This window comes from Pongo abelii, chromosome 16 (genome assembly GCF_028885655.2).
Source record: "Pongo abelii isolate AG06213 chromosome 16, NHGRI_mPonAbe1-v2.0_pri, whole genome shotgun sequence".
Taxonomy (NCBI): domain Eukaryota; kingdom Metazoa; phylum Chordata; class Mammalia; order Primates; family Hominidae; genus Pongo; species Pongo abelii.
Genome location: NC_072001.2, coordinates 40,595,107 through 40,667,195, shown reverse-complemented (window position 1 = coordinate 40,667,195; position 72,089 = coordinate 40,595,107). Strand labels below are relative to the sequence as shown.

Sequence of the window (72,089 nt, the reverse complement as noted above, 5' to 3'; positions counted from 1 at the left end):
GAACACAAAAATAGTTTTTGGCTTTTCCTTCCTATGTTTTAGGCCAAAAGGATTACTTACCCGACTATTTCATCTGGTGGTTTAACATATTGAGATTGAGGACTCAAAGGGACAAGAGAATACCAGTAACAACTATGATTTTTGTCATTGTGTTTCTGAGAATTAGCAAGTTCCATAGGCCAATGGATCAGGGCTCTCGGATAGAACCAAGTGCTGGTGACCTTTCATGCCCTTCTCCAGTGAAATTATTCCATGACACTGATGACTTTATCCTTCCAGACTCCCAAGGTTGCAAGCAACAGACACTCTTATGGCCTAGGCACACAAAGGGAAATGCTTGGATGAACACCTGTTGTCCATGTCACTTAGTAGTTAATTTTTATACCTTTTCAAAGAGCTCATTTTTATCACATGCAAAATTAATACTTTGAGTTTTTGTAGGGAAAAGTAATGAACAAATTGTTTTCTAGCACTGTCTTATCATGTCATATGGTGACCTCAAATTAAGCACTGGTTTGGCCCTAGGCTGTGCAATCAAGGCCCCAAATTTCACTGGTTTGTTCAAATTTAGAAAATGCATCAAGTGATCTAGAGTGGTTCTTTGTTTATATGACAAAATTATTATTTTTTTAATCTGGCTCTGCCTTCTACTTTCAGAGGGAATTGGAGCACTTTGTTACTAGTAATCACTTTATTCCAAACACACCCCCAAGCTGAAGGAGCAAAGTCCCTTGTCTGAACTCTTGGGGTAGTTTCAAGCTGCTCTTTTTGCTTTTGTCTCGTTTCCATGGTTACTGAATCCTCTTTATACCAAACTAGTTGGTTATGTTACTCCATTGCTTATTGGCTCTCTTTTAACTGTAGGATAAAGTTCAAACTATCATTGTACTAGACAAGGACTGCCATGATCTCAACTCTCTCCAAGCCTTTTCTTTCCAAAACAACCCTCTGCCCTGTAAGTTCCAGTCATGGGGATTGCAGTTCCCAGAACCCTCCAGGGTCGCAACCTCTTCCACACAGCTTTTCCAAAATACTTCTAATCTGAATTGCCTTTCTTCACCCTGACACTCCCCTAGGGAACTGGCCACTCAGTTTTTTTGTGTCCATCTATGTCTATGAGTATTTTAATTATAGCAACTGTAATTTCTTGTTAGAGATCTGTTTTACGTTTCTGTGCTGTAAGTGCTTCATTGACAGAAGTAAGGGTCTTCATTTTTATATCACCATGTCTAGTGTAGAATAGGCAATGACTTGTAGGCTTAATAGCTCATGAATAAATTTTAATATCTCCATTGTAACCAAAGGAAAGTCATGCCTAGTTTATCAGAGTCATAAATAGGATGCTGTATATATGTGCTGGTTTGTATTCCAAAACAGATTTAAGGAATTCTTTAAAATTCTGCACATTAACCAGGAGGATAAATAAATACCAGTGGACATTAAGATTAAATTAAGAGTAATTACAGAGACATGATTAAAACTCTGAGTACACTTTGGCTTTAGCCATAAGCAAATGCAGGCTTAAATTATACTGTTAGGAAGAGCGAGAAGTAGTAGACTAGACTAGAGACTCTAAAGAGCAATCTGGCACTTACTAAAGGAGTCATGGCATTATAAAGAAGATAGGCATAGAAATTAGGGAAAATATTTTGAAGGGAAATGTCCATCAGTGAAATAAAGTTATTAAGAGCATGAAATTACATTCATAAGGTTAAATTTATCTAAGTTTCATAGTCCATACGGCTTAGAATAATGACGTCCCACTGTTATTGCCAAAGGTCTGAGAATACACATGTATTACCATTGGATATTAAATCAAAATTCTTACTTTATAGAGGTTTCCAGAGGTCTTTGGCTTAAAATTTTGAAACCTCTTTTTTGGAGGCCTGCCATCAAGTATAGTGTGAAAGACAAATAAGATATGTATTAATTCAAGGAAATAAGTTATTTTCTGTCAATAAGGGAAAAACAATAGGTGTTTCATTTGCTTTTCTTTAGAACACAATTTTAGCTAATTATCCATGCTGTTTAAATGTTGTATTTATAAGACAATTAGGACCTCACAGTTTGGAAACGTCAGAGGGACTGAGAGATAAAGAAACTGTGGAATTTTAATAGACATGAAAGAATGAAAGCCAAGATATTATTTTAAATCACAGAAATTATTTTACATTAAAAAAATCATTGGTAATGAGAACTCTAAATGATAGAGTTTTTCCTGCTATCAAATGTAAATAATTATCCTTCAGTCACTGGGAGAAGATTGAGTTTCTGGATTTAATGTAGAAAAAGCTTAGAAGAAAACTTGAAATTTAAATTCTAGGTGTAACCTTAAACACTTTCTAAACAGTTAAGTTACAGTAAGTACAAGAACAAGAGTAGTTAAAATTTATCATGCTCGGAGATTATCTGATTTGCATAAACTCTTACTAAAATACTGTTAATGTGCTGTAATCCCAGCACTTTGGGAGGCCAAGGAGGGCGGGTTATGAGGTCAGGAGATTGAGACCATCCTGGCTAACATGGTGAAACCCTGTCTCTACTAAAAATACAAAAAATTAGCCAGGTGTGGTGGCAGATGCCTGTAGTCCCAGCTATTTGGGAGGCCGAGGCAAGAGAGTGGCGTGAACCTGCAAGACGGAGCTGGTAGTGAGCCAAGATTGCGCCACTGCACTCCAGCCTGGGCAACAGAGCAAGACTCTGTCTCAAAAAAAAAAAAAAAAAAATACTGTTAATGTGAATGACTCCCAGGTAGAAGAAAGATACATATATCATGGGGTATGATAGCTGCTTTCAGAAGTGATAATCAATTACAGTTATTTATTTCTTAAAGTTTTGAAAGGAGGCAGAAAATTAAGTGACACTCATGAAAAGCTCTAATTATATTTAAGGCAAATATTTAGTAGCTTAAGAACCCATGTTACCTTGGATATATTACTAGACTGTTTGTTGTTGGGAGTTAAGGCTGATCTTCGAATACATATTCTAATTTTCAGGTAAAATACATGGCGATCCTTGATGATATCTGTTCATCGGGCAATCATTGGAATTTCCATCTTTCAAGAAAATGTGTTTTCTCCATTTCAAGTTAGTAGAACTTTTATATTGATTCAGCTGTGGGAAAGGAAAATGGGAAACATATGACCAATTTATTTCCAATTTATTTCAGCATTATGAGTAAAAGAGGTTTTTAATTCAGAGTTTCAAGGAAACTCCACCCACAAAATTCTTCAGTAGGTTATAGAGCTGAGATTTCCTACAATAAACTCTAACAAGACTGTCTGTTGCCAGGTGTAGATAATAGCCCATGTCTTTTCTCCTAATATTTGTCATCTCTCTTTATACGTGTTAGAGATGAGGAGAGATGAATTTGGTGGAGACAGTGGCCTAGAGATGAGAAGAAGCTAAATTTCCACTGATTTCTTTGGATTGATTTTGAGCCTAGTGAAAAGTGTTAAAGGTCATAGCTGAAATTCCCATTTAGTAGAGATTTTATAAGATTGGCCTCAGGGCAACTTTAGGAACCCAGGCAACCAACTTTGAAGTGGCATTGTAGAAAAGACCCTTACCTTTATGTATGCGTGGTGCCCATCAGCTCCTGGAAAATAACATCCTTTTAGGTGAACACAGAAATTGCACATAAGCCATGGTCATGGCTTTCTTATGCCAGTGAGCATTGGGTCATGAAGCTTCTCTGGAAGTCTTGGCAGCACATGTGGACCAGTGAGAGTAAAGCAACCTCTGAGAGACGGGACTAGTACAGCAGGATGACTAGGGTGCACAAAGAACCTTGGGAGGCAGTACCCTGGTTACTTCTAGAATCACTGTGTGAGATCATTGTGGAGGAGGTATAGTGGAGAAGGATTCAAGCCTTTTTATGATATGAGCAGATGCATTTAACTCAGTCACACACCTTTGAGCTACAAAGGCATAAGGATTGTTTTTTCTTCCCATTTAAAAATGATTTAATGTTTGCTACATGCAAAGGTGAGTGTGTGTACACAGTCATTTTTTATTATCACAGATTCCATATTTGCAAATTTGCCTAATCACTAAAATTTATTGGAACCTCAAAATCAATGTTTGTGGTGCTTTCTTGGCATTTGCAGGCGTATAAACAGTGGTAAAAAAATTTTGAGTCACCTGACATATGCGTTCCTAGCTGAGATTGAACAAGGTGATACTCTGCTTTCCTGCCTCAGCATTTGTAATGTAAATGTGTCCTTTCTGAGGTCTGTTTAGTGCCATCTTTTTTGAATTTTTGTGCTTTTTGTTGGTGATTTCCCTGTTTAAAATGGTCCCTAAGCATAGTGCTGAAGTGCTGTCTAGTATTCCTAAGCACAAGAAGGCTGTTATATGCCTTACAGAGAAAATACGCATTTTGGGTAAGGTCTGTGCAGGCATGAATTATAGTGCTATCGGCTGTGAGTTCAGTGCTAATGAATTAACAGTGTGTCCGGGAGGAGGAGGTTGCAATGAGCCAAGATTGTGCCACTGCATCCCAGCCTGGGGGACAGAGTGAGATTACGTCTCAAAAAAAAAAAAAGTTAAAATAAAAAATAAAATAAAATGGTGTCTTTACACATAAACACACATAAAATAAGGCTATGTATTGACTTGTTGATAAAAATGTGACTAGAAGCTTGCAGGAACTTAACTATCCCTTAGGAGCAGTGGTTCGGTATTTGCTAATTCAGTGTTAGCTCTGGCTTTATAGAACACAACTACCTTATGAATCTGGGTGCTCCTGTATTGGGTGCATATATATTTAGGATAGTTAGCTCTTCTAGATGTGTTGATCCCTTTACCATTATGTAATGGCCTTCTTTGTCTCTTTTGATCCTTGTTGGTTTAAAGTCTGCTTTATCAGAGATTAGGATTGCAACTCTTGCTTTTTTTTTTTTCTTTTGCTTTCCATTTGCTTGGTAAATATTCCCCCATCCCTTTGTTTTGAGCCTATGTGTGTCTTTGCACATGAGATGGGTCTCCTGAATACAGCACACCGATGGGTCTTCACTCTTTATCTATTTTGCCAGTCTGTGTCTTTTAATTGGGGCATTTAGCCCATTTACATTTAAGGTTAATATTGTTATGTGTGAATTTGATCCTGTCATTTTGATGCTAGCTGGTTAATTTGCCCATTGGTTGATGCAGTTTCTTCATAGTGTCGATGTTCTTTACCATTTGGCATGTTTTTGCAGTGGCTGGTACTGGTTGTTCCTTTCCATGTTTAGTGCTTCCTTCAGGAGCTCTTGTAAGGCAGGCCTGGTGGTGACAAAATCTCTTAGCATTTGCTTGTCTGTGAAGGATTTTATTTCTCCTTCACTTATAAAGCTTAGTTTGGCTGGATATGAAATTCTGGATTAAAAATTCTTTTCTTTAAGAATGTTGAATGTTGGCCCCAACTGTCTTCTGGCTTGTAGGGTTTCTGCAGAGAGATCCACTGTTAGCCTGATGGCCTTCCCTTTGTGGGTAAACTGACCTTTCTCTCTGGCTGCCCTTAACATTTTTTCCATCATTTCATCCTTGGTGAATCTGATGATTATGTGTCTTGGGGTTGCTCATCTCAAGGAGTAACTTTGTAGTGTTTCTGTTTCTATATTTCCTGAATTTGAATGTTGGCCTGCCTTGCTAGGTTGGGGAAGTTCTCCTGGATAATATCCTGAAAAGTGTTTTCCAACTTATTTCCATTCTCCCTGTCACTTTCAGGTACACCAATCAAACGTAGATTTGGTCTTTTCACATAGTCCCATATTTCTTAGAGGCTTTGTTCATTCCTTTTTATTCTTTTTTCTCTAATCTTGTCTTCTTGCTTTATCAAGTTGATCTTCAATCTCTGATATCCTTTCTGCCACTTGATCGATTTTGCTATTGATACCTGTGTATGCTTCATGCAGTTCTCATGGTGTGTTTTTCAGCTCCATCAGGTCATTTATGTTTTTCTCTAAACTGTTTATTCTAGTTAGCAATTCACCTAACCTTTTTTGGGGTTCTTAGCTTCCTTGCATTGGGATTGAACATGTTCCTTTAGCTCGGAGGAATTTGTCATTACCCACCTTCTGAAGCCTACTTCTGTCAATTCGTCAAACTCATTCTCCATCCAGTTTTGTTCCCTTGCTGGCAAGGAGTTGTGATCTTTTCAAGGGGAAGAGGCATTGTAGTTTTTGGAATTTTCAGCCTTTTTGCGCTGGTTTCTCCCCATCTTTGTGGATTTATCTACCTTTTGTCTTTGATGTTGGTGATCTTCAGATGGGGGTCTCTGAGTGGACGTGCTATTCCTTTCTGTTTGTTAGTTTTCCTTCTAACAATCAGGCCCCTCATTGCAGGTCTTCTGGAGTTTGCTGGAGGTCCCCTCCAGACCCTGTTTGCCTAGGTATCACCAGCGGAGGCTGCAGAACAACAAAAGGGTTCACTAATTTTCACTGCTATAAGGAATTCCATTGTATAAATATACAACATTTATACATTTTCTTATTGTGATAGCTAATTTTTTTTTTTTTTTTTTTTGAGACAGAGCCTCCTTCTCTTGCCCAGGCTGGAATGCAGTGGTGAAATCTTGACTCACTGCAGCCTCGGACTCCCAGGTTCAAGTGATTCTTCTGCCTCAGCCTCCTGAGTAGCTGAGATTATAGGCATGCACCACCATGCCCGACTAATTTTTTTTTTTTTTTGGTATTTGTAGTAGAGTTGGGCTTTCACCATATTGGCCAGGCTGCTCTCAAATTTCTGACCTCAAGTGATTGGCCTGCCTCGGCCTCCCAGAGTGCTGGGATTACAGGTGTGAGCTACCGCGCCCAGCCTGTGATAGCTGATTTTATGTGTCAAACTTGATTGGGCCAAAGGGTGCTCAGATCTTTGGTCAAATATTATTCTTGGTGTGTCTGTGAGGGTGTTTCTAGATGATATTGACATTTTAAAGGTGGGCTGAGTAAATAAGAGTGCCATCACTAATGTGGGTGGGCCTCATCTAACCAATTGAAAACCCGAATAGATCACGAAGGCTGAATAAGAGTGAACTCAGTCTGCCTGACTGCTGGTGTTGATCTTTGCCTTTAGGCTCAAACTAAAAAGTTATGTCGTTTTGAGTCTCAAGCCTGCCAGCTTTTGGGCTTACACCATCAGCTCTCCTGATACTCTGACCTTTGGAGTTGGACTATACCTACATTGTTGACTCACCTGGGTCTCTAGCTTCTTGATTATAGATTTTGGGACTTTTCCACCTCCATACTCCCAATTACCTATGAAAAATCTCTTTATATATTTATTGTGTATTTCATACCTGGTATTTGTTTAGTTACTGTTGCATTCATTTCGTAAGTGAATTGACCTATAATTTTCTTTTTACACTTTTTATATTACCTTTATCTGATTTGATATCAAAGATATACTGAGCAAATAAAATAATTTAGAAAATGTACCCTCTTTTTCTCTTTTATGGAAGAGTTAGTCTAAAATTGTTTATTTACTGAATATTTTGCAGAGAATTTATATAAAATAATCTAAGCCTAGTGTTTTCTTTTGAGAAAATGTTTCAATTTCTTTAGTTGCTTATGTCATTGACAGTTTCTATTTCTTCTAGAGTCAGTTTTTTGAAGTATATTTTTTGTAGGCATATGTTCCTGTTTAATTTTTCAAGTTTAATGATATATACTAGTTTATAGTTTTCTATTATTTATTTTATGTCTATTGAATCTAATTATGCATTCATATTGATTACCTCTGCTCCTTTTCTTATAATCTCTCTTGCTAATGGTTCATTAATTTTATTTGTTTTTCAAAAAGCCGGTGTTTGGATTCTTTGATCTTCTCTACCGTATCTTTACTTTTTCTTTCATGAATTTCTGCCCTTATTTAAAATTATTTCAAAGTCAAGTTATTAGATGCATAAATGTTTAAAACTTTAGTAACTTCTTGGCAAAGGGACTATTATATTGTTATATAATGACTCTCTTCATTACTAGCAAAGCTATTACCTTTAAATTTATTTCATTTTATATTGTAATAGAGCTGCACATTTACTACTTTTCTATTGCTTACCTTTCAATATTTCTATGTCTTCATGTTTCAATCATCTCTTTTATAAGTTTTTAAACCATAATTTGAATATCTTATTCTTTTAACTAAAGAACGTAGTTTACATATATTTATTGTGATTATTGATATGGATTAATTTTTACCATCTTATTTCTATGATTTTATTTCCTATATTATTTTGGACTGAGTTATTTTCTCATTTTTTAAAAATGTAAGCTAAGTCTTTATACTTTTACCTCACTCAGTCACCAGAGATGGGTTCTTCTGGGAAGGGCATGACCTTGGGTGAGGTGGCTGTCTGTAACTGAGGTGCATTCTGAAGGCTGTTGACTGGCTACACTTTCTGTAGTTGGATAGCACATCCTACCTTCAAGGGGGATCTGGGGAGTGTATTTCTGTGTCTACTACATTGTGAAACAAATGTGGCAGTTTTGAGATAACCCATAGGAAGTTTGTATATGTTAGAAGAGGATTAAAGATCAGACCTCTGGCATTTGCGGGGTAACTCATGAAAAATAATACGATATTTGAGAAGGAAAGGCCAGAAGAAAGAAGGTCCTTTTCTTGAGGTTTTATAATAAAAATAAATGTTTGAAAATGACAAAACCTACATTATAAAATGGAAAGTACATTACATTCAGCATAACGTTAACTTAATCATGAATGCAGATATATAAATCATAAATGCTCTACATAATAGTTCTCTATCAACCACTAATTCTGCTTAAGAATCAGTAAAATGCTTAACTGACTAGGCATAAATAAAATGTCTCCATTCTGGTATTTATTTTTGTTTTTATTGTCCTGAATTTGTTCTCTGTATATAACTTTATTTTTTTCTACATTGTTTTGCAAAAATGGTTATTGCCTTGAATCATGGATTTTAATACTAATTAAGATATTTCTCAATATTTTAGTTGAAAAAATTATCAAAGTTCAGACTTTATTAGCTGTAAAGTCTAAACTAACTGCATTTCCAAAGTTTTGCTTCCTTATAATACATTCTTCAAAATTCCACCCATCAATTTATTATTGCCCTGAAGATTACTTTGATCTATATTTGTGAGTTTCTTGAACTCTGTCCTCTGTCTGTGATCTGATACTCAGTGCTCTATGTCTGTTGTCTTTTTCTGTTGACCTGCAGTGCCCTGTTCTAGATTTTGATTGGAAGGCCAACATACTGAATAAATCTGTGCTGAAAAGGAATTTCCCAAACTAAAGATTCTCTGCTACTTCCTGTTTAACACTATTAAATAACTTCCACGGCCACAGACATACGGAGTTTCATAATTCTATTTCAAATCCACTATCATTCAAGCTACATAAGACCTATGGAGCAGATGTTTTGCCAATTCTTTGATTAAGTTAATGGTCTTATTCTAGAGAAGAACCCTTGAAATTTAAAATAACTGCCAAGATTTTGAGGAAAGTGGCCTCTAATCTTTCTTTGTTCTTTTTTTTTTTTTTTTTTGAGAAGGAGTCTTGCTCTGTCACCCAGGCTGGAGTGCAGTGGCGTGATCTCGGCTCACTGCAAGCTCTGCCTCCGGGTTCACCCCATTCTCCTGCCTCAGCCTCCTGAGCAGCTGGTACTTCAGGCACCCACCACCATGCCCGGCTAATTTTTTGTATTTTTAGTAGAGACGGGGTTTCACCATGTTAGCCAGGATGGTCTCGATCTCCTGACCTTGTGATCCGCCCACCTTGGCCTCCCAAAGTGCTGGGATTACAGGCATGAGCCACTGCCAATCTTTCTTTGTTCTTATCACTGCTATGGCTTATTTCATATGCATTAAGTTAGATGAACCCAGGAAGGCTTGTCACAACTATTTTACCATAGAGTAGTGCCAGGGGCAAAGATTTATGGACTGGAAACAAGCAAGCCAATAACCTACCCACCACTGTGGGTGCTGAAAGACTGACCTAATCAAATCTTCTGTCTTAGGAAGTTTGGGAGCCACAGATGTATAAGAACATGTGTGTAAATATTGTTGATCATTGTCAAGCAGTGTCTCCACTGCCCCAAAGTTGCCTACTCTAGGTACAGACCTTCAATTAAATGTTAGGAGAGTGCAAGGACCTCAAGATTTAGAGAAAAAATGACAAATGAGTAGATTCTAATACCAATTCTATTAATTACTTGTTGTGGGTTTGAGGAGCAGATATAGCATGAATAAAAAATTCATTGGTAAATAATTATGTGTCTATAATCAATAGTAGCTATACCGTACAAAGCTGCTGAAGTCTATTTTTCAATTTGTAAAAGATTGTTGTGTTATAATGATTATGATGTGTGAAAATAACATAACTTCCCTGATTATCTTCATATGTACAGGTAGATAGACAATATTGTTTGGCTTTTCTAACATTTGATTGATGGTCCATAATCACAGGTGACATTCCTGGGTACTTAATCCTTTCAAACTCATCTCTTTCTCATTCTTCTTATCCTTTTCTTCCCAATCACTTTCTTTCATTATATTCTCAATCACTTCTTTTTATTATATTTTCCAACTTGACTTCTCACTTTTCTCTTTCTTTAGAATTTCTCCTTTTGCCTTTGCTTTTGGTCTACTAGTAACACACTAAGACTTGTGGTGACACTCCAGTCTAAGATAGACCATGACTCATGGACTACAAGGCATTTTGAGTTTCTTACCAAAAATCACAGTAAAAGTGAAGTATTATCATAGAAAATGAACTTTAAAAATTTAATTTGCATTGATAGAAAGAGCAAAGGCAAGAACTTAAGCCAGCTTTGCCTTTGATTTTTTGCTGTATTTTCCTTATAGTGCATATTTGGAGGTCACACTGGGTAGAGAGAACCTGCAAGATACAGTTAAAAATTCCATTACACAGGTTGGAAAAAATAAATGAGGACACTTGAGTTGTTTTCCAACAGAATTTAACACACTTTTATCATATCACTTTCCTCCTAGGCCACAAACCTTCCTCTGGCACTAAGAGAGGATGTGGGTTGCTTGGAATCTGCTCCAGACTGTCACGTCACTTAGCTGCCACAGAAAGACATTCCTTCTTAGTCATAACAGATCCATAGGGTCATATTTTTAGTTCATATCTCCTTCAATGAACGCATATACTTGCTACTACTAGCAATACTGCATTAGCATCCTGAGAAGGATAGAGGTAGGGTGGGGCTTTCCTTTGTCAAATGTGAAAGTCCAAAAATGATGTTTCCAGAAACTTTGGGAAAACTTGGCCTTCATAGAATTTGTAACAATGATATTATAAGAGTAATAAAAAGTCATGTCAATAAGTTCAGTCTGTGTTCTCAGAATGCCTGGGGTAACCAGAGTCATAATTCTGTGGTTGGCAAATGTAATGCTACCATGCAGTTATTAAAATCCTTCTCAATAAATTTTATTCCACAGGAAAATGTGTTAAAAAGATAGCTAGGTTGTACATGATGATGGTTTGTGAAGATAAACTTTGTATCCCTCGCTTGTAACGACAGGTGCTGGTTCTTTGTCATTCTTGGGTGGTTATATCGCTTGATTGGAATAGAATTTGGGAGATTGATTCATATTGTACATTGGTAGTTTCTTCATTGCCTCATCTGGGAAAGTAATTATTCCTCTCTAATACTTATTTCTATTAGTTTTAAAGGATAGAGAAAAGTAGAGAAAAAGAGTAGACAGGCAGGACCCCAAGGCAGTTTCATCAAAGGCAGTTCAGCATTGATTTTATTTTTTTCAGAGACGGGTTTGTTTCTGTTTTTTATGTTAGTGTTTAACATCAGTTTTTATTTGAATAAAAGAGTAGAGCAGCTAAGGAGCTTAAAAACCTTGTCTTAGGGCACTTTTAGAAACACTCCATGTTTTATTTTCATTAGGCAAGAAATAATGATAATGGTATTTACATCCTTACCTCCGTAACACTCACTGTCCCAACTCCTACTTTCTTCCCAGATGCCATCAATGTTGTGTAAGTATAATTAGATCAAATGTATGAAATGCCTTCTGCTTTGAGAGAAAGACCCTCTGAAAATAAAAGTTGTCATTATCCTTGTCTCCCAGAGACACATTCAACCACAGATGTCTCCATCCTAACTCAGGGCCTATCAATCTGTGATATTTAAACTTTAGAAAACAGTTGGAGTTATCTGATGACTTCTAAAGAATCACAGAGCTACAGATCTTAGTGGGAGATTGAGCAGCAGGATAATGCACCCAGGACACCAAATATGTATCCTTTATTGTCTTTATTCCTTCTCCACTTCATTTTTTTCCAGTCAGTCTCCTCTCTCTTCTTACCTATACTCCCAACCCCCTCTCCACATGGTCCTAAGGCCTTAAGATTTTCTTCAAATTTTATTAAAAGGAGCATTTTTATTAATGAAAAGTATCTTTGTTAAAAGGGGTACTGATAGATCATTGTCATCACTTCGTTTTTCTCCCTCATTTAGAAGTTGGCATGAAAGGTTTGATGTACTGAACAATATCATCTGCTCTAATGATCTGTAGACTGGAATAGGAGCTCAAAGGCTTCAGCCTTTCTGCCTCACACTGTGCAAGGGGAAACGGCTGGTGCTCATGTTTTATTGGAAGGATGGGAACAAAGGAAGTTAAGAGGACTACATAGGGGCCATGTGAGTCATAACAAGCCTTGTGAAATTGTTTCAACTCCTTTCCTCAACCTTAGCTGTTGTGACAAATGTGTCAAAGCTTTAGACAGGGAATACTGGATGTTGATGGAGCCTGGGTAGATGTAGAACATGATTGTGCCTCCAAGTCAAGGTACTGAAGCCGGAAATAGAGAAAAGAAAACTCTTTGCAGAAGAATAAGGTTACTGACATTTACTCTTACACTAGCTAAGCATTATTAATTTAAAAAAAAATTCATTTCTGGTCTAGAAATCCACTCTGTCACAATCCTTGTGACTGCTTTATATTTGTATTGATGCCATTACAATCTGTTGACCTGAGATTGAAATCTGTAAAACAACCAAATACTCAGAAGAAACGTATTCATCTCAAGGTGTGCAACTAGCTTGCTCCCACATGTGAAGGGGTGTTCTTACCTTCCCTGAGCCAGCTGTCATCAATCTGAGATTTCATTTAGATTTTCTGTGAACAAGTATGTTGGGTAAGTTGTGACTTCTCTGCAAAGAAACAAGATATGCATTAAAGCCCACATGGCTTCCCTCTGGGACATATATCTGGGGCTGAGCGCGAAGCAATGATGACAAAAGTGCCCCAAGTAAGGTGCCAATGTTTCTGTCACCTACTCTATGGCGATTTTAAGTTTATAAGTCCTTGAATTTTTCCATGACTATCTAGGAGTATAGGAGAAGTTAATATTGAATTCTTCAGATTGCATCTTATTTTCTGTTCATTTCCCTCCACATCAGCAGGGACAGCCAATGAAAGGACACTAGTAACCTTTACCAGAGGAAGCGAAGGCCACCATATGTCTAAAAACTGAACCTGAAGTTTCTTTGGCTTGCACTCTGTTGTATTTCTTAATTATGATTCAGCTTTAAGTGGGAGTTAAGGAAGAAATTTGTTTCTAAGGCAAGTAGCTGGATTTTCGCTGGCTATAAAATGTTGCATGTCAGAGCTTTGTTTTTGGATTTGAGAGGCTACCTTATCACCAGAAAATGAAGATGTAGAAACTCAAAAGAACTGCATTCTTATTTTCCATTCTTCTACACACCCTAGTAGAAATTTTTACTTACTTTTTTATGCTTTAAAATTTGCATCTGCAAAATGGGGATAAATAACCTTTATTGACCTCTTAAAAACACTGTAAGTCAGGTAGTTAATGCCTTTAAAGTCTAAGGTAAGCAGCTGTTCAATCAAGAGGTTTTTATTATTATTATTATTATACCAATCACAGAGTGAGGTCACACCAAATAATTGTTTTCTTTCGTGTCTAATGATACATTCTTAAAGCTCTTAGGGAGCCACTTTCATCACAGACTTAACTGGAGTCCTATTGATTACTCTTTGAAATTGAATGCGAAAAGATTGCTAATATCCAGTGGAGAAACAGGTACTCTCAGACACTGTTGGTGGGAGTGTAAATTGGAGCAGTCTTTTGGAGGGCAATTTGGTAAATTCTATCAAAATTTAAACTGTTCAAACTCCTTTAACCAAGCAATTTCACTGGTGGGTTGTAGTCTTAGAGAAATACTTTCACATGTGCTCAAAGCAGCAAGTACAAGGATGGAGCAGGCATTTGAGCCTTTCTTTTTTAGATAGTAAAAAGTATCAGAAATTCTTACGTGTTTGCCAAGGCACAACTGGAAAAACTTAAATGACAGTACATGCATACTGTGATATTCTATGCAGCAGTTAAAAAGGATGAAGATCTGTTTGTGCTGATGGGAATATACGTAGATGTATATCTAAGTGAAAAAAAAGTTCCCATTTATGTTACAAAAGATATATTTTTATGTGTGTATATATTTGGAGAGTTTAGGAATATATATATCAAATTGATGACCTCTGAGAAGGAGAATAGAAGGAGTGAGGAAAGGGAAGTGTGATTTTACTTTTACTCTATGGTTCCATATCCTTTGGGTTGTTTAAAATACAGAGAAGAACTTAGGTGTTTTTTATTAAAATCATTAATAGATTGCAGAGACACTTCTATTTCCCAATTGAAAATTGTCAAGATAGTTCTATAGTGTATTTCTGTTGTAGGAGCCATCAGGATTGATGCAACAAGAGGTAAAATTGTCAGGGAAAAGTCAAGGCTTAGATGTATTGTCTCCATTGGCTTCAGTTTCCCTAACCCCCTTTTCTCCATTTTGTTAAAAGACACTAGAGGGTGCAGGAATAAGAAAAAGAAAAATAGGAATGGTATTTTTGAAAGTATATTTCACAGAACACTTACCTTAGGCTTGAATGGGAATTCTTTTATTCAAAGCAAAATCTACAGGACTCCATTTCTCCATTTCTCTTTCCTGGAAAAAACCAATTTCCCTGGAATGCAGCTTGCCTGGAATTGGCTGTAATCTCAGCTTCACAAATGGGCCCTGACTGACCTAAGCCCATCCACTCTATCACAATTTGTTGAGGTGTAAACAAACCGAAAACAATCAGCACTTCACATTTCTATGGCCATAGTGAGCGATACAAGGTGGGCATATGGCTTAATCAGAAGAGGCTAACAATTTTATTCAATGTTTGGGGGAAAGGAAGCTTTCTCTTCTCTTTGGAGATAAGCAGGTACTACCTGGGAGAGACTATTATTATATAAGGGAGCTGCCTGGGGATGAAGCTGACATAAGGAGGATGTCAGAGATGAATGAGTGAATTTCAGAGAATGGAGCTGCATACACACCTGGTGCTTGAAACTCATACTATTTTTTAGTTAAATGTGACCATAAACTCCCTTAGTCCTTTGTTTTTGTTTTTGTTTTTTTTTGGAGATGGAGTCTCACTCTCTCTGTTGCTTAGGCTACAGTATAGTACTGTGATCTGGGCTCACCGCAACCTCTGCCTCCTGGATTTAAGCGATTGATTCTCCTGCCTCAACCTCCTGAGTAGCTGGGATTATAGGCGTACGCCACCGCAATGTTTGTATTTTTATTAGAGACAGGATCTCGCCATGTTGGCCAGGCTGGTCTCAAATTCCTGACCACAAGTGATCTGCCCACTTTGGCTTCCCAAAGTGCTGGGATTACAGGCATGAGCCACCGTGTCTGACAAACTCGCTTTATTCTTTAAATCAATTTTGACTGAGATTTCTGTTATTTGGAGGTAAAATATCCTAAATTGATATGTTTTGGATGTTTGTCCTCCAAATCTCATGTTGAAATGTAACCCCCAGTGCTGGAGGTGGGCCTAGTAGGAATTGTTTGGAACATGCAGATGGATCCCTCATGAATGGCTTAGCACCATCCCCTTGGTGATGAGTGAGTTCTCACACTGAGTTCACATCAGATCTAGTTGTTTAAAAGTGTGTGGCTTCTATCCCTCTCTCTCTTGGTCCTGCTCTTGCTGTGTGATGAACCAGCTCACCCCTTCACCTTCTGCTATGATTGTAAGCTCCTTGAAGCCCTCGCCAGAAGCAGATGTCAGCATCATGCTTCTTGTACGGCCTGTAGAAGCATTAGCCAATTAAACCTCTTTCTTAATAAACTACCCAGCCTTGCGTATTTCTTTATATAATAGCAATGCCAGAACTGATTAACATGTAACTGATACACATATTTCATATCATAAGCAGCAATATAAAATGCTGATTCAGAATGTGACTCATGTCAGAGTACTAGGATTTGAATCCTGCTATCACTTAGTGACTGAGCAATCTTGGGCAAGTAAAATAGAAATAATAAGGATACCAAACTCATAATATTGTTATTATGATTTAATGAGTTAATATATGTAAAATGCTTGACACCGTGGCTGGCATGTAATATACTGAATGAATTATTAGTGCAGCAATAACCATTGGGTGAAAAAAAAGTTATATTATCAGGTAGGCTTGGGGAACCTGAATCAGCCAAAGTAAACATGATTTCTTTATTGCAGGACTTCTTGAAATGTTTAATATACCAGTGTGCATTGTGAATTTCCAAGACTGAAATGTTATATTTAGCATTTCCCAGCTATTTGTCCACTGGAAACTTTTTTTTTTTTTTTTGAGAAATAGCTTGAGTAATTGATTAATCTGCAGAATCAAAATATTGGCTTTGAGAGGACATATTTAAAACAGGACTTGGTGTGTCCGATGTCCAAGAGTCTATTGGTTTGGCTCCTGTCCTTTTTCTGCAACTGGGAGACAGACATCTGAAGAATTTTTTCCTATGCCCACTTGCAAAAAAGGGACACTTCTTTTTAACTCTTAGTCTGCCTTTGAAAATATAATTTTCATTCCCAGACAAAACTATCAAAAATTCAGTGCAAAATGTTTCTAGTAATGATAGCTACTGTTTATTGAGTGGTTATAACACTCTAAGCACTTTGATAAACACTTCACATTCATTATCTCATTTAATATTCTCAACAGGCATATGAGGTAGGTACGATGAACTCTCCCTTTTGCAGATAAGATAACCAAAGTTTAGAGAGTTGGTAATTGCCAAGATTATCAGCTAGTTAGTAGCAGAGCTTGAATTTTGGAAGCAATCTGTCAAAACTTGGGATAGTAACCAGCACATTAAGCTGATATAAAGAAAAGTTCCATTAGAAAATGTCCTGGAGTTCACATCTAGATATTTATAATCTAAGACTAACAACCCAATAAAATCCTTAAATCAATTTGTGCATAGACAGTTAAGCGTACACACAATACTACTAGACTAATGAAAGTGCTTCTTTTTCTTCTTCATCTTATATGAATTTCAAAGCCATCACTATCAAAGCACCATCACCCGAGAAACTGAAAACCCAACAACATGGCTTCTCTATCAAGGAATGTCTGTTTCTTGCAGTGGTCAGATTGCCTTTCAGTCTTTTTCTGCACAGTTGATAATTCAGAAGCATTCTCCTATACAGTAATTAAAGATGAGTTTTCTAGCCCTATTGAAAAACTCTTCAATTTAGCTATGACAGGTTATATTTTATAATGAGGTGAAAGGATATCACTGCTGGAGAAAAAAAAATCCACGGACTCTGCTACTCACAAAAGGCTGTCAAATACTATATGCTTCAGTGTAGTGGCTCGTTGTGAAAGAAATGCTTCTGGAGGGTTTCAGATTTTCCTTGGTCTATCTGTAGTCTCAGAACAAACAACTGTGAAGGAATGGTAAAGCTCTTTAAGGAGTCAAACTCTCAGTGACTGACTGGGCCGTTTTTTCCCGGAACAGAAGCTAATGCTCACAAATGACCCTGTTCACTGTCTCTCCAATACCTGTTCAAGAAAAGCCCTAATTGCAGTCCAGACCATCACAATAAAGGCATAGCTGGAGGATGGAAAAATTCACTCTGGCATTCACAGCCTTTCTCTGGGCCTAAGATGTTTATTATAAACTATTTTTTGGACTGTTTTGGTAGATAGTCAAACCCCTATCACACCTTCCTCCTGTTTCCTTCTTTGAATATGTTTTGCAAAATTTTTGTGATTGTCATCCTTGCCCTGACCAAAAGGTAGCAATGACCTAACTTTATTTCCTGTTTAAATTTAGAACAGAATGCATGCAGAGTTCATATAACATTTATTGGCTCTGTGTGTGTGTGTATGTGTATGTACTGTTTTATACACACACACACACGCACACACACACACACCCCTATTAATTCAAGGCTGAAACTGCTGGACTGGGGCCAGTTTTCAGCTTTGCTGTGCCATCTTAAATGGATCCCTTGGTCCCCAAGGGCTTGCAGCCATTTGCCCTTTGAAAGTGGCTAACAGGTTGAAAGCTGGTTCATTTCCTGTGGTTCTTTTAAACACAGCCAGCTGTGAGAAGACGGGAATTTGCTGTCTTTCACATTGTTCTAGTAGGTGTTTCAGGAACTTCCTGAATGGGACTCAGGTTAGTTCCTTTTTCTTTTCCTTACCAAGTTGAGACTTTTTTTAATGGAGATATATGTATATTCATATATAAAATAAACTATAATTAACAACATAATTATATAAAACATATAATAATGTATAATAGTATATATAGGTATATCTTCAATTATCTAATCAATTATATATAATTATATTAAACTACACATTATATACATAATTCCTTTGAAATAAAAAGATCTTATGGGAAGTTCACAGCTGTAAATTTCAGAGTCAAAAGAAAAGTAGAGAGACCTGGAGTACTTAGCTTTGTGTTCAGTTCTCTGACACCAGAGACTCCAATGTATAAACAAAACCAAAGGGGAAATTAAATTTGTCATCTAGAAAAATTTATTTAAAAAATAGTCACAGTTATAGGAAATATTACAGATTATATGACACCATATAGCCTTTATTTATCTGCCTCTTCATTGCCACAGAGTACATGTTAACCTTGAGAGCACCTTAAAAAAATTCAACAGATCTGAGTCCTTGATTTCCTATTTACTTTCAATAATAATTCAGGTTTTGTGTCAAAATACTAATAAATATTGCCAGAAAGACAAATTATTTCTGGACTTTGTTTCTTCAGAGGATGATATCACATTAAAACTTGGCAGAAAATGTGTTTGTTAAATATTAACTTCAATAGCTTGAAAGGAAAAATATTGGGAGCCAAAATGTGTTGGACAAATAACATTATATCTTAGTGTATCCGAGAGAGAATCTAGTCATAAAGTAGGATCTTTCCTGATTTATGTCCCATTGGGACAATACTCTTTCAGTATATTTTGTTTGTTTGTTGCACTGTTCTCTGCATCACTCTCATGTTTATTGCATTTTGTTGTATATTTAATCTTTATTGCTTTTTCTCTAAATTTTTATAAGTTTAGGGTCCACAGAGTACTGTCCATCCCAATTTGTGGCAGTGCCATCTAGTGGCAGAATGATAGTGTGTTCTCCCTAGATTTAAGTGGGGAAAACGGGGAAAGCATGCTGGGAACAGAAGCCATTTTGTGAAGCTCGATGGTTGTCAAAGATGAACTGGAACTAAAATTGCACGTATGTAACACTTTTATCTGCTTCCTGTGCATCTTTTGTCCCCGCTAAGAAAAAGAAGTTTGCCAGAAGAGGATAATAACCAAAGCCAGTTTCATTCATTTCTTTGTGAAGACTTGTTGCAGCATCTTGTATTCAATGAAAGCTAGTAATTTTCCAGAGTCTGTGTACAGTTTCTCTTCTGATGTCTCATCAAGTCGATAAGACACCTGTTTTCTAGGATTTCATACCTTAATTGGCCCCAGAATCTGTTATCTCTTTCTATGTTGGTTCTCTTAAGCCATCCCACATTAGAATCCCATTTTTAAAGATGTTTAAGAGAGAAGATACAGGACCATATTTATTAATATATCCAAGTATAAAGGAGTAATATAAACTTTATCCTAGTAATATACTATAATATATATAGTTTATATGTATCTCCAATATTCTGTATCCAAGTAATATAATTTATCCAAGTACAAAGTGAAGTAATGGAGAAATAATAATTCTATGGAATAGAATATGGAGAGGATTATCAAGCTTCTGGTTTGATCTTTTAACACAAAACAGGGACTTTGTCTTTTAATTTTAATTAATTTTCACCTAAAGCCTGTATTACATATGGAGCAGTTCACTGAGATTCCATAAAGATGATAGTTATATTAGAAAAAGAATTATTAGAGTAACTTTGCTCACACACTCACTATTAAAACAACTGAAGGAAAATATTCTTCATATTAGGTATTTCTCAAATATTGTATGCTGTATTTAATTTCACTTCCTTTTTTTTGTTTGTTTTCACTGAGATTTATCTCACTAATGGGGAAATAAAAATTGGTTTTGTTTCCCTAAATTTATAGGTCCTAGGTATTTGTGGCCAGTGAATTGCAAGTTTTTCTCTTTTTCGATACTTGCCATTGTGACCAGGCTTCTGCCTTACAAATGTCAGAAGTAGAGTCCTGGCCTTGAAGTTCAGCCCGTTGGGCTGAGTTTCTGATCCTCAATCTAGTTATTGAGCTTCAGAAATACAGATTCTAGAATCAAAGAAGTTGGTGCTACTTCCTAGTCGTATGACCTTGGGTAAGATAAAGAACTTCTAAACGTCTGTTTTATCACCTATAAAATATAATTTTTTGTGTGTGGTCTTGGAGATTAAGTGTGTAGTACACTTCTTGGCACATGGTAAATGCTTATTAAATTTCTGGTATTATTATGATAACATATCTCTTTCTGCTAGGGGTTGGATGCTGTTCACTTGGGCTATAGTCCCAACTGTAAATGGGATAGGAACATTGCTAGGAGATTACCGCTACTAGTTTGGATCTTACATTTTGTGGAGGAAAGTTTACTTCTTCAGGGGGACAAACTATGTCCTTCAGACGCTGACCATGCCTTTCTGGGGACAGTTCTATAGCTTGGTTAGTTTTCCTAGCCATTGCCAGCTCCCCTCCGTTTTCTTTCCCTTCTGTGATATTCTTCTTTTAAGATCCCAGTACGATTCAGAGGTGAGTTCACCTAGCTTATAGATGACAAATTTTTATCTTTCATTTTTTTCTTTTAACCTTCCTCTATCATCAGATAGTCATGGGGGATTTGAAACTAGGGGGAAGGTGACATCTGCACATGGTTTACTCTAATGATCTGTACCTCCTAAAGCTCAAAACAGAAACTCAAATGGAAATGAGATTTTCACAAACAAATCACTTTTTAACATGCCTTTTGTAACTATACCAAGAGTTAGTATGTGATTCTCTACTCCAAACTATCTTATTTCTTTGTGTAGTGATAGTCCCCCTTGCTTTTTGGCATCTGAAGACAAGTGTTTTATTGAAAATTCCTTGAGGGCAATAACCGTGGCTTATTCACCTCTCTATAGCTCTCACAGAGCCTAGCACAAAGATTCTCACATGGTAGATGCTTCATAAATATTGATTGAAAGGAGAGACTACCTTCCTGAAACAGCCCTTCTAGAAAGACCACTTCAGGAAGTAAAGGCCTCTCTGTTTGGTGGTTAGTAGACTAGGCCCCAAATATTTTGAAGTTGACTCTTGCCATGAGTATGATTGCAGACTTCACCTACCATCTACCTGCCAATGTTACTAGAAATTAAAACTAGACATAAGTTGATTTTGATTTTTCGAAGACATGTTACTGTTTTTGTTGTTACAGGTGTAAGAACCTAATTCAGAAATCCAGATATCTTCAAGAAAGATTACCATAACTTTATAAATAATAGCTAACCGTAGTATTTAATATTACTCTTTCTAGTCCCAGGCAACAGGCTATATGCCTTAATCCTCCTTATCACAACCCCTCTGCCTGGAAAACATCAACTCTTTCATAGATAAAATTTGTTCCAGCACTCTGCCCATCATGATCTCTTAGGAGGAAGAATTTTTTTCAAAACCGTGCAAGTAGAATGATGTATAATCTCTCTTACCTAGTTATTTGTAAGAGTTCAAGATTAGTGTATCCATTTATTTTGTTTATCCATGCATTCTTTAGCTCACTTAGGTATTTAATGTTAAGTGAGTGCCTCCTATATAGCAGGACATGAGAGAGGTCTTGCAGACCAGAAACATCAAATGAATGCTGCCCTTACCATGAGGAACTCACAATCCTGTAAATTAGAGAGACATGAAAACAAAACGCATTGTGCATGCAATGTGACCTGTGTTTAGAAAACACGTAAAGAGATTTTGGGAGCACTGAGAGAAGCATATTTTGTAAGAGTTGTAAAAAACCACATAGTGCGATGGGAATGGGTGACTTTCAGCCCAGGTCTTAAAAGAGTAACCAGAAGTTCACCAGGTGAGGTAATGGAGAAATAATAATAATTCTATAGAATAGAATCTGGAGAGGATTACTAAGCTTTTGGTTTATTCTTCTAACACAAAACAGGGACATTGCTTTTTAATTTTAATTAATCAATTTTTACCTAAAGCCTGTATTAAATATGAAACAGTTCCCTGAGTTTCTATAAAGATGATAGTGATATTAGAAAAAGAATTATTAGAGTAACTTTGCTCACACACTGTGCTGAATATTCAAAGTAATTCAGGTTTATTCTCCACTTGATTTAACCTGGGTACTTTGGGTGGGCTCTCTTGCAAAGTCAGAAAAATTGGGTGCAACAATTGCTGATCAAGAGGTCCAACTGACACAGTGTGGCCCAAATCCCAGGCACACAAAAACAAGTGTTCACTGTAAATCACATTGTTAGCATGCACTATTTGGCATGGACCAAAGCTTCAGATACACACAAGACACTCCTATTAAGTAGGATACTCCAGATTAAGCGTGGTGGCTCACTTATGTAATCCCAGCACTATTGGAGGCCGAGGTGGGCAGATCACCACCAGTCAGGAGTTCGAGACCAGCCTGGCCAATATGATGAAACCCCTGTCTCCACTAAAAATACAAAAATTAGCTGGGCGTGGTGGCATGCACCTGTAATCCCAGCTATTCGAGGGGCTGAAGCAGGAGAATCTCTTGAACCCAGGAGGCGGAAGTTGCAGTGAGCCGAGATTGCACCACTGCACTCCAGCCTAGACAACAGAGCGAGACTCCGTCGTGAAAAAAAAAAAAAAAAATAGGATACTTCAAGGGCTAAAAAGTCATCTCCAGGAGTTGGACCAAGGGTCAGTCTTGAAGACCTCGGAAATGTGTAGGGTTTGTGCAGCCCAGGCCTGCTGAATTAATCCTTTACTGCCCAGAGATACAGAAGGGTTTCTTGAAATCAGGGGCTTTTCCACTTAATCTCTTTTTTAAGTGTGACTCAGCTTACGTTTCTCACGTTTCTTTGTTCCCAGTGCTTAGTGCTAACCTGCTTTTTCTCTTATTTCAAGACACCAATAAGCACCTCTGTGTGTGGTGTTTATTGGCATCTTAAAATAGGAGAAAAAGTTGGTGGGGAGGAAACATTCTAGCACAGGGTACCAGCATCTCTAACATCTGTTTTGCCAAGGCAACACTGACTCACGCCCATCTTATTAAATTAATGCCTACATCTCAGTGGACTTCTTTGTCTGGAAAATGTTCTTATTTGTCATGTATCCTGTGTAGAAGGATCCATGTGTCTGGACTGTAATTATCTAATTTTAAAAATATATTTTATAAGAGCAAACACTGAGAAGTGTAAAGCTTTATTTTATAGTACCATGTGTTGACCTATACTTTGAATTCAAGTGACTATATATGTGCTGGAGATGGCAAGGACTGGAAAGAGGAGAGGTATCGAGGTATGGAAGAAATTTTTTGTTTGTTTGTTTTTTGTTTTTTTGAGATGGAGTCTCGCTTGGGGCCCCAGGTTGGAGTGCAGTGGCACAATCTTGGCTCACTGCAACCTCTGCCTCCTGGGTGCAAGCGATTCTCCTGCCTCAGCCTCCCAAGTAGCTGGGACTACAGGCACCCACCACCACGCCAGGGTAATTTTTGTTTTTTTAGTAGAGACAGGGTCTCAGCATATTGGCCAGGTGGGTCTCAAACTCCTGACCTTATGATCTTCCCGCCTCGGCCTCCCAAAGTGCTGGGATGCAGGCATGAGCCCCGGCGCCTGGCCGGGAAAAAAATCTTATGATTGATAACTATTGGTATAGTAGCCACATTTAAAAAAAATCTGCACTCCACAAAAGTAAAGTGCAACTTACTATATAATATACTTCCGGTATATTCTTAGTAAACAAACACATAGCCACTATATCCTCTCTTTTAAGATCAGTATTCCGTATGAATACTTTCTGTCTTCCTGAAACACATTCATTCCCATCTCTCAGGAAGTGCGCAGTGGAGAGCTAAGCCCTTTCCTTCTGCCTTTAATGTGGTAGTCCTGTACTTTGAGGGAGAACCCGTAGTTAGCAAAATTAGAGAAAAAATGAAGTGCCAGCTCTTTTCATTACTGAGAGGGCTTAAATTTGATGAACCTACTCCCCTGGGGCTGGAGGACAATTGTCACCTCTCCGAAGAGTGGTATGGGGTGAGGAGGCAGGCATTTCCTTCAGCGCCTTTCCTTGCACCTGGTCTCAAGAGAACATGTCCTGGACCCATCGTCCACTGCTGTTCCCTGGCCATCTTCTTTGCTTGTTTACCTCTGATACTTGTTTTGTGAACAGGAGATTTATGTGGGAAGAAAATTTGTATCTTGTGCCGGAGTCACTTAATATGTATTACTTAATAGTGAAATAAGAGGTGTGTCTATAGGTAATATAAAAACAAAACAAAACCTAACCTAAATCAACTTAGCTAAATTAATAGAGAAAGGTCACATGAAACAGTTTCACTTCATTTAGACCAAACCATCACATAGTTTTCTAATTGTGTGACTCTCAGGGTGTTGCTGCTTTAGGTGTAGCTCTGTATATTTATTCCACAAAGTGTTGTGTTGGAAATTTGAATCTACCACGGCCTTATTTGGCCGTGTTGCCTGTTTTAATTTTTAGCACCACTTCATGCACTACCAGTTTGAGTGAAGTGTGCTTTTTTGTCTGATAATCTGCATCCTTGCCTCCTAGACTCTTTTCTAACCTGTCCCCTGCATCGGTTGGTGTAGACATTTTTCTTTCTTTATCAAATCCCTGATTGCCCCCAAGCCTCCTTATTCTTAGTTGACTGCCACCATCCCTACTCCATCCCTACTTGTGAAATCCAGCCTGCTCCAATTGCGCCTGGCTGCCACCTCCGTTTGGACATTACTCCATCATTTTTCTACACATTCTTTGTGTCTCCATCGTCTCTCTCTCACTGGGCTCTTCCTCTCAGCCCAGCCTATCAACATTCTCAGATCTCCTCAGACTCCCAAACCCCTGGCACTGTCCACTCGTTCTGCCACTACGTTAACTTCTTCTTTAATTAGTGCTCACCTCACCCAGGGCAGGAGGGGCTGCCTAGTTTGTTCTCTTAGCTCAGTTATTTCACCTTTCCAGTCTATCCATCATTGCTTCTTACTGATTAATCTGTTTAATATTCTCATGTCATTTTAGTCTCAAAAACTTTTAATGGCTCCCCAGTGCTTAGTAATGAAGTCCAAAGTTCTTACCTTTGTGTTTTTTTTGCTAAGCCTCCCTCATGACCTGGGTACCTGCCAGCTTTTCCAGCTTGATTTCTCTCTCCTGACCTTTGTATTCTCTGCATTTGGTCCGACTACATTGCCTGTTGCTCCCTATGTGTACATTGTGCTTCCTGATCTTCTTGTCTTGGTGCACACCATACCTCAGCCTTGATAGTTTTCTTTCTTTCTCTCTCTCCCTCCCTCCGTCCCTCCCTTCTCTCCCTCCCTCCCTCATTCCTTCCTTCCTTCCTTCCTCTCTCTCTTTCTTTCTTTCTTTCTTTTTTGAGATAGGGTCTTGCTGTGTTGCTCAGTGGCACAATCTTGGCTCACTGTAGCCTCGACCTCCTGGGTTCACGCAATCCCCCCACCTCAGCATCCTGGGTAGCTGGGAACACAGGCGCTCGCCACCATGCCTGGTGAATTTTTGTATGTTTTTTAGAGATGGGGTTTCACTATGTTGCCCAGGGTGGTCTTGAATTCCTGAGCTCAAGCAATCTGACTGCCTCAGCTTCTGAAAGTGCTGGGATTACAGGTGTGAGCCCCTGTCCACCTGGCCCTCGATAGTTTTCTTCCTTTCAAGTTTGTCTCCTTTCCCCTAGCCCCTGCTACCTAAATTCTGTGTTAATGTCCAACTCAAATTTCATCTCTCCCCAAAGCCATCCTTTGCTGGAAATGCTCATTTCACATCAGTGGTCTTTGCTTTTTTGTTTTCTTTTCCTTCCTTCCTTCCTTCCTTCTTTCCTTCCTTCCTTCCTCTTTCTCTCTCTCTCTTTCTTTCTTTCCTTTCTTTTTTTTTTTTATGGAGTCTTGCTTTGCTGCCCAGTCTGGAGTGCAGTGGTACAATCTCAGCTCCCTGCAACCTCCACCTTCCAGGTTCAAGCAATTCTCCTGCCTCAGCCTCCCGAGTAGCTGGGATTACAGGTGCCTACCACCGCACCCGGTTAATTTTTGTATTTTCAGTAGAGCTGGGGTTTCACCATGTTGGCCAGGCTGGTCGTGAACTCCTGACTTCAGGTGATCTGCCCACCTCGGCCTCCCAGTGCTGGGATTACAGGCATTAGCCACCGTGCCCAGCCTCAATGGCCTTTTCTAAGAGGGGTTGTTTGTACACCTCTTATAGTACTTATTCACTTTGTACTATGTTAGCTTTATTTATATACCTGCTTCATATTTTGTACTGCAGTGCTAGCTCTTTCGGGTAGTTTACATTTACTTTTTTGTCATGTGTTTCCTGCTACCTGTTTTTAGCACAATATCTGAAAAATGTGAATGATGTGTTGATTGAATGAGTGAATGAACAAATCAATGAATGTCTCCAGAAGAAAGAGGTCCTGATGGAAGTATATCTCATATCCTACCTCAGTGTCTAAGTGTGAATAAATTAAAATAATTACCCTCAGCACATCAACTCTTCCAGATATTTTGTAATTGCTCTTATCATGTAAAACATATTAAGATAATTGGGCTCAATGTGTTTATGAGCTATAAGATGTAGTACTGCCCCAGACTGAAATTTGTTTCCATCTAGATTAGAAACACTGCTTTCTAATGACCTCTGCATTTTGCAGCAGAAGTCATTAGAGTATTTATCGGAAATAGAAATCAGATGGAAAAATCATCACATCTTTTCCCCTTCTCTTCACCTTCACCTGAATGCAGAAAATAGTATCTTCAAAACATTTATTGTTCTATGACTTTTAAAGAAAACTCCAAATTTAAAATACAAACACATTGTGTGCCTTTCTCATATTCTGACCTATAAAATTGCACACTTTAAAGTTATTTTGAAACTCGGAAATAGAAATGGGAGCATCAAAATGCAACATTGTCAACACATTAAAAATTTTGTAGGTCTGAGCTTTCAGAAAGGGACTTATTATTTTCATTCCTTCTGCTGAAACTCCCATTTATATGGCATTGCCTTCCCCAAGGATCCCCAATAAGCTTCACCCATTTCCCCACCACTGAAACAGAGAGGTACCCCTAGGCTGGAGAGCAGCTCCCATTTAATAGTGCATAACAACAGAACCAGGGCTGTCAAGCTCTGACAGCTTGAATGAGGGAAGATTTCAAACAATTATGAGTGGGATTTTAAATTCCTCACCTGAAATACACTGAAATACATTGCAGAGTTTTTATCACAAAAGGGAGATACCTTGGAAACTGCCTGAAAATTCATCCAAGAAAAATTTAAGAGAAACTTGGCAGGTGCTCATTACACAACAGTTGAGAATAAGAAATGAAGTGGTGCACTGAAGGGATTTAGAGAGATTGAACATAATCATTGATGTAAGAATGAGGCCAGGACCCAGGAGATGCAATCCCTGCCCTTTGTTACAAGACCTCGGGGATTGCAAGTGTCTAAATCCTTCCTCGTTTTGTGTTTTGTCGTAAGCCAAGCAGTATTATCCTTATTAGGTAAAAAACAGGTATTGTTTAGTCTGGTAAAGCCCATTCAGGACTGGACAGAAAGGGATATTACTGCTATTAATCCACCATTCTTTAAAAAATATTCATTCATCCTTAACAGGACCCTGATTCACTATCAGTGCTTGTAGATCTGTTTTGTTGATGAGGACTTTAAGTGAATAAATACAAATTGTATTGTAGTCACGTTCAAGGTGAGGTAGTTTTTGACGAGGCTTGCCCTCTCTTCTTTCCAGACAATATCAATGTGTTCTAATGACTTGCCAGCTTTACTCTTTTAGTATCTTGTAATTTCTTGAACATATTGCCTGACAATTTATTTAGACAATTTTGAATTCCAGGACTCCTAAAATACACTTTTGTGAGCAACTTTGCTACTTCCTATCTTTATAATAAATTATTTAAAAACCCATTTGAAGTGAAGAATTTAACAGGTGACCTAAATGAAGTCAAGTCATTCTAACCACTTCCTTGATTTTGCTGAATTATTTTAATTTTCTTGCTTTTTTCCCCCAAGCACAAAGCAATTCTTTATTGTCCTAAACATCCAGGCTTTGACATGAGAACCTCAAACATATAATAAATATAATAACGTATAATATAGTATTTAACATACAATAGCATATAATACAAACACATTGCATGACTTTGTCATATTCTGACCTATAACACTGCACACTAACGTTATTTGAAACTTGGAAATAGAGATGGGAGCATCAAAATGCAACATTGTCAACACATTAAAAAATTTTATGTATGTGGTTGATCCGCTCGCCTTGAACTTGTAAAGAGTTGGGATTACAGGTGTGAGCCATTGCACCCAGCCGTTAACCCACTTTTTAATTGGGTTGTTTGTTTTTCTCTGGTAAATTTAAGTTCCTTATAGATGCTGGGTATTAGGCCTTTGTCAGATGCATAGATTGCAAATATTTTCTCCCATTCTGTAGGTTGTCTGTTTACTCTGTTGATAGTTTCTTTTGCTGTGCAGAAGCTCTTATGTTTAGTTAGATCCCACTTGTCAATTTTTGCTTTGGTTGTGACTGCTTTTGGTGTCTTTGTCATGAAATCTTTGCTTGTTCCTGTGTGCAGGATGGTATTGCCTAGGTTGTCTTCCAGAGTTTTTATAATTTGGGGTTTTACATAATCCATCACATAAACAGAACTAAAGACAAAAACCACATGATTTTCTCAGTAGACACAGAAAAGGCTTTTGATAAAATTCAGCACCCCTTCATGTTAAAAACTCTCAACAAACTAGGTATTGAAGGAACATGCCTCAAAATAATAAGAGCCATCTATGAGAAACCTGCAGCCAACATTATACTGAATGGGCAAAAGCTGAAAGCATTTCCCTTGAAAACCAGCACAAGACAACTATGCTCTGTCTCACCACTCCTGCTCAACATAGTATTGGAAGTCCCAGCCTGAGCAATCAGGCAAGAAAAAGAAATAAAGGGCATCCAAATAGGAAGAAAGTCAAACTATCTCTGTAGATGACATGATTATATATTTAGAAAACCCTATAGTCTTGGCCCCAAAACTCTTTCAGCTGATAAACAACTACAGCAAAGTTTCAGGATAAAAAATCAGTGTACAAAAATCACCAGAATTCCTATACACCAATAACAGCAAGCCAAGAACCAAATCAAAAAGGCAATCCCATTCACAGTAACCACAAAACGAATAAAATATCTAGGAATACAGCTAACCAGGGAGGTGAAAGATTTCTACAATGAGAATTACAAAATACTGCTCAAAGAAATCAGAGAAGACACAAACACATGGAAAAACATTCCATGCTCATGAATAAGAAGAATCAATACTGTTAAAATGGCCATACTGTCCAAAGCCACTTACATATTCAGTGCTATTCTTATCAAACTACCAATGACATTCTTCACAATATTGTTAAAATGGCCATACTGCCCAAAGCAATTTACAGATTCAATGCTATTCCTATCAAACTACCAATGACATTCTTCACAGAACTAGAAATAAAACTATTTTAGAATTCATACAGAACCAAAAAAGAGCCCAAATAGCCAAGGCAATCCTAAGCAAAAAGAACAAAGCTGGAGGCATCACGTTACCTGACTTCAAACTATACTGTAGGGCTACAGTAACCAAAATAGTAGGCTACTGGTGCAGAAACAGCCACATAGATTAATGCAACAGAATAGAGAGCACAGAAATAAGGCCACACACCTACGGCCACCTAATCTTTGACAAAGCTGACAAAACCAAGCAATGGGAAAAATACTCCCTATTCAGTAAATGGTGCTGGGATAATTGGCTAGCCATATACAGAAGACTGAAGCTGGAATCCTTTCTTACACCTATACAAAAATCAACTGAAGATGCATTATTTTAACTTTCTAAATGGGAAAGGGAAAGAAGAAGGCTTTGTTAAGAGCTGTATGGGCCCACAATCCTTACATCTAAAGCCTTTGAGGCCAGATGTGTTTTAAATTCACATTTTTTTTTAATTTTAGAAACTGAATATGGTACATATTTATGGTAACACTTTTAGTGACGTGGGCAAGATCTTGAATTATTACATTACTATTTCTGTGATAAAGTGTATTGCTATCATTTGAACGTGTCCCCCAAAGTTCATGTGTTGGAAACTTAACCTCAAATGCAAAAGTTTTGAGAGCTGGGACCTTGAAGAGGTGATTATCTCATGAGGTCTGTGCTGTCATGAATAGATTAATACTGTTATCACTGGAGTGCTATCCTAATAAATGGATGAATTAGGCCCTCTTCCTCTTGTTCTCATACTCTCTTGCCCTTCCACCTCTTGCCATGCCATGGGATAACAGAGCAAAAAGGCCCTCAGTATATGCATGCCCTTTGACTTTGGACTTCCCAGCCTCCAGAACTGTAAGAATTTCTGTTCTTTATAAATTACCCAGTTTGTGATATTCTGCTGTAGCAACATAACATGAACTAAGATAGGTATGCATATTAACTTCAGTTCAGTTCTGTTCTGCCATCAGTGAAATATAAAAAATCCCTTTTGGCTTTCAGAGATTTTCAAGTTTTCAGATTGTAACTAAGGGATAGGTATATACATATTTTCTTGTTTAAAACAGAAAATTATGGGCCAGGCACAGTGGCTCATGCCTGTAATCCCAGCACTTTGGGAGGCTGAGGTGGGTGGATCACGAGGTCAGGAGTTTGAGACTAGACTGGCTAACATGATGAAACCCGTCTCTAGTAAAAGTACAAAAATTATCCAGGCATGGTGGTGTGCACCTGTAATCCCAGCTACTTGGGAGGCTGAGGCATGAGAATCCAGGAGGTGGAGGTTCCAGAGAACTGTGATCATGCCACTGCACCCCAGCATGGGTGACAAAGCGAGACTCCATCTCAAAAATAAAAAAACAGAAAATTATGAATGACAACAAAAAAACCGACAACATTCTTATTTATTTATTTATTTATTTTGAGACAGAATCTTGCTCTGTCTCCCAGGCTGGAGTGCAGTGGCACGATCTCGGCTCACTGCAAGCTCCGTCTCCTGGGTTCACACCATTCTCCTGCCTCAGCCTCCTGAGTAGCTGGGACTACAGGTGCCCGCCACCACACCTGGCTAATTTTTTGCATTTTTAGTAGAGACGGGGTTTCACCGTGTTAGCCAGGATGGTCTCGATCTCCTGACCTTGTGATCTGCCTGCCTCAGCCTCCTAAAGTGTTGGGATTACAGGCATGAGCCACTGTGCCTGGCCACATTCTGTTTTATTAATGAGTAAATCAAACCTCAGTCCAAGGTCAAACAACTATCAAAGGATGAAACCAGAGCCCTTCCATTCTATTTTACCACATTGCCCTTCTTTATCCTAAAGACCCACTTAATTTGTTTTTTCCATTTTTGACCTCATTTCTACTGCTTAATATGCATGGATCCAATGAAATCATTGGTTTCCGTCTATGCAGTGTGGGTCCTGATGCAATATTAAAATAAAAATGTATTTGATCTCAAATAAAATGTGAAATCTTCTACAAGGTCAGAATTCAAGTCCTAAAACCAGTTAAGTATTAGAATGTGATAGGACTCCTTTTTCTTGTAAAAATATCATCTTAAAAACCTAACTCAGGTTTTTAAGGTTGGGTATCAATGAGTACATGAAAATCTGGAAGATATCTCAGGCTTTGCGAAATATTTTTGGAAATATTCAAAGGGATAATAAAAGGAAAAGGATGTTGCAAGATTATTTTTGTTTGTAATTTTTGTCACACCAACTAAGATCAGAGGGAAAATGTTATTTTGAAGTTATGTGAAGACCATTTTTGACACCAGGCTAACTCTCCACATCTTTCTTACAAATAAAAAGAAACTCTTTTACATATTCCTTTCACATAGCTATCACCCAGCAATTTTTGAATTATGTGATTAAAAAAGACTTAATGATGAAATATGGGACATCTTGTAGCTTAAAGATGAGATTGCCCAAGCAGTGGTCACATTCATATTAAAGCTTCCAAATACCACATTCATATTAATTTTTTCTTGGCCACAAAAAAATTTATTTTTATATATGAAAACTATAGACGTAAGTTTATTTCTGAGTCCACTGAATCTTCTCCTCAAAGGGCAAAAATACTTCAATTTGACCACTCAGGGATGTGAAAGAAAATATCATGTCCCTAAAAATTCATGATTTTTTAAAGCATTTCCTTCCTTCCTTCCTTCCTTCCTTCCTTCCTTCCTTCCTCCCTTCCTCCCTTCCTTCCTCCCTCCCTCCCTCCCTTTTGCTCTTTCTCTCTTTTCCTTCCTTCCTTCCTCCCTTCCTCCCTTCCTCCCTCCCTCCCTCCCTCCCTTTTGCTCTTTCTCTCTTTTCCTTCCTTCCTTCCTCTTTTTCCTTTTCTTTTTCTTTCTTTTATAGAATCCACAACTTTATTTTAAAATTTTATTTATTTTTATTTTCAACCTGGGGGGGTGCATGGGCAAAGTTGTTACAAGGGCATATTGCTTGATACTGAGGTTTGGCATACAGATGGTCCTGTCACCCAGGTGGTGAGCATAGTACCCAATACGTTGTATTTGGCCTATGGCCACCTCCCTTCCTCCTGCATCTAGTAGTCCGCAGTGTCTCTTGCTCTTTATGTCTATGTGTTTTCAATGTTTAGCTCCCTTTTATAAATGAGAATATGCAATATTTGGTTTTATGTTCTGTTTAATTCACTTAGGATAATAACTTCCAGCTGTATCCATGTTGCTGCAAAGGATATAATTTTGTTCTTTTTATGGCTGTGTGTTATTCCATGGTGCATATGTACCACATTTTATTTATCCAGTCCACTGTTGATGGGCACAAATGTTGATTTCATGTGTTTGCTATTGTGAATAGTGCTGTAATGAACATACAAGTGCATGTGACTTTATAATAGAATGAATTATTTCTTTTGGGTATATGTCCAGTAATGGGATTGCTGAGTTGAATGGTAGTTATATTTTAAGTTCTTTGAGAAATCTCCTATCTCTTCTATTTTAAGTTCTTTGGAAAGCAGTTGAGAAACTGACTTTTTAATGGTAGCCATTCTGCCTGTTGTGAGATGGTATCTCACTGTGGTTTTGATTTGCATTTCTTTGATGGTTAATTATGATAAATTTTTTTTTCATTTCTTTGTTGGCCCCTTGTATGTCTTCTTTTGAGAAGTGTCTGTTCATGTCCATGTCCCATTTTCAAATTGGATTGCTTTTTGCTTGTTGATTTAAGTTCCTTTACATTCTGGATATTTGACCTTTGTCAGATACATAGTTTGTGAATATTTTCTCCCATTCTGTAGGTTGTCTGTTTACTTTTTTGATAATTTCTTTTGGTGTGCAGAAACTCTTTAGTTTTATTAGGTCCCACTTGTTAATTTTTGTTTTTGTTGCAATTGCTTTTGGGGACCTAGCCATGAATTATATGCCAAAGCTGACGTGGAAGGTATTTCCTAGGCTTTCTTCTAGGATTTTTATAGTTTGAGGTATTACATTTACATCTTTGATCCATCTTGACTTAATTTTTGTGTATGGTGATAAGTAGGGGTCCAGTTTCATTCTTCTGCATATGGGTAGCCAGCTATCCCAGCACCATTTATTGAATAGGGAGTCCTTTTCTCATTGTTCATCTTTGTCAATTTTGTCAAAGATCAGATGGTTGTAGGTGTATGGGTTTGTTTCTGGGTTGTCTATTCTGTTCTATTGGTTTATATGTCTATTTTTGTATCCATACCATGCTGTTTTGTTTACTGTAGCTGTGTAGTGTATTTTGAAGTTGGGTGTTTGATCCTTCCAGCTGTGTTCTTTTTGCTTAGGATTGCTCTGGCTATTTAAGATATTTTTTGGTTCCACATGAATTTTAGGATAAATTTTTCCAATTCTGTGAAACATGACACTGGTATTTTGATAGAGATAGCATTGAGTCTATAAATTGCTTTGGGCAGTATGGCCATTTTAAGGATATTAACTCTTCCATTCCATAAGCACAGACTATTTTTTCATTTGTTTGTGTCATCTCTGATTTCTTTCGCTGTGGTTTGTAGCTCTCCTTGCAGAGATCTTTTACCTCTTTGATTTGATGTATTCTTAAGTACTTCATTTTTGTGTGTGTAGTTATTGTAAATGGGATTGTGTTCTTGATTTGGCTGTCAGCTAGAGAAGTCCCAGGAGACTTTTTGGCAGTGTTAAGGGTTTGCTATATATAAAATCATATTATCTGCAAAGAGCGACAGTTTGATTGCTTCTTTTCTTATTTGGATGGCCTCTATTTCTTTTTCTTGCCTTATCACTCAGGTGAGGACTTTCAGTACTACGGTGAGTAGGAGTGGTAAGAGTGGGCATCCTTGTCTTGTTCTAGTTCTCCAGGGGAATAGTTCCAGTTTTTGCCCATTCAGTATGATGTTGGCTGTGGGTTTGTCATAGATGGCTCTTACTATTTTGAGGTATGTTCCTTTTATGCCTAGCCTGTTGAGGGGTTTTGTTATGAAAGGATGTTGAATTTTATTGAAATCTTTCTTTGTGTCTATTGAGATGATCATATGGTTTTTGTTTTTGATTCTGTTTACGTGGTAAATTACATTTATTGATTTGCATATGTTGAACTAATCTTGCATCCCAGGAATAAAGCCTACTTGATTGTGGTGGATTAAATTTTTGAGGTGCTGCTGGATTCAGTTTCCTAGTATTTTGTGGAGGATTTTTGAGTCTATGTTTATCAGTGATATTGGCCTGAAGTTCACTTTTTTCGTTGTGTCTCTGCCAGATTTTGGTATCAAGATGGTGCTGCCTTCACAGAATTAGTTAAGAAGGAGCCCCTCTTCCTCAATTTTTTTGGAAGAGTTTTGGTAAGATTGATATCAGTTCTTTGTATGTCTGGTAGAATTTGGCTCTGAGTCCTTCTGGTCCAGCTATTTTTTTGGCTGATAGGGGTTTTTTTTTTTTTGCATTAATGATTCAATTTTGAAACTTCTTAATGATTTGCTTGTGTTTTCACTTTTTTCTGTTCAATTTTGGGAGGTTGTGATTTTTTAGGAATTTATCCACATACTCTAGATTTTCTAATTCATTTGCATGGAGGTATTCATAATAGACTGAGGATCTTCTGTATTTCTGTGGGATCAGTTGTAGTCATCTTTTTTATTTCTGATTAAACTTATTTGACTTATTTGGATCTTCTATTTTTCTTTGTTAAAATCTAGCTAGTAGTTTATCAATCTTGTTTATTATTTTGCAGAACCAAATGCTGGTTTTATTGATCTTTTTATGAACTTCTGCATCTCAATTTTGTTCAGTGTTTTTTTTTATTTTTTGAAAAAGTCTTGTTATGTTGCCCAGGCTGGAGTGCAATAATGTGATCGTGGCTCACTCACTACAACCTCAACCTTCAAAGCTCAAGAAATCCTCCTGTCTCAGCCTCCTATGTAACTGGGACTGCTGGCATGCACCACCATATCCAGCTTTTTTTTTTTTTTCTTGAGTTTTTATAAAGATGGGGTCTCACTTTGTTGCCCAGGCTGGTCTTGAACTCATGGGCTCGAGCAATCCACCCACCTTGGCCTCCCCCAAATGCTGAGATTATAGGTATGAGCCACTATGCCTGGAAATTTTATTCAGTTATCCGATTTTCATTATTTCCTTTCTTCTGCTAGCTTTAGGGTTGGATTTTTCTTTCTTTCTTTCTTTTTTGTTTGTTTCAGTCCTCTAGGTGTGATGTTAGATTGTTAACTTGAGATCTTTCTAAACTCTTGATGAAGGCATTTAGTGCTGTGAACTTTCCTCTTAACATTGCTTTAGCTGTGTCCCAAAGATTTTGGTGAGTTGTGTCTCTGTTTTCATTAATTTCAAAGAATTGTTTTATTTCTGCCTTAATTTCATTATTTCCCTAAAGAGTTATTCAGGAGCATGTTGTTTAATTTCTATGGTTTCATGTAGTTTTGAGAGATCTTCTTGGTATTGATTTATATTTTCATTGCACTGTGGTCTGAGAGTATACTTTGTATGATTTTGATTTTTTTGAATTTATTGAGACTTGCTTCTGGCTAAGCATGTGGTTAATATTAGAATATACTACATGTATGGATGAGAAGTATGTATATTCTGTGGTTTTTGGGTGGGGTATTCTGTGGGTGTTTATTAGGTCTAATTGATCAAGTGTTGAATTTAATTCCAGAATTTCTTTGTGAGTTTTCTGCCTTGATGATTAGTCTAATGCTGTCAGTGAAGTGTTGAAAAAGAACTTGTTTTATGAATCTGGGTGTTCCAGTGTTGGATGCATATATATTTAGGATAGTTAAGTCTTCCTTTTTTTTTTTTTTAGAGAGACTCTTGCTCTGTCACCAGGCTGGAGTGTGGTGGCGTGATCTTGGCTTACTGCAACCTCTGCCTCCCAGGTTCAAGCAATTCTCCTGCCTCAGCCTCCCCAGTAGCTGGGACGATAGGCACATGCCACCATGCCCAGCTAATTTTTTGTATTTTTAGTAGAGACAGTGTTTCACCATGTTGGCCAGGATGATCTCAATCTCTTGACCTCATGATCCACATGCCTTGGCCTTAGGATAGTTAAGTCTTCTTATTGAATCGAACCCTTTATCATTATCTAATGGCCTTCTTTGTCCTTTCTGATTGTTGTTGGCATAAAGTCTGTTTTTTTCTGATATAAGAATAGTGACTTCTACATCTTTTATTCCTGTTTACAACATAGATTTTTCTCCATCCCTTTACTTTGAGCCTTTGGATGTCATTAGATGTGAGATGCATCTCTTAAAGATAATAGTCAATTCTTGTCTTTTAATCCAGCTTTCCACTATATTCCATTTAAGTGGGGCATTTAGACTATTTACATTCAGCGTTAGTACTGATACGTGAGATTTTTATACTGTCATTTTCTTGTTAACTGGTTGTTTTGTAGGCTTGATTGTGTTGTTGCTTTATATTGTCTGTGGTGTAAGTGCTTGAGTATGTTTTTGTAGTTGTGGGTTTCAATCTTTCATTTCCATGACACTCCCTTATGGACCTATTGTAAGGCTGGTCTTATGGTAATAAGTTTCCTTAGTGCTTGCCTGTCTGGGAAGGATTTTATTACTCCTTCGCTTATAAAGCTTCATTTGGTGGGCTATGAAATTCTTGATAGGTATTTATTTTCTTTTAGAACACTGAAAATAGGCTCCCCAATCTCTTCTGATTCATAAGGTTTCTGCTCAGAGGTCTGTTACTAACCTGATGGGATTCCCTTTGTAGGTGACCTGACCTTTCCTCTAGCTCCTTTTAAGAATTTTCTCTTTTGTACTGACCTTGGTGAATCTGATAATTATGTGCATTGAGGATGGCTGTTTTGTATAGTATCTGACAGGGGTTCTCTGTATTTCTTGAATTTGTATGTCCACTTCTTTAGCAAGACTGGGGCCATTTTCATGGACTATATCCCCAAATATGTTTTCCAAGTTGCTTATTTTCTCTCCTCTCTCAGGAATGCCAATGAGTCATAAATTTTATCTCTTTACATAATCTCATGTTTCTTGGAGGCTTCATGCATTAAAAAATTTTTTTGTCTGTATTTTTGTCTGGCTGAGATGATTCAAAAAACAGGTCTTTGAGCTCTGAGATGCTTTCCTTAGTTTGGTGTGTTCTACTTTTAATGCTTCCAACTATATTATAAAATTCTTGAAGTGAATTCTTCAATCCCAGAAGTTCACTTTGGTTCTTTCTTAAAATGGCTATTTCATCTTTCAGCTCCTGGATTATTTTATTGGATTCCTTGGATTGGATTTCAACTTTCTCCTGGATCTTGATGAGCTTCCTTGTCTTCCAGATTCTGAATTCTGTGTCTGTCATTTCAGTTATTTCAATCTCACTAAGAACTGTTGTTGAGGGACTAGTTTGTTTGTTTGAAAGTAAAGTGACACTTTGCCTTTTTGAATTGCCAGAGTTCTTGTGCTGATTTGTTCTCATCTGAGAGGGCTGGTGTTCCTTTAACTGTGTGGCATGTTGAATATAGTCAGTTGGCTTCATTTCTGGGTGCTTTCAGAGGGTCAAGGATCTTTACAGAATCTTTATTTGTAGTTGTATTTTTGCCTTAGGTTTCACAGGTGCTGTATACTGGCAAAATACTTTTGGTGTTATAATTTGGGCTGTGATCCAGTAAGTGGTACTTAAGATTGGTGGCTGGCAGTTAGGCTCTGCCATGTGGTTCTTTGGTATTTTGGCACATCTGCAGTACTCTGTGGTGGGGTCGGGGGAGAGATAACCCCCTCACCAGGTCCTCTCCCAGACTTTTGAGGAGCCTCCATCCAACCTCTGGTGCCCACCTGAGTTTCTGTCATTAGGTGTTCTGGGCCATGGAGCTCCCTCCAGCAGTGGTCGTGGCTGGCAGACCACTTCCTCAACTGGCCCAGTGGAGGGAGCCACACCCACTCACCCACCAGCCCATGAACCCAGCCGTCTCACCCCTCTCATTGTTCTGAGAGTGGGGCTTCCCACTCTTGCTTGGGCACTGCCCAAGCCAGCAAGAAGTGCCTAGCTAGGGGCAGCAGTGGGTGGAGTTGCCTGATCCATCATCTTGGTATTTCCTGGGGGAACACAGAGCTGTAACTGCCTGCAGAATTCAGGCAAAGTGGGGCTGCTGTGCTAGGAGACCCAACTAGCAAGGCTCACCTGGCTAGGAGCAGTAGGGGTGGGTGAAGTCACCCAAACTGCCATCTGGGTGCTTCCTGGGGGAATGTGGAGCCATGTCCACGCTCAGAGTTCAGGCACAGGCTGGTATACTGTGCTAGAAGTCCCAGCCAGCGTGTCCCACCCAGCTATGAGCAGTGGTGATGGGTGGAATCGCCTGATCTGCCATCCAGATCTTTTCTGGGATTGGGCTGCACCTACCCACAGAGTTTAGGCAGCGGTGTGTCCACTGTGCTGGAAGCCCCAGTTGTTGTGACCTGCTGGACTCTGAGCAGTGCGGAGGAGGATGGTTAGAGTCACCCAGTCCACCATCCTGATGCTTCCCAGAGGAACACGGAGCTGTGCCTACCTGCAGAATTCAGGAAGGGGCAAATCTGCTGTGTTCAATTAATGATTTCTTATGCTTAAGTATTAATTAACATTCTAGACTACATATAGTATTGCAACTATCTTCCTTAATTAAAAAGTGTAACTCTGTTCAGTCTTTGGGAATAATAGGAAGCAAGTTATAGAGAACATCTATGTAAGACTATAATTTTAAAATTTAGACAATATTTTCAGAATTCAAATTATATGGTAGTGCAATATTTTTTGTTCAGGAAACGCACAGTGGAACTTTAAATTCAGAGTTTATGTACTGTATCTCTTGGTAAAAAACTGCTTTGTATTACAAATTCTTCAAAGAAAAAGATGTTCTCTCATTTCACAATGGATCCAGAAACTCTTTATATCAAAACATAAATCTTTTTGTGCACTTAAAGTGTTCAGACACATTAGATAGCTGCAACATTATATTTCGTAAGGTCAGTGATACCATCAATTCAATTAATTCTCTCAATTATCCTCTGCATTGTTCCAAAACTGTTCTCATCAGAGTGGCCAATGTGACGGTATCAACAAGCAGGGAGAAGCTGCCTGGCATCCTGGTGGATTTTGGTCGGTGTGGTTTCTACACTATCAAAATATTTGTTGTGAAAGACCTGGGATCTTGTTTTTAAAATGTCATGATTCTATTTTAGTTTGCTTACTTTTGTAAATAGAGTTGAGAAAGTAGAAATGTACGCCTTTTATCAATATTTACTTTGTATATCTGTTTGCCTTGTGGCATATAGACTCTGATCTTTTCTGTAGTGCATATATTCAGATTAATTTTGTGAATTGTGTGTATTAGCTCACGATCCTTGAATGACTGAAGATGATATTATATTTTAATATAATATAATATTAAATAAAAATTACTCGGCCTCTTTTATTTTTTTCCCATGCAACTTTCTTAGGATTTGTGTCCTTTCCTTTGAATGCTTTAGACCACTCTCTAGGAAGGTTTTCTCTCAGGTAACCTGTTAAACACTTATACTTTATCAAATAAATATAGTTTTGAAACACAATAAATAAATGCATGTGAATATGTTTTAGGGCTTTAAAAAATACTCGATAAAGTGCTAGTTTCATGTTTCTACCTATTCTAACAGTGCTTTTTAATTTACAAGAAACCTTCCTGAAGTGCTCTATTTAAATTTGAGGATAAGGAGAATTTGGAGAGGGTCCAGATAGAGTAATAAAAATCAGTGAGCCTAGATGCAAATACATTTTGGGAAAATGATAATGTGTGCCAAGATTTTAGTCAACCTGCCAAAAATTGCATTTTACAAAATACAGTGGTGTTATTCACGCATTTTTCGCACTGTGAATGCTAATGAATAATTCCCAGTGGTTGTAGAGGGGACTGATCCAATGCTTAATGTAGATGTGGTTTAAGATTTTCTCTTAAAATTGGGCTCCATGGGTACCTAATTCTTACTATTCTATGTTATGGTAATGAACCTAAAGAGAAGAGAAAATGTAGGAAAAAATGTATTTAATCCTAGGCCCTGGTTGTGGAAAATTTTTCATTAACTGATCCATTTCAGGTTTGCTAAAAGAACAACTGGAAGGAAAGTAAGTTTTCCTCCTAACAATGTTGAGTTAATATAAGACTCATATCCTGATTTTACCATCCTGGTTTTTCTCAAATTCAATCTTTTTTTTTGTAAAAGACTGGAAGAAGGATTCAGCCAACTATTCTGAGGCAGATTTCACCATCGAAAAAATCTAGACTTTGCTGTTCAGTTGAATTGGCTACTGATCATACCTCTGTCACCTGTTAGCTCTGTAACTTGTGCTAGTTGTATAAATGAGAATAGTAATTGGTATCTAGCTTTTAGAGTTCTTGTGATGATTAAAGAAAATTTTTTAAAAAATTAAAGCACTGGTTCATAATAGGTACTCAATAAATGTAAATCCTCTTCTTAAAAGCAATTATGGTACAGTTCAACCTAACTAGGAAATTGAAATCTGGTCATACATTTAGAAGAAATGAGTTTTCAGGTAAATATATTTAAGTGATAAAATGGAGAATTTCAGGGAGGGAATCATTTGTTATACTAAAAACAGACACATTTTGAAATATTTCCAATGCCCGTTGAACAAATAAAAGGCAACTCTACTCTTACTGCATCTGCCTGTCTGAATTCTTGGTTAATCATATTTAATTAAAACATTTAAACCTGTTCCTTAGAAATACATTCCTAAAACTAAAAAGAATGCACTGGTATCAGAGTAGGTAAAGTATATATATGTAATGGACAATTATTGTCTAAATCACAAAAGTAGGTAGATCTGTTGATATAAAAGATTTATCTTGCATTCTTTAAGTTAGACTTTATGGGGTTTATTATTATTATTATTGAGACAGAGTCTCACTCTGTCGCCAGGCTGGAGTGCAGTGGCATGATCTCTGCTCACTGCAACCTCCACCTCCCAAGTTCAAGCAATTCTCCTGCCTCAGCCTCCTGAGTAGCTGGGACTACAGGTGTGCGCCACCATGCCCAGCTAATTTTTGTATTTTTAGTAGAGACGGGGTTTCACCATGTTGGCCAGGATGGTCTCGATCTCTTGACCTCATGATCCACCTGCCTCAACCTTCCAAAGTGCTGGGATTACAGGCGTGAGCCACCACACCCAGAAAGTTAGACTTTTAAAGTAGGTTCATATTTAGAGTTACTGGATAAAATATAAGACATCCAGTTAAATTTGAATTTTGGATAAACAATGAATATTTTCTCAGTATAAGCGTGGGGCATACTTATACTACATTATTATTTGTTATGTATTTGAAATTCAAATTTAACTGGATGTTCTATATTTCTATTTGCTAAGTATGGCAACCTAACTCATATTTTCAACTCTTATTTATACATGTTATGATTATATTATGAATTATCCTACTATGAAACCAACTCCCTTTAGTTATAGTTGATCTCAGCAATTTTTTACATATCATTTCTGACTTATTTCTTGAGACATTTTTTATTTATATGTAAAAGAGATGGTGAAGTTAAAATTCTAGGAGAAACCTGAAGCTAACTACTCTATGAGAAACAGTTTCTACAAACTGCATAATGGATTTCAAGTTGCATTCACATTGCTCTATTTTAATAAGTACGAGCAAAAGATCTCTAAAAGCAGAAGATAGCTGATATCATCAAATTCTACTACATGGCATTACAAAGGAGAGAGAAGGAACAATCAATTCAGAAGTTATGAAAGGCTCTCCCTTAGTAAGCTGCATATACGGTGTGGGAAGGCTCCTGCGTATGTAGCAGTTTAATGAAGCTACAAGAGGGAGAGACTATGCTTTCAGTTTTATTCATATCATGCACAAGAATTTTGAATTCATTTTTTTGGAGGGTAAGCACCTTAAATCACCCATATAACATCAGCTTTATTGTTCAGTGTTATAGAACAGAAGAAATAGGAAAGAGTTTGAAGAATTAAATGAATATACAGAAAACTTGTTTGTACACGTGCCTTCTGTTTTAACAGTAAATCACTAACTTTTTAGACCTGAAACTGCTTGCTAACACTTAGTTCCAGGGGGAAAAAATCAGAGCAAAAGAGAAAATTTCCCCCAGATTGGAACAGAAATAACGCTGAAGCAAATAGAACTCTATGTACTTCTGACAGTTCAAATGATACATAAGTACACAGGCTGACAAGGGCTGTGTTGTCCCTGCAGTTCACTTCGCTCAACTCTGCATGGTTCTGTAGGACAATGAAATTCAATGCACTTAGAATTTAAAAAAAAAAGCAGAAGAAGAAGAAGGAGAAAAAGAAAAAAGTGAGCTCAGATTCTTTTAAAAGCATTTCTATGAGAAAACGGATCATTTACATGCCAAAAGCACTTTTAATGTGACATATTTAGCACATGTATTATTTAGAACGAAAGCTGCTTGAACTTAGTGAATTTTAAAGTCTATAAAATGGCACCCCACTGAGCAGAAAGGTAGCTGTTCTCTGTTATGTGATTATTTTGAATAATAGACTTGTACGTAACTTTTTACGAAATTAAAGGTATGACATTTACTTTCATTTAGCCCCATAAATTGCACTTTAGAATATAAAGAATGGGCTGATGTATGAATTTGTTGTTCCTTCAAGCAGTTTAACTGATTTTTAAAGAACAGTTTTGTGTTTCATCTATCGAGTAACACATCAAACAGTTATCTTAGTAGACTTAATGAGACTCCTGTATCACTTAACTCTTCCAAGAAATGTTCAGGGACCTGTAAAACGAGAGAGGCGGACACTAGGTTTCGTTTGTTTTCTACTTTCACTGGAGCCCAAACCCAGGTTAGGGAGTACCAACTCAGCTCTAGGAGTAGTTGGGTGCTGAAGCGAGCATGGCTTCTCATTAGCCATTGCATGGTGGGACAGTGGTATATAACTCCAATTCCTTTGGAGAAGAAAATTGAAATTGCAAATCTTATATGATTTTGGACGTACTCTCCAGACATCCAATTTTACAAGATGACCCTTTCATTAGAGCCTACTGTTTGACTTCTAGGGAACACTGAGAAAATACTTGTTTCTTTGAGTGTGACTGAGGACAAAATAACCAGATCTTGAAAAATAAATAGGGATCTGTTGAAAAAGATCTGCTCTCGGCTCTTCCTCATTTATGATAATTTTGCTTTGGATGCAGAGATATTGATGAATTAAGTTGAATACACACATGTATACACACAGAAACACACATATTGGGCTGAATCTCTATGATGTGGCTGGCCAGAACTCTATGAAGAAGTGACTCTCCAGGTAGAATCCTCAGAAATGGCTTAAGGTACAGATAAATTCAGGACTGTACATATGTTTACCAAAGAGAGTCCAGTATGCTTTGGACCTCTGTGAATTTAAAGAAGTGAATGATTAGCTAGGTGGTGTTAGGGTGAAGATGTGGTGTTTGTATGCAGACCGTTTAGAGATTTCCATTTTTAAACCTCTTCTCTCTTCCCCACTTCCTTCACCCCCTCCAGAGATTTCAATGATAGTGTTTAAATTTGCTTCGGGCTTTAAACTTGGCATTCAGAAAATCAGCTCAGCAACTCTTGAGTAATGTATCTGGGTTTCCAGAAAGTCTCTCTAGTTCCCTTTAAAGATAGAGACACTTGATTGGAAAACAAAGTGCTGTGGCAAAGTCACAGATTTGCTGCGAGTCCACATAGCTCTACAAACAGGGTGTTTGTTTCTTTAAGGAAATGTTGCTTTGGCTAATCCTGACAAGGTGTTTTTCTCTCTTTTTGTTTTTTGATTTTCTGAATTAAAAGAAGCAAGATTTTGAGTATTAATAAAATTAGCCCTTATAAAAAGGAAGATTTTTGCTATTTGTATACCCTTGTCTATATTGCTATTACAACAGCTTTGTTCAGAGAGAGATGGAACTAAAAGTGGATCTGCAGCCCAAAAGGTGCAATTATGGTCATTGAAGCCAATAGCATAATTATGTATATAGCGTATATATTTATCAGATATGTGCAGCCATTTTGAACTCTTTATGTATTATCATTACCACTTTGCAGCTTTCTTGAAACAATTTTGAACATCATCTAAGCAAAAATCACTGAGAAGGTTAAATGCTAAAAACATACTTTTAAATTACATTGAGGTTATGGCGTAAAGCCAAGAAAATCACAGAATTTTTGTCCTACTGCTGTTCTCTATTTCCTTGAGATTAATTAACATCAGAAATTTAATTAATTCTTTTTGTAGTCAGCAATCTTTTGTTCTTATTTTGAGGAATATGATTCAAGAAGATACTCAGAAGGACTTAAACGAAAACTGTTTCAAACTCTACTAGGAATTTAAGTTTACTTCTTTATTTATGTGCAATATTAATTTCCATTTCCAGAATAAACACCTCTCCACCTGGGATAGTGACAACTTTTCATTTTTAAGCCAAAAATTTTGCATTCTTTGAAGTCTAGTTTATTTCACACCTTTCCAGGGCTCTCTTTAATGCAAGTAGGCAGGATCCCTAATCTTTCCATCTTGCTGCAATCCGACAGTTACTAATATTCACATGTGTGTGTTGGTGAAAAGGAACGTTTCTCTTAGCAAGCATGAGGCAAGGTTTTAATTTGTAGCTGATAATTTGCTACTGGAAGCTTACCCTGATTAGTCTTCTTACTGCACCAACAGTTTTTGAGGTGGTGTGAATTACCTGCTGGGTATGTTTTTACCACTCACTCAGGGATGAAAATGAATTACAGCCTAGCCCTCAATTAAAGCTTGAAATAAGAAAACCTCAAACTTCTTTTATGTCCTCACTTCTAAAGAACAGAATTAGTTGTTTCTGATATCATTGGAATTGCAATTCACACTCTTAGAAATCCTGCAATGGATCTTTCAGCTCCACTCAAACAAGCACATCTCAGCTGTTACCCAATTACATTGCCTTTGCTCCAAGTCAAATCATCATCCAACAGCTGAGAATTGAAACAAACTCCATTTGTGAAAATGAACCATAGGTTTATTGATAATGCAGAATGTTTTAAAGTGTTAATTCTCTTCATCCTACAGAAATTAATATGTTATTTTGGGTCCTATTAATTGTGAAATCTAGGAAACTGAGTCATAGACTTTGATTTAATTTGTCATTGATGTAGTCTACTTTCAGCAGTGCTGAAAAGAAATAAACTAATGGAAACCTTGAATAAATATTTTTGACACACTGTTGTTAGATCTTTTGAGAAAATGCCCATCACTTTAAACCAGTATGTTACAAGTCTATAAAAGCTCACATTGTATTGCTCGTGAGATTGTCGGGTAATCTCATCATCTCAAAAGGGAGCACAGAGGCAGTCAAATAGTCTATGTGTTTATTCATTGGTTCATGTTCTTATTGGGCACCTATTGTATGTTTCATTTGCTCATGCTGCAGGAAATAGAGAGCTCGTGAGTCCTAAAGCACTTTTATTCCACATAGGAAAACGGTTTATTCCATTCACTCTCAGGAAGAAAGGATTCTGTGAGGGGATTGTACTCATGATTTGTCACATATCCCAAGTCTGTCTCTGTTCTACAAACCTCTTAGTTTTCTATGGAAAAGAAGGGGTATACCTGAGTGTCTTATGCAAGAACAGCATAGTAAGTGTCAAGGAGAAGGAAAAGCAAGCAGGGACTGAAGTTATAGTATGGTCTTCAGCTCTGATGAGTAGACAGACTGAGGCCAGTTGGAGGGTACAGCCTTGTTCAATTAAAGAAAACTTTTTTTCTTGATGTGGCTGAGGAAATAGATATTCTATTTGAATTGTGAGAGAGGAAGCAAAGGGCTGCTCAGCTTGGAGTGGATCACATATAGGGCTGTGTGGGAATGAGAGGAATAAACAGAGGAGACAGAGCCAGGCACTTCCAATCAGATGATAAACTCCTTGATAATAGAAGTCCGTGTGTGTGTGTGTGTGTGTGTGTATGTGTGTGTGTGTTCCATAACAGCTAGTTCAGGAATGGATTCACAATTGGTATCAATTTTGGTTTCCTAATTAGCAATTCATGTTCCAAGGTTAGAACTCAAGTTTATAAAGTCAAAGGAAGGGCAGTGATATACTGGATACATTATATTCAGCAGAGTTTACCTTACTCTTGATATTAACAGACTTATATCAAATTTACCAATGAATTTTCATCATATTTTCCTCTACTTTGAAGTCATAAATTTGCTAGTTATAATTCTATTCTGTAACATCACAGGAAAGATGATGTGTGTAGCTCTGCATGTTCACCTTCCTGGAAGGAGAAAAATCACCATTTAGTTCTTCCTACCTTCATTGCTATCAAATGATAAAAATTGTTGATAAGTAGCTAAATATTATGCAATATAACAATGTTCTTAGAACTCTTTATTCTTAGAAATAAAGAAGTAGACATTCAAATAGATTATAAGTGGCAAATAAATGAGCTTAAAAGAGGGCTCTCTCTGATGTAGGAAATACTTTTTTTTTTTTTTCTGGGCTTAGCCTTTTTAGAGGTCGGTATATTGTTGGTTGTTCATACTGCTTACATTATGCTTTAATCTTTCATTTAAGAAAACCTACTTTTGGGTTTCATTTGGCTTAATATGATGGTGAGGGTTTTAAAAAATCATGTCTTCTCAGACATATAAGAGTTGCGTCTTTTTAAATGTAAAGTTAATACCTAAACAGTCATTCAGGGTTAGCCTGAAATTTAAATTGGGCCATTGTATTATTGATTTTTATTACATACATATTGGATAGTAGTTCAAATAAGAGTTGAAATAAAAACCTGTCTGGCTATGTGTTAGGTAAGAGATAGGCAGGTTCATTAACTCAATTATCTCTATTGGGACAGTAACTTGAGAACAAGCTCAGAAGTGAGTAGAAGCAGGAGCAAGGCATAGATAAGAACGAAGTCATTTCACTGGGCCACCTGGAATGAGGGTTTCCTTGCCTGTCTCTCTTTTCACTTTCCTCTGTCCCTCATTTATTACTTTGCTGTCTTCTTTCTTTTCTTCTATCTCTCTTACTTTTTCTCTAGCAGGTTCATTATCATATATTGGTTGTGTATTATTATAGATTATTTTCCTCTGGTCTAAGGGTTGGGTAAAATAACTGAAATCCATTATGTATTTATTATCTTAGATATGTGATTGAGTTAAGAATGACAAAAGAAATCCATACAGCCCGAAAATTGGCATCTTGCACTTATGAAAACTTGGACAGCATTTTTCTAAAAACAGATGAATTTAAGGTTATAGAGTACTTTCTGCAGGAGATTCCTGAATGAAGCTGGAACTGAATGAGAATTGTAAGCAACTCACCATGGTGTGCTACTTGCTGGATCCTTTCAGAGCATCTACTGACCTCATGTTGGTGAACTATTCATCGTCTCACTCCACCATGCCTCCTGCCCCACATCCACAATGCATAAAGCATGTTATTTTTGGTCCTATTAATTGTGAAATCTAGGAAACTGAGTCATAGACTTTGATTTAATTTGTCATTGATGCAGTCTAGTTTTTAGCAGTGCTGGAAAGAGATACACTAATGGAAACTTTGAATAAATATTTTTAACACACCATTGTTAGATCTTCTGAGATAATGTCCATAACCTTAAACCAGTATGTTACAAGTCTAAAATTTGGGAGTTTATCAATTACATAGAGATGAGAAATTATGAAATATGATATTGATATATCAGGCTTGTTCTTTTTGCAGCCAGCTGGATCATATAAAGCAGAATTACCAACTTGTTCAAACTCTGGTTATTTTTTCTCATATGCCAGATAAAAATCCTAAATACTCTGGAGGAACTAATGTTGAGTAGTGAGATACAAATCACTGAAGGAAACTTTTAACTGCTAATATTTCAAAGTTTTTCTTTGGAAAAACATGGAAATGTGAATGATTTCTGATTTATATAATACTTAAGTGCATTTTGCTTGCCTTTCAGGCAATTTATTCTACTTAGCACAAGATAGTATATATTATCATAAATTAAGATGATTTCAAAAAGATGGAAAACTAGTTCGAAAAAGCAATTCTTTAAAAGTTCACACACAATTCTAGAGCATTTAGAAAGAGGACTTTGGAGATTTAAGAGTAACAAGCTTTGTGTTAGTAGTGGTATAAGCCTGGCCCTGTTCACAAGTAAATCAATAACAAAATCAGTCTATTACCACATCTACAGTTCTAATAGATATTGCACTATGGGACGTGTCTTTTTAAAAAGAAAATCTTGAGTTTGTAGCTTAGCTTTTGAAATTTGTACTAAAATAAATGCATCTATGAAGTCTACAAACTTCATTGTATTGTTGAGTAGAATATGTGGAATGTGAAAAGATGTGGTATTCAAAACAGATCATACTCAAAAAGAGTTGCAGACCTGTTTTTCCTATTAAATAATGAAATTGTATTCCTTCACAGCCACACATACACAAAAGAACCTGAAAATATTGGTAAGACTATGCATGTTAAACTTAACCAGTACATGAGAAGAAGCCTTCAAAAGAAGCAATGTGAATACTAAAGAATCTGTGGAAAATGTCGCATTTTGAAATGAGCCCTGACTCTGAGGGGGCAAATATCTGGATTGCAGAATTTTTCTCAGCTATTTACAAACCTGATGATCTTCAGCTTGTCTTACAAATTCACTTTCTCATCCTTAAAGAGATAATAATATTTTTCCTATCTCTGTGTTTGAGGTGCAAAATAAGAAATGTGGGAGAACTTTGTAAGGTGTAAACCATTATTCAGATGTGAAGCAGTATTATATTCTGTTCATGTATAAGAATTAACCTTGTTGATGCTCAGTTGGATCACTGTCTATTTTTTAATTTTTAAATTTTTTTACCACTTTTAATTTTTAATATGGACTCTAGGTCTATTTCAGAGTCATGGGTTATTTTATGTAAAACTAAACACCAAATTTGCTGTTGTAATGTTGGTGAATAATTAATTCAACCATCTAATTATCGAACACATTTCTTAGTGCTTATTCTATACAAGCACTGTATTCATGTGGTACAAAAATAATCCAACACAAATATTGTCCTCATGAAGGTCACAGTTAAGTAGGAGACACAAACATGTCATTGTAGGGTCTGGGGTTTGGTTTTAGCTTACTTACAGGCTAATAACATAGCCTATTGCTGTTTCATGGATGCTGGCCAGAATACATAGATTTCTGAGTCGGAGATGAAGGATTATATTATTCACAGCACAGGAAGTGGCATCATGTTTGTATTAGTTCCATTTGCCCGCTGAGTCTCAGTGGGGGTGACACAGAATGAAAAGGTGGATATTACACATGCAACAGGCAGAAGGCATGTTTTGTGTTGCAGTTGCAGAACATCGAGTTTGGGAGACCCACTTTTCAAACAGTAAATAAGCAGACCTGCTCTTCATCCTGGAGGGAGAGAGTATTTCATCCCTCTAAGATTGCTTCTACAAATATAGCCCTAAGAAATGGCCCCAGGGCCCCAGCAGTCAGAGCCTTGCATTCCTGGCCTAGCAATATGAGTAGGAAAATGTGTACAACTATTATGCATCAATGAAAAATGAAAGATGTGTAGGAGCACTCCATCAGTTCTATCTCCCAATAGGTATAAGGTAGAAATTGACAAGTGATGAGGCTTATTTGAAATTTAAATTTAAGAGATTTTAGACCTATTCCATGTTAAACACAAAATCAACTGCTTTCTTGTTTAATTTCTTTTTTATTGTTAACTATTTGTTGAGCACTTACTGGTGTGTGTGTCTCACTGTGGAACATCATGGTGATAAGAGGATTTTAATCCTCAGGTGCCCAATGAGGTTTCTGTCATTTCTGTCTTTGGACTCAATGAGATTCCTCACTTGGCACTTGTGTTGGTTCTTAAGAGCACTTCTTGAGGGCTACCATCGCCCGTTTTCTATCGTAAAACACCAATTTTATGGCAACCATTTCAATACGAGATATTAGAGTCAGTGTCCCTACTGAAGGTATTTCTGGATTTCTCCATGGGTTTATGTTAGGAAAAGTCACCTTTGATGTTCATCCCATTTTCCTACCTGTATTAATTGCTTTAAGTTAAAAGAAGTAGCATGGTGGGGTTGATGCTTCTTATGACCAAGCAGAGATTCAAATTCAAGTCTTTCTCCAGAGGTGGGGCTCATTCCATTAATGCCCACTGCACCCTGGGAACCAGAGGACATGAGAGGTGGAGGACAGAGCTTCTTTGCCTTTTCATAAGGAGAGTATAAAATAAACTGTAATATGCTCCTCAAATAAAGGTTAAACATAAATAAATAGCTCAGTTTGCCACATTTGAAATTTTTTTCTTGGAAGTCTTCATTGCTATAAAGGTGTAGTCCCCACCATTATCTGAGGTTTTGCTTTTCAGTTCCCTGCAGTCAACTGAGGTCCAAAAATATTGAATGAAAAAATCCAGAAATAAGCAATTAATAAGTATAAAATTGTGCAGCATTCTGAGTAGCACGATGAAATCTCGTGCTGTCCTGCCCAGGATGCAGATCCTCCCTTTGTCCAGTGTGTCTGTGCCATACCCACTCCTGCCTGTTTGTCACTTAGTAGCCGTCTCCATTATCAGATCAACTGTCTTGGTATTGCAGTGCTTGTGTTCAACTAACCTTTATTTTACTAAATGATGTCCTCAGAGCACATGAGTACTGTACATAATTTATAAGTTAAACTTCATCAGAGGTATGCATGAACAGGAAAAAACATAATATATATAGGGTTTGGTAGTTTCAGGCATCCACTGGGGTTCTTGGAATGTATCTCTCATGGGTAAGGTGGAATTACTATATAAGGAACACATTTGATCCCTCAAATAAGAGTGAGTTAATGACTAAGATAAATTAATTTTTAGAATTTGAGAAGGACCTCCCACTTGGCTGTTTGAGAATTTGATGAAGATATTGCCCTGAACCAGCTGACAAGAGACAAAAAAATTTAGTGAGAGGGGAAGAGAGATTTGCTATTAAGTCAAAATACAGAGTACTGTACAGAAAAATCTTCCTTGGGAGACAACATCTCTTCAAAAGAAAAGTGAGTTTGTTTTGGCAGGGGGCCTTGGAATTCTAGTTTGCAATTTAAATCTTAGCTAAAAATTGCATTTTTAAGGCAGGTGCTTGTCTAGCACAGGTGGTTAGTGTAGCAATCACTGTATCGACAGAAAAATATTATGATGAGGTGTGGAGACACCAACCTAATGAAATAAAATGAAAAGGAGGAAAAAAAATGCTTCTCTCTTCTTTCCTCCTTCACATAATCCTCCAAATAATTGTAATTTAATGTTCTATTCAGAAGAACATATTTATAACAGGCCAGCTCAATATTAATCTTAAAGTCAGAAAAATAACTTGTCATTTATTTAACCCAAGCCTGATGGGAGGTTAGATTCACTACTGAAAGTCTGTTACAAATAGCTGGGACATTCTAAGGTCACCAAATGATGGCTGTCATTTTCTTATTCAGTCCAATGATGAAAGAGCTTTTAAATGTTTGGACATTCAATCTATGTAGTGCCACGACCTGGACATACCTTTTTACTAAACACTAGCCCACTAAATCCTCTTAGAATGTTGTTTACCTCCAGATAAATCAAACCTGACAATGTAGGTTAACTTCACTGATTCATTTTTCAGCCACAAATGATTAATAATTTTTACAGAATGAAAGCTACAGACTTCTTATTATACGGTGGACTACAGGGAGTGATATAATTCTTGGATGTCATGTGAAATGCGAAGCCATTTTTTCTGGAACTGATGTTCCCAGTTCTCTACCAAGCATAGTAGCTACCTTTCCTCCACTGGAGGATCATCCAGCAAGAATGACCTTATCAATTACTGTAAGTCAGCATCTTTCCCCCAGAGTTTGAGCAAGCTGTTCTCTGCAATTTGTACTGGTAGCCCAGGACTAAATCCCAAATCCATTTTCAAAAGCCTAAGCATGTCACGTGCTGTAGCAATGAAAGACATGTTGCTGCAGTAAGCAAAGACAAGGCTCTGTGAGGAGAGCTTTGCTGGCTGACCAGAAACCCCACACATTGAAGAAAGGCCAAGACACAAAGAAGCGAAGTGAGCAGAGAAGGGAAAAAGGGCTCCTACTCTCTTGAGCCCAAGATATTTTAAAGATAAATGGCAGATTTTGCCAGCATTTATTTTGGCCAGCTTCCACTTCTCTGTTCACTAGCCACCAAATATCTCTGGTGTTCATCGTGATTTAGTAATGATTAAGAGTTAAAGTCAGCAAATGTTTCTGCTACAGGTGTCTTGAAATTCCATCATGCCATGTTTCCAGGTTAGCTGAGCTTGTGATTTTTTTTTTTTTTTGAATTTTTTTTTGTCTCATTCTGCCATTCTTGAATAGCTAACACTTTCCACATTTAGAATTGCTTTCTGGTATCCTGGCAGGGAGAGATTCCTCTGAGAGATACAGCACATATAACCTCTCTTCACATCAAGGGCACAGAAATAGTTGATAAAATAGATGATTGATTACCTACTCTTTGCTCAGCACTTATATTTTCCATTAGGTTCAGAAACTTCCATTAGGTTAACACCTAGAAAGTTTTGACATTTGCCCTTAATATCTTTATTTGCTGGGATGCCTTGTGATATTCCTGCTTTGGGACTGACTGCACTTGAAAAAGCAGAGGAACTAAGTCAAGAACAGTATTTTTTTCCCTAAAATATATTAAAACCTTAATGAAAAACCAATCTGGATTTGGTTGATGTTCAGCCTGAAGCTTTAGATTAGTTCTAATTTTATTTCTACTGGCTTGAATATACATATTCTAATCCCATATGAAAACCAACGTTTCATAATAAAATTATAGTTTTCTGTATAGTAAGACCTCCATCCATTATGCGATACATAGATTATGCAGGCATTGGACACAAGGATGAAACGGCTCCTCTTCAGCTGTTCTTTTCCACTGTGTAATTACATAATTAGGATGTAGACTATTCATCATACAATTCTTTTTGTAATTCCATGGGAAAAGCTACTGAATATGGACAACAAATGATTCCTAAACCTCAATATCACAGCTGGTTTACATTTTTTACTCTAAATCCCGTAAGTGGGCAGGCCATGTTACAGAACTCTTTCATGCCAAATTTCCGTTTTTAAAATTGAAACCATTTGGTATTATCCAAGAGAAAGGGAGCTTTAAAGGATGGTTGACTGTTTACCTGATGTTTATGAGTCTACCCACATTGTTTTCCCTTTCTCCAAAAGACAGTTACCATCTTTAACCCATATTGTAGCTGCTTTTTTCATCTTTTCTAATTCCTTTTTTGTACTATTCAAATTTCCACCTCTTTTTTTCTCTCTAATACATTTTAAAATTATTATTTGACTCATAGACAACCTACATTTTAGTTTAAAGTGTTCTAAATTTCCTAAGCAGGTTCTCACTCCAAGTCATCCTGATTTTAGTGCCCCAAACACCTACTATCTACCTTGTATCACTTCACTTCTCCCTAACAGTACAAAAAATTCTTTTAGATCCACTTAAATTCAATAACTTTTATTAATGCTTTAAAAAACCCTAAATCAAACTTTTATTTACCATTGGTGGAAATGTAAAGTAGGATAACCATGATGGAGAACAGTATGGAGATTCCTCAAAAGGCTACAAATAGAACTGCCATATGATCCATCAATCCCACTACGCATTTATCTAAAGGAATGAAAATCAGTTTATCAAAGAGACAGCTGCCTCCTCATGTTTACTGCAGCACCGTTCACTAAGCCAAGGTATGGACTCAACCTAGATGTCCAATAACAGATGAATTGATAAAGAAAATATGTATACACATTGAAATACTATTCAGCCATAACAAGAGTAAAATCCTGTCATTTGTGGCAACATGGATAGAAGTGGAATATGTTAAGTGAAATAAGCTAAGAACAGAAAGTTAAACACTGAATGTTCTCACCCTTGTGTGGAAGCTGTAAAAAAAGTTGATCTCATAGAAGTAATAAATAGAACAGAGGATAGTAGAGACTGGGAAGAGTAAGAGGAAGGGAGGGATAGGAAGAGATTTATTAAAAGATGCAAAATTATAGCTGGATAGGAGGAATAAGTTCTAGCGTTATATAGCACTGTAGGATGAATGTAGTTAATAATATAATCTATAGTTTCAAATAGCTAGAAGGAGGATGGATATTGACTGTTCCCAACAGAAAGAAATGATAAATGTTTGAAATGATAGATATGCTAATTACCTTGATCAGATCACTAAACATTGTATATATCAAAACATCAATATGTACCCTACAAAAATGTACAACTATTATGTGTCAATTAAAAAAAACCCTAAATATGTTGAACAGAATTGGTCTTAAATAGGTTTTATCACTAATGCCATATAATAATAATAATAATAATAATAATAATAGTAATGCAATAACATAAATTGAGAAAAACTGGGACACAATTTGATGCAAGAAAGAATATGTGTCTCCTACTATCATAAATCTAGCTCAATGGAAAGACAGCAAGATATATAATATTACAGGAGACAAAATTTTATATTGATTTTTATAAATAATGCACAGTGGGAATTAAGCCAAGTGGGCCTCTTTGTTGTACAGTTTGTTGCTTAAGTTTCTATGGCTATAGAATGGAATACATTACAGGAATAAAATAATTTTTAGCTCCAATCAGTATAATCAGCACATATTTAACATCTATTCTGGGTAAGATACTTACCCAGTTGAGACAAATAGAGTTGCTTATATCATAATCTCTTTTTCTCAAGTTGTTTATAATCTAACCAGGCAAGTACACCTAGCAACAACAAACTAATAAATGATATTCTAAGTGTCACATATAATGTAAACAAAACATGGAGACCTATCTGAATGTCTACGGTGGCTAAATCGAAGAGTTAGCGTTGGAACTGACCCTTAATCAATGGGTGTTAGCTCAAAATGCAGAGAGAAAAATATAGTTCAAAATGGGAGAGTAATGGAAGCAAAAGAACATAGGCAAGAAAGTTCAGAGAACATGTAGAGAACAAGAAAAATCTGGTGGGAGATGAGGTTGGAAGGGTACAATTTGATTTCAATTATGTTTTCGTTTGCAGAAGTTCTATTTCTTAAAAATCTATTTTGTCCTTCTTTATAGTTTCTTATTCCTTACTCTATTTTCAAGCTTTAAAAATTCTTGAGATATTTGATATTTCATAATCTGTGTCTGATAATTACAATAACTGAAATTTTTACACATTGGGTTCTGCCATCTGCTCTTTCTGCTTGCTCCCACTCAGGATGATTTTATTATGTGTCATTAGATTTTTGATATGAACTATTCATTTCCTTTGAACCTGTATCTGTGGGAGTTCTTTGAGACCTCAATTGAAGGACTCAAAGATTCTTCCAAAGAGGATTTGCCTTTGCTTTGGGGAGTTGTGTGGTGGCACTACCAACAAAAGATCACTCTAAATAAATTATTCATTTAAAGTTTTTTGACCTACATAAGTATCAGGAATTCAAAACTGTAACACCATGAGAAGAACCTGCATGTGCTTCTCAAGATATATTTCCTTCTTCTTTAGCACCAAAATCAATATAGACAAGTAATATGGTTTAGCTCTGTGTCTCCACACAAATCTCTTCTCAAATTGTAATCCCATAATCCCCATGTGTCGAGGGAGGAACCAAGTGGGAGGTGATTGGATCGTGGGGGTGGTTTCCCCCATGCTGTTCTCCTGATAGTGAGTTCTCATGAGATCTGATGGTTTTATAAGTCAGTTTTCCCTGCTTTTGCTTGCTTTTTCTTTCCTGCCACCATGTGAAGAAGGTCTTTGCTTCTCCTTCTCCTTCTGCCGTAATTGTAAATTTCCTGAGGCCTCTTAGCCATGTGGAACTGTGAGTCAATTAAACCTCTTTTCTTTATAAATTACCCAGTCTTGGGCAGCTTTTTATAGCAGTATGGAAACTAACTAATACAATAAATTCCCTGGCTTTCTCCTTTGGTGTGGCAGATTTATTTATTGTTCTGCCTTAAACTGAATATGATACTCTTTGGGGTCCTACATATGTGGGAGTAACCCATCCTCACCCCTTTATGATGACTGTGTGCTTTATCTACTAGTTCTCATGTATGGTGGAGCCATTAAAGAGGAGCTTAAAATTATCAGAAGTCAATAGAAAACTCTCTGACAACTGGAAATCTTTGGTAATTGCTTACATACCAGGAGTCCCTACTTTACTTCTATTTTAGCTGTTGATGTATTCTTTCATGCTAGTTCAGCAACTAATTTTCGAAGATTATTTTTACATTTTATTTGGCATGTAGGTTATTTTAGCTGGAAAGTTCACTCAGGGTATTTAGTCTGTTATACTGCCAGAAATAGAATTCATAAAGGTAAATTCTGGGCCAAGATGAGAATCCTATTTTTTGCCTGAAAGCTAAAAATGATATTTTGTGGTTAATAGAAATTCACTGGTACTTTTTTTTTTTAAGAGGAGGAAAATGTGACTTACTCAGAGCTGTTACTTGGAAAGGTAAGTCTAACTAATATAAAGAGTTAGAAGGTGTTTATCATGGTTTAGGTGAGAGGTGAAGAAGCTTAATCTGGGAGAGTGGCACAGGGAATAGAAAGGAGTCTAGGGCTGTAAAGCATAGCATACAGATAAGAAATTATCTTGGTTTTCATTGGTAAAACCACCTTTTTGGAATGTAGACTAAACATATATATTGCTGAAGATACCAACTATAGAGGGCCTTGGTAGCTCTATCAATATAAAGTCTGACTGAAATGTTAATAAAGCATTTGAATGCCAACCTGTCTATTACACCAAGGATAGATTCATGTAATTGGATTTTCTAAGGCAGAATTCCACTAGCATTATTCTTAATCTCAATTTATTTGGGTAGGGTAGTCCTAACCTACCTTGAAGTATGAAAATCCCAGGGAAATGCTACCTTGCTTTTTATAATCCAGGGAAGCATCTTTCTTCTGTGATGAATTCCAGATAGAATTAAATAGTTACCCTTAATAAGCTGAAAATAGATTGCAAATTCAGTTTTAATCCATTCTCTAAGTTGTAATCTTCTTAACACAAAGAAATCTAAGATGAAATTTACTTTTCCTGAGAAACAATAAAAGGAAGGGTACCGAACCACAAAGGAGATGGCGGTGATTAAAATATGGGAAATAATGTCTTATTTTGTCAGTGTTCTTAAAAAATTATACAGGAATTTGTTTTATGATACTAGATTCTGGTGGCTTTATGTTTGCTGAAGAGAGCATGGCATTTATCCACCTGTCAGGCTTCAGATTTCAAGCTCACTAGGCTGTCTTTCTGTGGGACATTCATAGTTAAATTCCCCTATATATCCTGAAGAAATGGGTTCAAGATTACACTCTTAGAGTTGTAAGAGAGTCTTAGAGATTGTTTCTTTAGACTTCTTCTACCACTGAGAAGGAGTGTGGGGTTAAGAAAAGAGGGATGTCAGTGGTGGTGGGAATCCGGAGTCAGAAACACTTGGCTTCAATACTTACCTCTGCCAATACTTTACTAAATATGTGAGCTTAGCCAAGTGACCTTTCTCTTCATACCTCAGTTTATTTATAAAAATGTGAATAATGATAGTGATTTCGCACAATTGTTTTGGGTGTTAATGAGATACTTATGAAAATGCCTAGCACAGTGTCTAGTACATTACAGGTACTCAACAAATAATACCATACCTATTGTTATTGTTTTTGCTTTATCACACACAACTTCTCTTTGATGTGGAATTTACGTGATTCAGCCTAGGAAATATTTATTCTAAACTCTCTGTTGAATACAAATCTGACCCCCTAAAAATTCCCTTCTTTGGTCCATGTTCTGCTCTATGAAACAACAAAGGATACATACAGGCATACCTCATTTTATTGCACTTTGTTGTATTGTGCTTTGCAGATATTGCATTCTTTACAAATTAAAGGTTTGTGGCAACCCTGCGTCGAGCAAGTCTATTGGTGGCGTTTTTTAACAGCATGTGCTCACTTTGCGCCTCTGTATGACATTTTGGTTATTCTGCAATATTTCCAACTTTTTCATTGTTATTGTATTTGTATGGTGACCTGTGATCAGTGATCTTGGATGTTACTATTTTAATTGTTTTGGGGTGTTGTGAACCATGCCCATATTAGATGACAAACTTAATTGATCAATGTTCTATGTGTTCTCCCTGCTCTACTGACTGGCTGTTCTCCCATCTCTACCTCTGTCTTCAGGCCTCCCTACTAGTTGAGACACAACAATATTGAAGTTAGGGGAATCCATAACACTACAATGGCTTCTAAATATTTAAGTGAAAGAAAATAGCAAGTCTCTCATTTTAAACCAAAAGCCAGAAATGAGGAGGCTTAGTAAGGAAGGCATAATGAAAGCTGAGACAGGCCCAAAGCTGGGCCTCCTGTACCAGTTAGCCAAGTTATGAATGCAAAGGAAAAGTTCTTGAAGGAAATTAAAATTCTATTCCAGTGAACACATGAATGATAAAGAAGCAAAACCATCTTATTGCTGATATGAAGAAAGCTTTAGTGGTCTGAATAGATTAAACTAGCCACAGAATTTCCTTAAGCCAAAGCCTAATACAGAGCAAGTCCCTAACTCTTCAATTCTGTGAAGGCTGAGAGAGGTGAGGAAGCTGCAGAAGAAAAGTTGGAAGCTAGCAGAGGTTTGTTCATGAGGTTTAAAGAAAGTGGTCATCTCCATAACATAAAAGGGTAAGGTGGAGCAGCAAGTGCTGTTGAAGAAGCTGTAGCAAATTATCCAGAAGATCTAGCTGAGATCATTGATGAAGTGCCTACAATAAACAACAGATTTTTTCGATGTAGATGAAATAGCTTTATATTGGAATAAGATGTCATACAGGGCTTTCATAGCTAGAAAGAAGTCAATGCCTGTCTTTAAAGCTTCAAAGGACAGGCTGACTCTCACATTAGAGGGGAATGTAGCTGGTGACTTTAAGTTGAAGCCAATACTCATTTATTATTCTGAAGATCCTAAGGCCCTTAAGAATTGGCATTAAATCTACTCTGCCTGTTTTCTACAAATGAAACAACAAAGCCTGGATGAGAGCAAATTTGTTTACAGCATGGTTTACTGAATATTTTTTAAAAATTGTCTTACAAATATTACTGCTCAGCTCATTGACAATGCACCTAGTCACTCAAGAGCTCTGATGGAGAGGTATTAAGAGATTAATGTTATTTTCGTGTCTGCTAAAAAAAGTCCATTCTGCAGCCTATGAATCAAGGAGTAATTTTGACTTTCATGTCTTATTTAAGAAATATATTTTGTAACATTGTAGTTATGATAGATAGTGATTCCTCTTATCTGATGGATCTGGGCAAAGTAAACTGAGAACAGTCTTGAAAAAATTCACCATTCTAGATGCTATTAAAAACATTCAGGCCAGGCGCGATGGCTCATGCCTGTAATCCCAGCACTTTGGGAGGCCGAGGTGGGTGGATCGTGACGTCAGGAGTTCGAGACCAGCCTGGCCAAAATGGTGAAACCCCATCTCTATTAAGAATACAAAAATTAGCTGGGCGTGGTGCTGTGTGCCTGTAATCCCAGCTACTTGGGAGGCTGAGGCAGGAGAATTGCTTTAACCTGGGAGGCGGAGCCAAGATCGTGCCACTGCACTCCAGCCTGGGCAGCAGAACAAGACTCCGTCTCAGAAAAAAAAAAAAAATATATGAATCAGGGGAAGAGGTCAAAATATCATCACCAAACTGGAATTTGAAAGAAGTTGATTTCAACTCTCATGAATGACTTTCAGGAGTTCAAGATTTCAGTGGAGGAAGTAACTACAGATGTGGTAGGAATAGCAAGAGAGCTAGAATTAGAAGTGGAGCCTGAAAATGTGATTGAATTCCTCCACTCTCATGTTAAAATTTGAATGGGTGAAGAGTTGCTTCTTATGGATGAGCCGAGAAAGTGGTTTCTTGAGATGGAATCTACTCCCGGTGAAGATGCTGTGAACATTGTTGAAATGACAACAAAGGATTTAGAATATTCCATAAACCTAGTTGATAAAGCAGTGGCAGGGTTTCAGAGGATTAACTCTCATTTTGAAAGAAGTTCTGTTGTGGGTAAAATTCTACTAAACAGCATGGCATGCTACAGAAAAATGGCTCATGAAAGGAAAAGTCAATCTATATGGCCAACTTTATTGTTGTCTTATTGTCTTATTTTAAGAAATTGCCACAACCACCCTGACCTTCAGCAACCACTACCTTGATCAGTGAGCAGCCATTAACATCAAGGCAAGACCCACCATCAGCAAAAAGATTATGACTTGCTGAAGGCTTAGATTATTGTTAGCATATTTTTAGCAATACAATATTTTTAAATTAAGGTATGTATGTTGATTTTAGACAATGCTATTGCACACTTAATAGACTAGTGTAAACATAACTTTTATATGCACTGGGAAACAAAAAATTTTGTGTGACTTGCTTTCTTATCATATTCACTTCATTTTGGTTGTCTGGAATTGAACCCACAATATCTCTGAGGTGTATGTTCTTTCTTCTGGAAGACAAAATTCAATTACTTGAAAATGGTTGCCATGTTTTGGCTTAGTGTCTCCTATTTAGACTAAATGGATGTTGTAATTGGGTCAAGGGATATGAAAAAGCAGGGAGGATGTATTTCTTAGTTAAAAGAATTAGAATAAAAATGATGGTGAGAAAAATATGAAGTTATGAAATTTCTCCTTCAGTTTATCTATCTATTGCTTTCGAATTAGGCTGGACTCTAGATAAAAGACATCTTCTTTTCATATTTAGGAATCATTTATATTAGAATAAACTTTTGTTTCTGGCTATAAAAATATCTTTGATATTCTTTTTTATTCTAAAATTTCAATTTAATCAATAAGTATTCTGCAGGAGTTAAGTTATGGGAGCTAAAGGATGCCAAGCATATATTTTTCCATATTGGTTTTTACTCAGTGATTCACAAGAAATTTATGTAACTTAGTTTTAAGGATATCTACCTTAGTCTACGAATATAGTATTCTGAACTCAACTCATTTTCCCAGAAGCTTGTATGTAGTATGTATGTCATTTTTCATGTAATAAATACTTATTCTACCTGCACTATTTGCCAGGCACAGTGCTGAGGGCTTCAGTTAAATGTACTAAGCATCATGAAGGGTTTTATAGTGCAGTGTAGTACAAATGGTTAAAGGGTTATGGTAAGAGTGATCACGGGGAAGTAAGAGTGTGCTGTGAACAGTCATTAGAAGTACATAATTCAATCTCAGGTTCAGGAAAGACTGTCTGAATAAGTGACATCTAACTGAGACAAGGAGAATGAGTGTGAGATGGCCAGATGAAAAGAGAAATGACAAATATTTCAGGCAGAGAGAATAACCAGTGGAGAGGGCAAGAAATGAGAGAAAACATGGGAACTTGGAAGAACTGGAAGAAGTTCAATACAGCGGAAGCATAGAGCATGAGAACTGAAGGTCGGAAATTCAGAGGCTTCACCATGAGAGAACATGAAATTCATGCTGAGGGGTTTTGGACTCTATCAAAAGAGTGATAGAAACGTGGTGAGATGGTTATGGAGGCAGAGATGAGAATGATGCACCTAAGATATGAGGAGCTAGGAAGAGGCAAGGAAGAATCCTCCAGAGCCATCAGACAGAGCCTGGCATGGCTGAAAACTTGATTTTAGACTTCCAGTCTTCAGAAATGAGGGAGAAAAAAAATGTTGTTGTTTCAACACACCTGATTTGTGGTACTTTGTTATGGCAGCCTTAAGAAACCAATACAAATAAAAACTTGAGAAACACCACGGTCAGGGGAAGAAGGGCTTGACTGAAGAGGACCAGTCAGAATGGCAGGAGGAAGAAAACTGAAGAGATCACTGTCACAGAAGTCAAGCTGAAGAAGATTTCATGAAGGACAATAGCAGTCAACAGTGCCACGTGCTGCCAAGAAGTCACATAGATATGGATCAAAATGTCCACAGAATTAATTGCAAGATAGTCACAGACTTGGTCAACTTGGGAAAAGAAGTTTTCATGGTATGGTGGGCTGAGTAAGTGCACGTAGGAGGTAAAATCAGCACATGTAACAATGCTTTCAAGAAATTTGCTGGGACAATGAAGTGTAGGAAGGTAACCACAAAGTGATGCGGGGAATAGGGGACAGTGATTTCTAAATCTAGAGAGACTTGAGCATGTTTAAAGTGCTGACAGCGAGAAACCCCTAGAGAGGCAGAGGCTGAAGACAGAAGTGATAAAGAGGGAATCATCAACTGAGCCATGTCTCTGAGAAGACTGAAAGTGATGAGCTCCAGAGATTAGGTGGAGGGACAGCCTGTTCTTTCATTGTTCCAGAAAGAAACAAAGGAATGATAGGGAGAGGCACAGATACTTATGTAGGCTTGCTGAAAGAAAGTTCAACGACTTCTGTTTTCTGTATGCGGTGAGGTCTTTGGCTGAAAGAGGAAATCCGTGGTGAGACTGGTTTTAGGGGAGTGGAAAACGTTTGAAATAGTCTCTGTGCATAATTGGAGAGAAAGCTGATGAAGGACTGTGGCAGGCAGGCAGCAGCGAGGGTGCAGCTGAGGTTGAAAAGCCAGTGTTAATATTGGCATCAGGTGTTTGGCTGTGCTTTCTGCTAGCTGCATCGAGTAGTCTCAATGGAGGACAGGGTGGTGATGTTTGAATTGACTCAGGTTTGGAGCTTTTTTAGGCAAGTGGAACGACCATCAGTGAGGCAGAAGATTTGAGGAAGATGGAAAGGGAGTGGCCAAAGCAGTAGACCGTGGGCCCAAAGTTTAAAGAGAGAGAAGTAAAGGCAGGAGATGGCTGATAGTTACAGAGAGAAAGATGCTAGAGGTCTCCCTGAGGTTAGAGAGTAACGTGAGCAACTGACATCCATCTACTGAATGCATACTTGGTGCCCAGCTCTGTGCTTGAGGAGATGGTAGTAAGATAAATACTAGACGGGAAAACAAAAGCCACAGTGCTTGCCCTTGAAAAATCCACAGTCTAGTTGGATTATTGTGAGTGTTTGAAGTGTTAGGTTCTTAAATACTTCTATAGAGTTTAAGAGGAGCAGAGATTGATTAAAAGCCACAGTTGAATGGTGCTTTCACTTTTGTGTACCCCAAATGGCTCAATTTTAGAATTGAATCATCTCTTCCTTTTCACTAAGTTGAGTTTTAATGATTAAGTTTTCCCTATTTGTGTGCTTTGCAGCACATTTTTTTTAATTAAAACAATTTTAAATGCTCTTTTAAAAATACTTTCATATTATTGTTTCCGTAACTATTCATCAGATTAGTTTTGAAGCTCTGATCTTTTCACTATGCATTTCTCTAGCTGTGTAGCAATTACAAGAACAAACTGACACTGCTTGGAGCTCACACATAGGGTTTTGTGGTTATTGATGAGTCTGGGAATTTTGTGAACTTCAGGAGTAATGTTGGTACTAGAATACAATGCACAAAACTGTAGTTTGCTGTGTACTCTTGTCATAAAATTATGTTCTGATATTATAGAAATATTATGTATTATAATTATACTTGAATCTATTTCAACTTATTTAAATCCATGGAATGTAAAAAGACTTAGATTCTTGTCTCTTAATAGCTTTTTTCCCCATCTTTACTAGAAAGTGAGAAAAAAATTAGTTATTTTTGTAAATTGGCAGCTCGTATGTATTTTAGAGTAATGTGATAATGATGAATTGAAATAAAATGTGTTTCCTGTAAAGCAGTCTACCAACAATAATTCAGGAGTCATAAGAACTCACCTGCTTTATAAAGCAGGCATTGTCTACCATTCTAAAATGGTTTTCCTTGGGAAAAAATGGTTAAATTCAGTTGAAAAATCATATTATTTTGGAGAAAAAATGATTCCTAATTTTAACTAAATTTATTGATTCAAAAATAAAGGATGTGTGTTTCCTTTGTGCAGTGTTGGTTTCGTCTGAGACCTCACTCTGGCCTATAGATGATTGTCTTCTCCCTGTGTCTTCACGTGGTCTTCCTTCTGTGTGTGTTTGTGTCCAAATTTTCTCTTCTTATGTGAACACCATATTGGATTAGGGCCAATCCTATGACTTTATCTTAACTCTTTGAAGATCTGATCAAATACAGTCACATTCTGAGGTCTAGTGCAGTTAAGACTTCAATATATAGATTTTGGGCAGAAATAATTCAGTCTACTACAGGAAACAAAGCAGACAAATACCTGCTCTATGGAATTCATATTCTAGTGTAGGGATTGGCAAACACTTTCTGAAAGGATCAGACAATAAATACTTTAGCCTTCAAAAGCCACATGCAGTCTCTGTTGCATAATTCTGGATTTGGCTTGTGGGCCTTAGTTTAGCAATCCCTGTTCTAGAGTAACAAATAAACAACTGTATATATGATGTAATGTCAGGTACAAATAAGTGCAAGGAACATGCATAGAACTTGATAAGTGCATATAGAGTGACATTAGGGTACTATTTGGTGGTTGGGAAGAGACATGACATTCGAAGCATTTTCTCTTAAAATGAAGAGTGAAGTGAGTCTCACGTGAATGAAGTAAGGGAACAAATGACCCAGGCAGAGACGGTGGCACATGCAAGGTACTTAGGTAGGAGCATGCATGAGATGCTTCAGGAATGATGAGGAGGGCACTGTGGCTGGAGTGCACCTAACTGTATTCACCCGTTAGTCTAAACACAGCCAGGTATTGGCATTTAAGCAGATTTCCCCCAACCAAGTCATACACTAATACTAATCTTGATGTTTTAAAATTCACTGATATATTTGCCTCTTGATTGTAATTCTGATAATTTTACAACATTGGACCTTATTGGAACATCACTTTAAATGTATTTAATGTACTAATTTAAGCAGTATGCAAACCTAGTTTACCTGGAAGAATTTAGAAAATAAAGACTCAAGTCTAAAAAAAAAAGGAATGAGATGAGATCATGTCTTTTGCAGGATATGGATGAAGCTGAAAGCCATCATTCTCGGCAAACTAACACAGGAACAGAAAACCAAACACCTCATGTTCTCACTCATAAGTGGGAGTTGAATAATGAGAACACATGGACACAGGGAGGAACAACACACACTGGGGCCTGTTAGGGGGTGGGGTGGAAGGGGAGGGGGAGCATTAGAACAAATAGCTAATGCATGCGGGGCTTAAAACCTAGATGATGTGTTGACAGTTGCAGCAAACCACCATGGCACATGTGTACCTAGGTAACAAACCTGCACATTCTGCACATGTATCCCAGAACTTAAAGTAAAATTAAAAAAATAAAAAAAGAAAGATAGAAAAGAAAACACTCAAGCCTTCTTAAACGTCCTTCAAGACTTCAGCTTATTCAGAATGTATGCAACACCGGGATTAAATCTCCTTAACAATAATGTTTTAGTACAACCATACCCAAGGATACTAGAGTAGTGCTGGAAGTTCCTAATGGAAGGGCTAGAGTAAGGAAGGCGATTCTTGCTCTGGCCAGGGGCTGGCCATTCTGAAATTTGATATGCCCTATGTTGTCTTGGAGAGCTCAACATTATGTCGCTCTCTCGACTGCTCTAGACATTTGTCCTCAGACCCTGACTTGTATTTAGTGTGAGTTTTGATATAATCAAATTTATTAAAATCTGTAATAAAGAAAAAAATCTTAAAACCAGCTAGAAAAAGATTTTGGTCATTCTTTCTTTAAACAGGAAGAACAACTTCCTGGCGTTTCCTTCAGTGATTAAAATTACATGTATGTTAGGATTCTCCACGTTGTTCCATAGCTCACTCATGCTCTCTTCAATTTGTTTTCAGTCCTATTTTTTTTCTCTGTGTGTTCTTTTAAATAGTTTTTACTCTGATACATTAAGTTCACTAAATTGTTTTCTTCTGCATTGTCTAACCTATTGTTGATTCCATTCACTATATTTTTTGCTTCGAATTTCAGGTATTATTTTCATCTCCAAAAGTTTGATTTTGCTCTTCTATGTGTCTCCTTTAAATGTTCATCCTTTTCTATACCTTTCTAAAAATATGAAACGAGTTATAAAAACTCTTTTAATGTCATTGTCTACTAATTTTGACATCTGAGTCACTTCTGGACAGATTTTGATGAGCTGATTGTGGGTTATATTTTCTTGTTTCTTTGCTTGCCTGGTAAACTTTGACTGAATGCCAGATATTGTAAGTTTTACATTGTTGGGCCCTAGACATTTTTATATATCTAGAAATAGTTATAAGCTTTGTTATAGCAGTTAAATTACTAAAAATAAATTTTTTTGAGGCTTGCTTTCAAGCTTTTCAAGGCCTAACCAGAACAGCCTTTAATCTATAGCTGCTTTTGTCCTACTACTGAGTCGATAGCCTTGTGTGTGAGCTCTGGGGATTGCTCCCTCAGTTTCTTTTTGGGTGATCTTCTTCTAGTCTTGGTTAATTAGTTCCTTCATATCATGCGCTAGTCAGTACTCAGCTGAAGACTTGAGGGAAACCTTATGCACATTTGAAATGCCCTCTGTGCAGCTTTTGTCTCCCTGGTACTCTGCCATGATTACTCCAGCTACATTGGACTTCCTACACTCTCAGCTCTGTCTCCTCAACACATGAGGTTTTACGTGGTTCAGGCTTCTCACTCACTGCCTTGGCCTAGAAATTTATTCCAAGTAATAAACATGGGAAATCTTAATGCTCTTTATTTATTTGCTCCTTTGTCCTGTGCTGCCTGATGTCCAACGCGTGAAAATCGTTTCACGTATTTTGTTTACTTGTATTGTTTTTTGGGTGAGAGGGTAAATCCAGTCCCTGTTACTCTGTGTTACTCCATGTTACTCCATTTTGTTTAGAAGTTGAAAGTCTATACTGTCATTCCAAACGTTTTCAAGAGACAGATCATTAAGTTAATACAGTATGAGAAATACTGGAAGTAGCTACTAACTGTCAGGAAAATAAGCTGGTAGGAACTGAGAAGAGGTAAGGCTTCAACTGTCTGGAATGGGCTTACAGCAGAGATGTTGTGCCTAAGAGGATGTTTGCAGACACAGAAGTAGATAGGAGAAAAGATGGAGAGTGTTGCTCATGTCATTCTATCCCAAGAAGATAAGGGAAACTAAAACATATGTCATCCTGGTGCTTAGGGCTACCAGTCATCTCCACTCAGATTATAAATTATAGCAGATTTCAGTATTTGTTACACATGCAAGTAAGAAATGAACACCTAATTTGTAATAGATTAATTTCTCAAATTCACACTCAGGAACATAGGATAAAATATGTTCCATAAATTCTTACAAAATAACAAGAGTAGACAACAAGCTATATAAAGAAATGGAAGATGCTGAGAGGATTGGAAGACCTACTCACTAGCCAAAGAGTCATTCCTACACTCTAGCAAAGTTATACGTTTCTACATGTCATGGGTCTTTGGGGTTGTTCTGAAACCTTGAATGCAGAATACATGAATGCCAAAGTTTTATATTATTTTGGGTTGTTTCTCTGCATGACTAAGGCATGGAGGTTTGAGAAGGAAAAGAAAAAAACTGAAGAAGCCAAAAAAATGTCTAAGCCATTATTCTTTGAATTTGGTCTTTATTAATTTAACATTGCTCTGAGAAGCTAAATCTCTAAGTGAAACATCAGGATGACACCAAAATACCCTGTCCTCTGAATGACAGAGCAGTGCTTGTCCCTGCTCTGCTTTACTATGTACTGGAAAGAGTGAGGCAACCCATTACCTCTTTATATCCTTTTTATTCTTAGATCTTAAGTATTACTAGTCCAGGAAATAGGTGCCATAAATCATCTTTAGTGGTTGGGCCACCTAGTTCATTGAAATAAGCTTCTTAAACATGGACTTTAAAATAGTTTTAAATTGAGAGAAAGCAAGTAGCTTGGTGTTTCAGACCTGGAATGCTGTTCAAGGCTCATGAGTTGGAATGTAAGAGAAAAATGAGAGAGTATTTGGTCAAGAGATTTATTTAGGATGCAGGGAGGAGAAAAGTGACACAATAGGATTTATATTTGGGGGCTTTGAATAGTCTCTGGCTACTGGATTCCTACTGTCTTTGAAATGAACATTTAGCCCACTTGGAAATTAAACTAATCTCATTCTCCAGGACCAGTTTTAATGGAGTTGGATTCTCAACCATGAGACAAACACACGTATAAGCAATAAATATTATTCCAATAAGGAGTTATTTATATTTTATCCATGATAAAACCCATCACAAGTGATTGACATTGGATAATTTTAAGCTTCAGAGTTCAACTTAGTTTCTTTCAGAATTAAAGCATTCAGAATTAGAATTTGGTTAGAAAGCCTGAGAACAAATCAGGGTGATTTTGAAATCATTTTCTATTTATAGAACTACTATTTTTGACATAACCTTTAAGAGAAATCCCCTTCTTTCTTAGCTAACGCTTTGGAGCTTTAATTAAAATTGAGGAGTTCTTTATTTTGGTCTAGCATTTAATTTATACATGCATGATTCAGTTCTGTTGGTGTGTTAGGCCGTTCTTGCATTGCTGTAAAGAAATACCTGAGACTGGGTAATTTATAAAGAAAAGAAGTTTAACTGGCTTATGGTTCCACAAGCTGTAGAGAAAGCATGGAAGCATCTACTTCTGGGGCGGCCTCAGGGAGCTTTTACTTATGGTGGAAGTCAAAGCAGGAGCAGGCATCTTACATGGCTGGAACAGGACTAAGGTGGGAGAAGGTGCCACATACTTATTAACCAGATCTCATTAGAACTCACTATGGTGATGACAGCACCAAGGGCAATTGTATTAAATCATGAGAAACTGCCCCCATGATCCAATCACCTCCAACCAGGCCCCACCTCCAATATTGAGGATTAGAGTTGAACATAAGATTTGGGTGAGGACACAGATCCAAACCATATTATTCCACCCCTGGTCCCACAAATGCCATTTTCTTTTCACATTCAAAATACGATCACCCATTTCCAACAGTCCCCCAAAGCCTTAACTCATTCCAGCATTAACTAAAAAGTCTAGAGTCCCAAGTCTCACCTGAGACAAGGCAAGTCCCTTCTGCCTATGAACCTGTAAAATCAAAAAATAAAAAGTTAGTTATTTCCAAGATACAATGGGAATATAGGCATGGAATAAGTACTCCCGTTCCCAAAGAGATGAATCAGTCAAGAGAAAGGGACTACAGGCCCCACACAAGTCTGAAGCCCAGCAGGGCAGTCATTAAGTCTTAAAGCTCCAAAATAGTCTCCTTTGACTCTGTGTCTCACATCCAGGGCACACTGGTATGAAGGGTAGCCTCCCAAGGCCTTGGGTAGCTTTTCCCCTGTGGCTTTGCAGGGTTCAGCCCCTGCAGCTTCTCTCAAGGGTTGGCATTGAGTGCCTGCAGCTTTTCCATGCTGAGGGTGCAAGCTACTGGTGGATCTACCATTCTAGGTTCTGAAGGCTGATGGACCTCTTCTCACAGCTCCACTAGGCAGTGCTCTAGTGGGGACTCTGTGTGAGGGCTTCAACCTCACATTTCCCCTACACACTTCCCTAGCAGAGGTTCTCTGTGAGGGCTCTGTTTCTGCAGCAGGCTTCTGCCTGGACATTCAGGTTTTCCTGTATATCTTCTGAAATCTCAGGGGAGGCTCCCAAGCCTCAGTACCTGCATTCTGTGGATCTGCAAGCTTAATATGATGTGGAAGCCACCAAGTCTTCTCTAGCCTGCAGCCTCTGAAGCAGCAGCCAGAACTGTACCTGGACCCCTTTGAGCCATTGCTAGAGCTGGAGTGGCCAGGATGTAGACAGTGGCATTGTGAGGCTGTGCAGGGCAGTGGGGCCCTGGGCCTGGCCCATGAAACCATTCTTCCCTCCCAGGTCTCCAGGCCTGTGATGGGAGGGACTGCCACAAAGATTTCTGAGACAACTGTAAGGCCTTTTCTTCATTGTCTTGGCTATTAGCACTTGGCTCCTTTTTACTTATGCAAATTTCTATAGCTGGTTTGAATTTCTCCACTGCAAATGGGCTTTTCTTTTCTATCACATGGCTAGGCTGCAAATTTTCGAAAATTTTATGCTCTGCTTTTCTTTTAAATATAAGTTCCCATTTTAGATATTTTCTTTGCTCATGCATATGAGAATAGGCTGTCAGAAACAGCCAGGCAACATCTTGAACACTTTGCTGCTAGGAATTTCTTCTGCCAGATACTCTAAATCATCTCTCTCAAGTTCAAAGTTCCACAGATCCCTAGAGCAGGAGTAAAATGCAGCCTGGCTCTTTGCTAGGGCATAACAAAAGTACCCTTAGCTCCAGTTCCCCAAAAGTTTATTATTTTCATCTAAGACCTCATCAGCCTTGACTTCCCTGTCCATATCAATATCAAAATATAGGTTGCAATCATTAAACAAGTCTCTAGGAAGTTCAAAATTTTTCCTCATCTTTCTGTCTTCTGAGCCCTTCAAACTCTTCCAATCTCTGTCCACTATGCAGTTCCAAAGACACTTCCGCATTTTCAGGTATCTTTATAGCAATACTGCACTTCTGGTGCCCCACTCCGTGGTACCAATTTTCTGTATGAAGCTGTTCTTTTATTGCTATAAAGAAATACCTGAGACTGGGTCATTTATAAGAAAGGAAGTTTAATTGGCTCATGGTTCCACAGGCTGTGCAGGAAACATGGTGGCTTCTGCTTCTGGGAAATTCTTAGGGAGTTTTTACCTAGGGCAAAAGGCAAAGTGGAATCAGGCATCTTATATGGCAGGAGCAGGACCGAGAGAGCTGGGGGAGGTGCCACACACATTTTAACAACCAGATCTTGTGAGAACTCACTGTCGTGATGACAGCACCAAGGGGGTTTGTGTTAAACCATGAGAAACCACCCTGTGATTCAATCTCCTCTCACCAGGCCCTACCTCCAACAGTGAGGATTAAAATTGAACATGAGATTTGGGTGAGGACACAGATCCAGATCATATCAGTAGGTGTTTCTGTATGACTACTATGTTTCAGGTAGCTTATTAAGTGCTATGGGTATAGGCATACAAAAAAATATATAAAACAAAGCTCCTTCTATGTAGAGAATGAGTCAGGGGCC

At 37.4% G+C, this 72,089-nt stretch overlaps 1 long non-coding RNA gene across 1 annotated transcript; it reads left to right on the top strand.

The window, feature by feature from the left end:
• The first annotated feature begins 19,378 nt into the window (after positions 1–19,378).
• Positions 19,379–48,579, top strand: LOC129050077 (uncharacterized). The gene is made up of 2 exons (XR_008513522.1): positions 19,379–19,557; positions 48,143–48,579. It is a non-coding gene; the product is annotated as an uncharacterized LOC129050077 (long non-coding RNA).
• The last annotated feature ends 23,510 nt before the right edge of the window (positions 48,580–72,089 follow it).